Genomic DNA, 72,089 nt, shown 5'->3' with positions numbered 1-72,089 from the left:
CCCCTGACATGTACACCCTTCTCAAGCTATACCATGATGTACTAACATCCTCTAAACATCTGAATCTCACATACTGTCTAGAACTCATGATCTTTGTTTCAACAACAGAACCGCAACCGTGCCCATGAAATCTCAATCTGACACAGTGCACCACCTCTAACATGCTATCTTATAAAAAACATGAGTATCTCATTCTCAACTCTAAATCAAGTAGGATAGACATCCCAACAACTGAAAACCTTTTACTAACTCAATCCCATAGAACAAAATCACAACACGTGATGAATTCCCATGCATATGGAGCACATCAACCACAAGTTGTGGCCAAAACTTTGCAACTCTTCGAAACCTATTTGCACATAATTAAATCAATAGAACTACATTCCTCTAAATCAACTAAGTCCCGTAGGCTACTAGAGCAAGAGTACCTCAACATGAAAATGGTTGCACTAAAGAACCCTTTAATGAATCTGAAGTTGTTCCTTTCAACTTTCTAATACAACAATGTAGAATCAATAATGATATAGAATACCACAAGTCTCAACACTTTCCAATGTAAGCCCCAAGTCCTAACCATACTCAAATCCGAAAATCCTTGAAGATCACATATGAGTCCTCAAACTGTTGGAACCTTCTAGAAAGTCATTCACCTCGCCCTAAATCATCCTTAGTGTAACCTTTCTCAAATCATAAGCAATTCACAAGTGCATCTTGGTCTAAGTACTAATATGACACATAACCATATACTCCGATAGTAGACTCCCCCACGTGGCTCGAAGCCATATAACACATCGCCTGTAACCCATAGAACCCCTCATTTGTAGCTATCCTAGTCTCACACAGTTAATTAGTTGAATAATTCATAAAGTTAGGTGACTCTAGTCATAAAACACTCTAATAACTCGGCCAAGTGCATATTAACCTTGGTGACAGTTAAACCAACTTTCTCAAGCCCTCCGAAATGATAGCATAGGTATTCTATTGAATAAAAGCCTTATACAACACACACAACTCAAATCTTCTTGCACGGAATAACCCAATGGCTAACCTCAAATTAGAATCTTCTTATGACCCTACCATGGTCACAATATCTAGGCAACTAATTAATCCTCCCGTGTTCGTACCCATCAACAAGATACAAGAACCCGCTTCGCCTTATACATGAACAACTAGGAGATCAACCCACATATCTGCATCTAAGTCTGAACAACACCTAAAGACAATAATCAAGCACCCATATCCCTCATAGTCCCTCAACAACATCACAAGTCATCAATGCATAGCTGATATATAGTGCGCAACATCACATACAAATGAATGAAAGGAAATTAAAGGTTTATGATTCAAGCTGAAACATAGTCGCACAATAAAGAACAAAAAATATGGGAAGTTTCCTAGATGCCCTGTAGCTTCTCGAACATACGTATGTACGTCATCATATCAATCCACAAGACTCTACTAGAAAATTGCTCATGACTCGTGGAGCCTATGAACCTAGAGCTCTGATACCAAATTGTCACGACCCAAAATACCACCTTAAGAATTGTGATGTCACCTAGTCTCTAAAACATGGTAAGTCGATCACTTACAAAAGTTAAACTAATAAAACATGATATTATAAAGCTGAGTTTAATATAAATGCAGAAATAAAGGTGATATAAGCCAACATGACGATACTCACAATAAATCCCCAAGACTAAGTAGTATAGAGTCAGGAGCTCTAACTGAGTACATAAAAATATCTCAAAGTACAATATTGTTTGGATAGTAAATTGATACTATAAATGTATGGAAAGGACTCCAAGGGACTTCGAAGAATAAAGCAACTCTACCTTGAATCCTCGTGATCAAAGAAGCTCTCATAGCCTGGGTCTGTTACCTCTAACACCTGAATCTGTACAAAAATATGTTGAAGTATAGTATGAGTACACCACGGACGGTACCCAATAAGTATCAAGACTAAACACTTTGGAGTAGTGACAAGGTTTAAGTCAAGACATTCACTAGACAAATATAACTTGTGTAAAATGTCAAAGACCGACAACAAGAAGAATAACATAAGGGGAATAACTGAATCTCGTCAGAATAGGTGATAACAATTTAGAACAAATAAAGGTCCAGTCTCGCTGTTAGGTCAGCAAATTGAATCACATACATATAGCACCTCGTACCCACATTTTTAATCAACCTCTCATTGCAAAGACCTCGTGCCACGACATAAGTCACACTCGTATAGCAAAGACCTCATGCCATAATATAAGTCACACTCACACGACAAAGACCTTGTGCCACAACATAAGTGATACTCGCACGGCAGAGACCTTGTGCCACAATGTAGGTCACTCTCACACGATAAAAACTTAGTGCCATCACTTGAATCATACTAGTGTCAGTTACTATTAACACGTTCAAGAGGAATTTATTAAGAATCAAATAAAGTAATGCATGATTACAAGTTTTTATTTCAATCCGTTATGTTACCAAAAACTCAACAGAATATGAGATAATAACTCCATGAAGGTAAATCCCTCTTGGCAACCAAATCATTAAGTAATAATAAAGACACAAATTAGCATATTGTAAACAACACAACAAATCACGTAGAATGTATGACACACACAAGAAGTCATAAATTGTTCCAATACAAAAGTAACAACAAGTGTCCCTCCGGTGTGCCACATATCAAAATTACAAATCATCTTTATGACGCCATATGAGCTTCGCATTATTAAAATATTTTTTTGAAATAGCTTCATGCGCATAATCCCCATTATCTTTCCGCATGTGGGTCAGAATAAAGTACTTCCCCTTACTTGCACCACACACATAAGCCACCTTATCTCACCAAATGTGCATAATATATACACCACCCTTATGTTGCTGCATCCATATCTCAATCACAACACAATGATCAATCGCACACCATGTGCACATATGCCATAATATCACCCAAACAACAATACCAATGCCACATAATATATACCCCACAGCTCAACAATAATAAGTACAAGAATTACAACAATAACATAAGGGTACGGGGAGTGAATCAATAATGAATTGGCCTTATATAACAATAACTTTATTTCAAGGCATATTAATATCCCAAGGATCTAATCCGGTCAGTTACCACACATACTGTAACGACCCGACCGGTCGTTTTGGGCCTAGTGTGTCTTTCAATGATTTCAGGCTAGGAGTAGCTTCACTTTAGGTATTATTACTTGTACACATGGTCGAAATTGAATTTTAGGTCAGAGCTGATTTGGAGGAAAAATTCTCATTTCGGAAGCTTTAAGTTGGAAGAATTTACTAAGGTTGAATTTTTGACTAAATGACCTCAGAATCGGGATTTGAAGGATCCAACAGGGTTGTATGATGATTTTGGAGTTGGGCGTATGTCCGAATTGAGTTTTGGATGACCCGGGAGCATTTTAGCGCCTATTGTGGAAAGTTAGCATTTCGGAAGAATTTCATAAATTTGGGTTAAAGTGCATTTCAACGTTACCTAGGTCCGTTAAGGATTCCGAGTCCGAGAATAGCTCCGTATGGTAATTATGGTATTGGAAGCATGTCCGGAAGTGGATTCAAAGGTCCGTAGGTCATTTTGGGGTCATTTGGAGAAAGCTAGAAATTTGAAGGTTTTTGAGAAGTTTGACTGTAAGTGGAATTTTAGATATCGGGGTCGGATTCCGATTCCGGAAGTTGGAGTAGGTCCATAATGTTGAATATGACTTGTGTGTAAAATTTGAGGTCAATAGGACGTAATATGATAGGTTTCAACATCGAATGTAGAAATTTGAAGTTCTAAAGTTCATTAAGCTTGAATTGGAATGGTTTTAGCATTTTTTGATGTGATTTGAGGCCTTGGGTAAGTTCGTGTTATATTTTAAGACTTGTGTGGGTGTTTTGTTTGGAGCCCCGGGGGATCGGGTGAGTTTTGGAGTCACTTCGGAGGGTCTTGTTAAGAAGTAGGATTGCTGGTACTGGTGTGATCGGAAATGCGACCATCGCTTTTGGGAGGTGGTGTTTGCATTTACGAACCTGGACTGCTGAGAGAATGAATCACATTTATGACAATAGGGTCACTTTTGCGAAGCCTGAAGAGTTCGCATTTGCAAACTCTATATCACATTTGCAATGAAGTCCAACTCTGTCAGGGGTCAAATTTGCGATGCATTCTTCGCATTTGCAAACCCCCTGTCGCAAATGCGACATCTGTGACTGGAGTCAAGGGATTTTTATTCCAAGACTTAGCTCATTTCTCTTATTTCCCACTTGGACTTAGGCGATTTTTAGAGTATTTTGAGAGGGGTTCCATCATCATCAAGAGGTAAGTTTTGAATTAAATACGAGGCTAATATATGGATTTAGACATGAAAAATTATAGAAAATTTTGGATTTTGAAGAAAAACCTAGAAATAGGTATCTTTGGATTTTGACCACGAATTTGGGCATGGAATTGGAAATAAATTATATATTTGAGTTCGTGGGGTTATGGATAAATTTTATCTTCAAATATTTCGGGATCCGGGTACATTGATCCGAGGGTGATTTTTATCGACTTTTCAAACGGAGTTGGAAATTGTTGAAATAGGACTATAATGAGTATTAGAGTATATGTTTACGTAATTTCTCACGTATTGACTACTTTTTGACCGTTCGACATCGGTTTGAGTCGCCAGAAGGGCTTGGGAGCCGGTTATGGAATTTCGGAGAGAGGTAAGTCTCATTTATAACGTTGTATGAGGGAATTAACCCCATAGGTGAAGTGATTCAATATGCGCTTCTATTTGTGGGGGGCTACGTACACACGAGGTGACGAGAGTCCATGCGTAGCTACTATTATGTTTACCCAAATTATGCTATACTTGCAATGTTTGCAACCTTCTTGTTAATTTGATTGCTCAAATCACATTGAACTTGGTAAAGGAATTTTAAAAGGATAAAAATTCGTTTTCTGGACTGTTAAATGAGAATTGGCATTTACTTGAATAATTGCCCCTTAACAAATTCTTGATGTGGTTGTTTGAATATGTTTATCTTTTGTGGAGCGGGCCGAACACCTTGGTAAATTTAATAGATGCATCTATGGTTCATGACGTTTGACCCTCAGTAGTGCACAATCTATATTATATATTGGATAGGTCCGTAAGACCTCGACATGATTTGCGCATGACTGAATTACTTGTTTTGGAATTTATAATGAATGGTATTGCCTCTTTGGCCTAAGATAAATTGTTAAATGATGAGAAATAAATTTGGATATTCCTCAATTATAAAATAATTGCTTACTTACTTCAAAATATTGAGCTTGCAGTCGTTCTATGTAACCCATGTTTAAACTATATCATCGGCATTTTATTTATAGCCCATAGTAAGTGTCGGAGTCAACCCCTCGTCACTATTTTTTCGAGGTTAGACTGGATACTTAGTTGCTACACATTTTGTTATGTAGGCACCTATATATTTATTTAGTGGCCTTGTAGGTGCAGCGACGTGGTTAATGCTGGGACTTAGGTGAGGTGCATTCCATATTACGACCCGCAGCCAACAGAGTCTCCTTCAAGTATTAACATTTTCTTTCCTGTCCAAATTTGTATTCCAGACAGATGCTATATTTTATTTTATTTCCTAAATGATACTCATGCACTTGTGATATCGGGTTCTAGGGTGTTATCAGTTATTCAGTATTAAGATTGTTAAAAACATTATTATGTACTCTGTAACTTCCATCTTCTACTATTTAATTGAAGAATAGTTATGATGACACAAACACTAAAATGAGAACCAAATTAATTAATTATTGTTGGCTTGCCTGACAGCGGTGTCCGGTGCCATCACGATCCTTGATGGATTTTGAGTCGTGACACATATGGCTGTGTAAACACTCGTCACCTCATGTATATGTCTTTTCACATAATTCAAGTAATGCAATTAGACCGAATCATAAGGGGTAATTCCTCCACACAAAGTTAGGCAAGATACATACCTCAAGTATGCCAATGCAATATTCTAAAACTGCTTTCTCCTGGAAACAACCTTTCTGCCCCTCGGGTTAGGGGTAAGGTCTGCATACATATTACCCTCCCCAAACCCCACTTGTGGGATTATACTGGGCCGTTGTTGTTGTTGTTGTTGTTGTTGCTTTCTCTTTAAAATTCACCTCCGCCTAGCTGAAATTTAGCAAAAAACGACTAAATAATATAAACCAATGTAAGAGAAACCAATTTCAATTATTAAAGTTAAGATCTTTACACTTTTCCAAAAATTCAATAGAAGTTAACCCCAAGATCGTCCAGTCAAAACATGAGTCAAGCGGTAGATCTTGACAACCCGTAACCCCACGAGTCCAATTATGTGTTAGGTTTTCAAATTTGAGTCCAAATTGACTCTCAATCTCAAATATCCATTGTTCAAGACCTAGTAAAAAGATCCCCAGACTTTCTATTCAAATTTCATGATTTAGATGTTAAATCTCATGAATAATCATGTTATATAACTGAAATTGAGACAAAATCACTTACATAAAGCTTTTTATGAAAATCTTCTGCTAAAATCTCCTCCTACCGAGTCTAGGGCTCCAAAATGTGATAAAATGGGACTATGTCCCAAAATCCCAACCTTTTGTTCAGCTGCAGATGTTGCAAATGCAACAGGCACATCGCAAATGCGATGACTACTAAACATTGGTAATATCACAAATGCAACACTGACTTCGGATTTGCAAAGTCAGCCTCCTTCGCAAAAGCAGCCAATTGGTCGCAAATGCAATCTGCCAAGCCCAAACCCCTTTTCGCATTTTCCATGCTGATGCGTAGCCTGCCACCCCACCTCACCCTTTGCAAATGCGATAACTATTTCGGAAATATGATTTGGTACTCGTATTTGTGATAACTGCATCACAAGCACAACGCTTGCTATGAAGCGAGCCTAAACCAATTCGAAACACGTCAAAAAATCACTTCGAGCCCCTCGGGCTCACACCCAACATCCACACAAGTCAAACAATAACATACAAACTCGTTAGTGATTAAAAAAATACCATAATAACATCCAGAATTACGAACTGGACACCAAAATACGTAGAACTTACAATAAAATTCAAGAATCGCTAAAATTATAACCGCACGTCTACCAAACCAACTCAAAATGATACCAAACCTTGCATAAAATTTCTAAATGAAAAAATGGACTTATTCCAAGTTCTGAAACCAAAATCTAAACCTGATAGCTATAAAGTCAAACAATATTCAATCTTAGAAAATTTATAAACCTTAAAATTATCAACTTTAGTCAAAAAGATCCAAATCAACCTAGGAACAACCAAATCTAAATCCGGATGTACGTCTAAGTCTAAAAGCACCATACAAACCTATTGGAATTATCAAATCAGGAATCTAGGATCGTTTACATAAAAATCAAACCTTGGTAAACTCTTCTAACTTAAAGTTTCTAAAATAAGAATCATTCTTCTACATAAATTTTGAACCGCTCAAAAACCAAAATCGACCATATACATACGTCATAATACATCATATGAAGCTACTCACAACATCAAACTATAAATACATTTACTCAAAACAACCGGTAAGTTCATTATAAAATCATTTAACTTGAAGGCCAGCGAACTTAAAAACTTCAGCTTGAAGACCTGTGGACTTGCCGACTTCAACTTGAATACTTGGCCACTTTATAGAATACTACAACCATCTCATTAGAGATGTGAATTTCCTATGAAGTCATGCCCTCATTGAATAATCAACATCCGACAAGGCACGAAGCTCAATGAAATAATACATGCAAGTCCAATTTTCAAGTGCCAATCAAGTGGCCTATATTTTGTTATTATAACGGCCCGACCAGTTATTTTGTATATTTGCGCCCCATTTTCTCTTTTGATGCTTTTCACATGTGTATTTTTTATTTGATGACCTGCAGGGTTTGTTAGTTTCATTCTGGGAAAGTTTTGGGTTGATTCGGACCCTTTGGATCTTGATTTAGAAGCCTAATTTAGAAATATTTACCCACGTTTGGCTTTTGTGAAAATGACCCTGGAATGGTGTTTTCATGGCTCCGATAGGCTCATATCATAATTTTGGACTTGGGCGTATGCCGAAATCGAATTTGGAGGTCCCCAGGTTGATTTGACTTATTTTGCCAAAGTTGGCAATTTGAGGTTTAGAAGATTTCTCATGTTTAATCCTGTGAGCACGTGATTTTTGCCTCACGAAAACTACTCCAAAATAAATAAATAAAAAATAAAATAAGTTTCTTTAGTGTGCAATTTTTTAAATTTGCATGGTGTTTGTTAAAAAATTTGTGTTATGTCCGTAAATGTTTACGTTGTCATAATAAAATGAAAAATAAAATAAAATACATGTTGCATGCATATAGGATTTAATTATGCATTTAAAAGATAATTTAAATAAAATCACAAAAAAATATGCATTCGTTCTATTTTTAAATATGTCACTGTGTGATTAATGTTTTGACTATGTGTTAAATAATTGTTATAAAGTAATTAATATTTTGTGTAAGGTTAAAAATTGTTTTATAATTTTTATTAGGATTTTTTATAATTAAGAATAAAATTAGAAAAAAAATAATAAGTTGTAAAAGAAAAATCGGACCTGGACCTAAATCCAGGTACAAACAAAATAAACCCCCTCAGCCCAATCCATACAACCCCGGTCCGGTCCAATTCAAGGCAAAGACCAAACGACGACGTTTGGTCCCATTTTATCAAGGACCGTTGGATCAAAGCCAACCAACGGTTGAGATCCTACGAACCTAACCCATAATCCTTACCCGATCCAATACCCAGTTCAACCCATCCCCCCCAACTTAAACCAAACGACATCGTTTGGTTAAGTGGATAGATCCTGGCCTTTCATTCTACTTGATCTAACGGTCAGTATCAATCCACCTCCCCCCTATATAAACCCCAAATCCTTACCCCGGCCCCCTAACTAAACACCCCCCTCCTCTCCTGTTCATCGTCTTCCCCGAACCAAACCCCTAACCCTAGCTGTCCTTATTCCCCACCTCCTGAAACCTGGTGGCATCAACGCCACCGGTCACCACATTAACACCCCAAAACCCCCTGAACACCCTCTATCCGAATATGTTAGCCGCTTGGCTCGAATCTTCCTGAAGGTTCTCGAATCTTCATTTGAAGATTCGAGCCAAACTCAGATCTAAACCAAACAACCCCTAGTTAACACCATAGCACCCCCTAGCATGCCTCGTTATGGATCCGGTGTTTGTTTGGCTCGAATCACTTCAGAGCTTCTCGAATCTTCATTTGAAGATTCGAGCCAAACATAAACTCACCCAGATCTGTTCTAAACTAATACCAAATCACCCCTAGGCTTCCCTCACCCTTATGTCATCTTTGGTTCCCTTCGAATCTACCCGGAAATGTTCGGATTTAAAATCCAAGATCTGAAACCCTAAATTTCCAATCTTGGAATCTTTTTCAATTCAAATGAAGGATTGAGGTTTAATCGACCTTAGTCAAAGTATTTTCAGTTGAAAATACTTCGACTAAGGTCTGTTTGATTTCAAAAAGTCCGAATCCAAGTGGAGTTCTAGTCTGAATAAATTTGAAGGTTCAGAGGTATTTTTCTATTTCTTTTGTGTATTCTACGTGTATTTTTATTTGTTTTAATAACCTGTTAATTTTTCATATTTTTTGTTTGATTTAATTCTGTCATTTTTGTCTCATACCCGTATGTCTGATCAAATAAATTAATTCTTTCTGTTGGTTATGTTTGTTCACAATGTGTGTAATCGACTCGATTAAATTCGTCAATTAGTTACATTATGAATTCCCGTTTGTGATAATACTTATTGAAATAATCTGTTTCTATAGACTGTTGGTTGACAATTGTTGTAGATAATCAGTTTAAGTTAATACTCGTCAGTAAAATCACCCTTGTTTGTAAATCAATAAGTCTGTCAGAATAATTATTGTATGTATATTGTTTCCTGAACATTAAGTTTCAGGGCATTGTCAATATATTGACAATGCTCCTGTCTGATTGATCTTAGTTCAAAAGCTGAAGTTCAGTTTGAATTATTGTTGAAATTCAATATAATGTTGTTGAGATGTTAGGTAAATTCAATTTCACAATTGTTGGATAGATACCACTAGGTTAGGAACTTAAGATAATTGGTATTAGCTGTTTTAAACCAGGTTGATAATTAGGTTTGAACAGATTTTTTTAAATCTGTTTCATAATAGATTCTGATCTTGTATTAATGGGCAGTAGAAAACAATAGGTCAGGGGCATTTCTGGGAATGAAACAGTAAAAACAGTGTGTTAGTGCTAGTGTATTATAATGTAATGTTAGTGGCTATAGTTTAAGATAATAATGGGGAACAAGGGATAATGGGGCTGCTGAAAATCAGGATAAGAGCACTTAATAGGATTTAAAGTATTAAAAAGCAGTTTTTAATGGAACTTTCTGATTTTTAAAAAAGAGAAAAGGGTCCAGGCAGCATTTAAAAAAGAAAGGGGCAGACCTGTATAAATACAGGGAGCTGGACAGAGATTGGGAAGAGAAAAAAAAATCTGATTTGAAAGGCAGACTTTGAAGAGAGTTTTTTTTAGAGAGTTTTTAGGAGATCAGATTTTAAGACTGAAGATAAGAGTTTGAGAGAGAGTTTTTAAGAGAAGGGCAGATTTTTAGGAAACTGATTTTTGAAATTCAGATTTAGAAGAAAAAGAAAGGAAATCAGATTATTTTGTAAGAAGAGGAAAGAGAGAAAAAATCAGAAATAGGAATCTGAAACAGGAAAGAATTGAAATCTGAAATATTAGTCTTTCATTGAATCTGTTCGGATTTATTTGATCCCATTGTTCAGTTAAAATCTGAAATTTCTTAAAAACACTTCTACTGTGCATCTGGGTTCCTCGGGTCTTATTATTGCTCAAGTCTGTGGAAATACTGCTATTCTGCTGATTTTTATTACTGTTGCAACTGCTGAAATTTACTCCTTCATTTTCAGGTACATATCTTTTAAATTCTATGTTGGAAAGAGACTCTTCATGACAAATCAATGAAGCTTGAATTGCAATTCTATTCTTCATTTATCTAAGTTCATTATTGTAAATTTTAGTTTTGTTTCATATTGGTTAATATAGTATTATGCTTGACATGATAATTATCAGTTGATCATTCTCTTTTGAAATTCATATAAGTGTTGTAATAGTATTATCTATTCCAGAATTTCATTAAATTATAGTTATGATTGAATTGTTAAGATAGGGAACATGACATGAAGTTGGCTATTAATTAAGTCCTATGACATTGTTAGTCAGGTATAGAGTATTCTAAAATATCAAGAAAATGCATGGTTAGCGTATTTCGATTTTTGGTTGTGGATTAAGGCTAGATGATGTTGGTTGCATTTAGTCCATATATGGCGTAATAGTGATTATGATTATAATCAATAGTCGAAAGTTGTATTAGTATCTTTTGCTATGTTTGCAAATGTCAAAAAATATGACGAATAATGTTGTATGCAATATCATCTTATTAAGTCAATTATGTAGATTTGTTCTCTCTCTTAATAACAAATGGCCTAGGATTTTTACAATGCGAATGTTAGTTTTTAGCAATGGTTCACATAAATTGAGAATCAAATAGGTTAGATTATATATATATCTTATGTTCAACCATAAGCAGAATTAACAAAATAATTAGGCCTATTGGATTAAAGGCAAGTATATGAGAATAAGATGAGATGTACAAGCACAAATTGCAACACTTTATATCAATGGTAATTAGAAATAGAATTTGCACTAAATAAAAATAATGAAAAATTGTTCAAAAATACTTCTTCCCTTCATAAATCATTTTTTAGTTTCATATACAATTCATTCTTTGGCATATATATATGTTGTATTTGCTAAAAATAGTATTAATCATATTTTTATTCTTTTCTTTGAATTTGAATAGTTTGGATAAATATGATTTATACTCGGAAATTATAATCGACGGGCAACATTTAATAAGTTGTGAATTCTTTTAAAAAAAATTTAAAGGCATCCCTTAAATGTGAATTTCTCAGGATTTTCATATAAAATGTGTAGATATAATAAACAATTCGTGGAAAACCCATAATACCATTAAGAATATTTGGCGTAATTAGGGATACGTTCGCGTAACCTGATTATATTGCTAAAAGCAATTCGAATTATGCGTTCGCGCAACTTCGAGTGAACATTTTAATAAAAGGGATTTCTTCGAGGATGTAAAATAATTTCATATAACCCGGGATGTGCAGTTCACTGTTTAAATATAAGGGTGGTGACGTTCTTAATTCTATTTTAAATCACGAACATATGAATTTGTAATAAAGGATATAATATGATCAATTATATTGTGTACACGTATGCGTGACATGATCCCCCGTAATTATGAAAGGTATATAATACGAATATACGTACGCGTAATTCGTTTATATAATTGTAAACAATAAGTAAAAGCGGTAGTAAAATCATGCAATAAAAAACGTATTTAGTAAAATCAAGATAATTAAGCCAATAATAAAAACAGTTGAGCGACCGTGCTAGAACCACGGAATTCGGAAATGCCTAACACCTTCTTCCGGATTAACAGAATTCCTTACTCAGGATTTCTGGTTCGCAGAATAATAAACAGAGTCATATTCTCCTCGATTCAGGGATTAAAACCGGTGACTTGGGACGCCTTAAAATTCCCAGGTGGCGACTCTGAAATAATTAAATAAATCCCGTTTCGACTGTCCTTCAATTGGAGAAAACTCCCCACGCGCCCCGCGGGCGCGGTAAAAAGGAGGTGCGACAGCTCTGGCGACTCTGCTGGGCAACTGTGTTATCTTCTGTAACCCAAAACCACTGGTTCAGGGTTTAAAGAATTCAAGCTTAAAATAACTGTTATAACTGGCTTTAATTATTATCTGATTTTTACATGATATATGCTCAATATGCTAAATGAAATTTTTACTGCTTTAATATTATTTGAATTATGAATATATACAACTGCTACGAAACCCCCTTCTTTCTGAGTCTTCTAAATTTATGGTGCACACGTGCGCGTGGCCCACCTTTCTGTTAAAGTCATACCAAATAAGACGAAGTTGGGACAAGTAACTAGGCCGGGTAGACTTTCGTGCTCCCGGTACGTTGCCCCCGCTTCGGCTCAAACTGTCCGTTTGGGTAAGCCAGGTTTAGAACAATCAACCTCAGGTTTTTCACCTAGAATAACTCAGCCATGTACCGGATCCCTAGTAGGAACGTCTATTTGCATCATGTACATTTGGCCTTGGAGACTCAACACAGGGGTTGGGTCTGTCTAGGACAGGTGAACCCGAAACAAAAAGACCATCCTGATGCATCCTACTTGCTACTTGTGCATTCATTTGCCTCGAACATGCTTGTTGACCAGCTTAAATGAAATCATGGTGAGAACCGAGGAATAAAATGGGTTGTTTTAAAAATTTCCAAAAAATAGTTTTAAATCTTGAAATAAAGGTATTTAATAAATAAAAAATTTTGAAAATGATTTTTTTAGTGTATATTTTCAAAATGAGTCTTGACTTTATTAAATTAAATTTCAGATACAAAATGAGCACCACGCAAAACCCCCCATCCACGAATACAGAAGAGTTTCTATTTCAGCTTCAAATGTGGTGGTATGATTTAGGCGAAGATGGTCAAAAATGGGTCGTCAAGCATTTGGGAAATCTCACGGATATTATGAAAGTTAAACCCCGTGATGATCTGATTGCGGCGTTAGTAACTTTTTGGGACCCTGTTCACAATGTCTTTCGTTTCTCTGACTTCGAGCTTACTCCTACATTAGAGGAGATAGCTGGATATGCTGGTTTTGACGGAAGTCTAAGAAATCAAAGCCTGATATTCACAAAGGCTCCCTCGGTACATCGATTCTTCGGTCTTTTGAACATCAGCAGTAAAATCAGGAAAAGCAATGTCATCAATGGATGTTGTTCTTTCAAATTTTTGTATTCAAGGTTCGGGAAGTCAGATGGGTTCGAAATTCATGAGAAAGGCCTTACTAACAAGCAAAACAAAGACACTTGGTAGATTCACCGTCGCTTTGCCTTCATGGTGGCTTTTCTAGGAGTCATGGTCTTCCCAAACAAAGAGCGAACAATTGATATTCGCACCGCGAAAGTTGTGCAAATCCTCACCACCAAAGAAAATCACACCCTTGTCCCCATCATTCTCTCAGACATTTATCGGGCTTTGACTTTATGTAAATCAGGAGCAAAAGTCTTCGAAGGATGCAAAATTTTGTTGCAAATGTGGGTGATTGAACATCTCCAACAACAGCCCAAGATCATACAGTATGGGTCAAACAATGATAATTGCATCGAGAGTTATGAGGAAAGAATAAAAAATTATCAGGCTCCAGAAGGGATAGAAGCATGGGTATCTCATCTAAAGGCTTTAACGGCAAATCAGATTGAATGGACTTTGGGATGGCTCCCGATGAAGGAAGTGATACACATGTCAACCTCAAATAGTTATTTGCTATTATTGGGATTCAGAAGCATCCAGCCATATGCGCCACTAAGAGTCCTAAGACAACTGGGGAGATACCAAGTGGTTCCTGATGATGAAGATTTGAGTATGCAAGTAATCGAATTACACCCTGAAGCCACTATTCCCGAGGCTTTAATTCAGCAAATTTGGAATGGATGTCGATACTTGAAAAGTGATACTCAAGTCCCAGACACTACAAGGGGTGAAATAAATCCTGGGTATGCAAGGTGGTTCGAGAAACGGTCTCGCGTGGATGATGTACCAGAAACCGAGCTAAGTAGGCCAACAAAAAGACCCCATGTTCAAAGCTTTAATGATAAAATCCAAGAGCGATTGATTTGGGGAGAAAAGGAAAAGGGGTACAAAGCAACTATCCATGCCCTAAAGGAAAGTCTGAGGAGCCTCAGTCTGGAGAAAGATTTGCAAGCACAAGAAGCCGAAGGCGAGAAGAAGAGTCTAGCTTGTGAGAATGAAAATCTTCACGCTCGATTCCAAAAAATGAAAAGAGTTTCTGAAACACCAAAGAGGAGCTGGAAGGATCAAAAAACCATCGCCAATCTTTTTGAAAGAATGCAAGATTATGATTCCATTCTTGCTAAAAACGAAAGGGCATTGAGCAAAGCTAAAGAAAAAATCCAACAATTAAACGAAGAGGCCAGATCTAATAAGGAACGCCAAGTAAGGCAATCCGAAGAAGACAGGGCACAATTCAAGAAGGAAAAAGACCATTGGATATGATCAGAAGACCAGCTTCGTGCACAACTAGAAGAGGCAAGAAGAGGCAATAGAGAACATCAACAAGCAGACATCGACAGGGAAAGAGCGCATGCAAGATTAGAGGAGGCCAGACTCCGAGCTCTATTAGAGTCAGCTCTAGATCGTGAAAACCATGTCAGAGATATAGCCACCACTCGCCAGTAGCAATTGCAGAACCAAGACCAACGTCTCCAAGATTTCAGGGCACAAATCCACGACCTGGCGGTCTACACCTCTCAAAGTTACGTAAACTGCCATGGAATGGATTATGAAAGGTTTACAGAGAATGCACCCATTTTTTCCCGTCATCTAGCAATAGAGTTGGAAAGGATGTATCGTACGCTGGGAGGTCATCCAGGTCAAGCCCCACATTGAGCAGATAATCCAATAATTGACAACAAAAGTGGAAAGTGGGGCATGTTGTGAGATGTTAAGAATTGTATCTTTATTTTTATTTAAGTGTGTGTGTTTCAAACCATTTTCTTAAAGCTTTCAAATGTAATTCCATCTTTGTATAATGAATAAAAAAGTTTGCCTTATGTCTGAACTACGCAAGGTCTAATTCATGCGGGGGCATGATACGTAGGCAATTTTTATAAGATTCGACCACCACAATAAAAGGAATATAATAAATAAAATAAAAGTGAGTAACAATAAAAATTTCAAGAAAAGCTGGGACGACACAAGCGGCCGAGCAAATGCATAATAGAAAGGGGATATTTGTCTAGGAGCATTGCATCTCAACGTGTAATTATATATGTGTTAAACTCTCAAAACTAACAAGTTTGTTCATTTCCAGAATTCAAGCAGTTAGTTTCTCTAAAGAGTATACTGGCATATTATCATTATCACACGAGATCAAAAGGACCAATACCCGAAAGTATGTCTATCCCAGATGTTGACACAGGTATTGAGCTAGAGGAGATGGATGTCGGGAAAATGAAAGAAGAGATGTTTAAACTCAAGCAGCAAATGGCTGAGATGTACCAAGCCTGGTCTACAGGACAGTTACCCCCATCTTACCCAACTAACCCTGCTCCATCAATGACCCAAACTCAGGATAATATTACCACTGAATTATCCCCAAATTTCCTCATTTACCAGCACTACCTAGACACCACCTCTCAGACACCGAAGTCTCCACCTCCGAAACCAGTTCCATACTTTCATCCACCTGTGAATCCTGTTTTCGTAGCACCTCCCCCGGCTACATTCCACAAATCTCCTAGTGAGCATTCCAGGCCCAGGACAACCAATATTACCCCCGGAGCCCACCCTCAAAGCCTCCGAAATCCATTCAACTGCTCCTCGTTTTGATCTCCCAACCGAAATTGACAAGCCAGCCATGAACAAGAAGAGATGTTCAGGAAGGTCAAAAGTCTAGAACAATCGTTCAGAGACATGCGAGGATTAGGCGGGCAAGTCAGTGTAGCATACAAGGATTTGTGCTTATTCCCAAATGTACAATTACCAGTTGGTTTCAAGATGCCTAAATTTGACCTATACAATGGGCACGGCGACCCAGTAGCCCACTTAAGGGGTTTCTGCAGCAAGATGCGAGGAGCTGGGGGAAAGGACGAATTATTGATGGCTTACTTCAGTCAAAGTTTAAGCGGATCAGCTTTGGAGTGGTATACACGCCAGGACCATGGGAGATGGTACACCTGGGATGACCTGGCACAGGCATTCGCATACCATTTCCAATACAATCTGGAAATCATCCCAGATCGATTATCTTTGACAAAATTTGAGAAGAAACACAATGAAAGTTTCAGAGAGTATGGTTTTCGGTGGAGAGAACAGGCAGCAAGAGTGGATCCTCCTATGAAGGAGAGCGAAATGGTAGACTACTTCCTCCAAGCCTTGGAACCGACTTACTATGCCCATTTGGTTTCAGCGGTTGGGAAATCATTCAACGAAGTAGTGAAGATGGGAGGTATGGTGGAAGAAGGCCTCAAGACAAATAAAATCATGAGCTATTCAGCAATTAAGGCAACTACTCAAGCTATTCAAGGCGGGGTAGGAGGAATCGGAAGAAAGAAGAGGGAGGAAGCAACAGTAGTTGATTCAGGAATTTGGTCAAGACCAAGAGGTTCACCGCCTTACTATAATCAACAACAACCTCGCCAATCAACTTACCACCACGATTCATCCCAACATTACTATCACCCTTTGGAGCCTCATTTTTCCATTAACCATGCACAAACATACAACCAGCCACCTTTTCACGCTAATTGGCGTGCTCCTACTATACCAAGTACTTACCCACGAGTCTATCCCGGACCAGGTTTCAGGCCGAGGCCAGCATTCAGGGGAGAAAGGGAACAGAAAAAGAAAACCTACACTCCATTGGAAGAATCATACACCAGTCTGTTCCACAGGCTGAGACAGCTGGATATGCTAAGACCAATACAATCCAAGCTACCCAATCCTCCTCCAAAGAATCTGGACTACACCATTAGCTGTGAGTATTGCTCCGGTACACCAGGCCATGATACGGAGAAATGCTGGCATTTGAAAAATGCAATACAAGAGCTGATTGATACTAATAAAATCGAGGTTCAAACCCCCGAAGCTCCCAATATCAATAGAAATCCAATGCCAGCCCATCAAGAGGCCAATATGATAGAAATCATACAAGCTGATGGGGAGACAAAGAAGCCGTCACAAACTGTCATGATGATCAAGTCTCATGAAGCCAAGCCAGATAAGCAGTTAACAGAGGAGAAGCCGGTACCTAAGCAGAACAGAAATGGTGATGAACCATCTATGATAGTCGAGGAGGGATCATCGAGCAAAGTTGCCACAAAACAAGAAAGGCCGAAAGTGATAGTACCAGGGGTTGCTAACAAACCCATTGTATTCGTGGAAGGAGCCCGTACAGATCGGGTTATTATCACACCTGTAACCCAGCTGCCAGTGATCAACAACAAAGCCATCCCATGGAACTATGAACAGGTGACTGTAATGTACAAGGGAAAAGAAGTCAAGGGAGAAGTGTGTGAGGTGCAAGGCTTGACTCGTTCGGGAAGATGTTTTACTCCCGAAGAGTTAAGAAAAACTAAAAATAATCCAACGCCAATAAAGAGAGCTGTGACAGAAGAAGAAGCGGAGGAGTTTTTAAGAAAAATGAAACTCCTTGACTATTCTGTTGTGGATCAATTGAAGAAGACGCCCGCTCAAATTTCATTATTGTCATTACTGATCCATTCAGAGGAGCACCGTCTGGCTTTGATGAAAATCTTGAATGAAGCTCATGTTCCTGAAAAAATCTCTGTAAATCATTTGGGAAGAATAGCCAACAGAATCTTTGAGGCAAACAGAATTACATTTTCTGATGATGAATTGCCTATGGAAGGTACTGAGCACAACAGAGCTCTTTACCTCACCGTGAAATGTGAAAACTCCGTAGTAACCCGGGTATTGGTTGACAATGGGTCAAGTGCAAACATCTGCCCTCTCTCCACTTTAAGCAAATTAAAAATTAAAGAGGAGAGGATCCAGAAGAATAGTATCTGCGTACGGGGGTTTGACGGTGGAAGCAGAGATTCATTTGGCGACATAGTGTTGGAACTAACAATAGGGCCAGTTGAATTCACAATGGAATTTCAAGTGTTGGACATAACTGTTTCTTACAACTTGTTGTTGGGTCGACCATGGATCCATGCTGCTAAAGCAGTCCCGTCAACACTACATCAGGCTGTCAAGTTTGAATGGGATCATCAAGAAATAGTTGTGCATGGGGAAGAAAGTTTAAATGCTCGCAGCAGTACCATTGTACCGGTCGAGGGAATAGAAAATGACCAGGGACCATGGGTATACCAAGTGTCCGATACAGTGTCGGTAGAGAAAATTCCAGAAGGGAAGTACCTTCCGAATCCAAAGATAACCTCTGCTTCAGTCATGGTAGCTTATGAAATGTTAAAAAATGGTTTTATACCTGGCAAAGGTCTGGGCTCATCTTTGCAAGGAATTATACAACCAGTATCTCTCCCCGAGAACTGGGGAACATTCGGTTTGGGGTTCATACCCACTGTCAATGGCGTGATAAAGGCTAGAAAGTTGAAACACAAGGCATGGGTTCTTCCAAAACCAGTCCCACATCTGTCAAAGTCTTTTGTCAAGACCGGTGCTAAAATCGCCCGATAACAACAATTCCTAAATCCTGGGTCAATCCTGAGGAGGAATTAATTGAAAGATTCGAGAATTTGTTTAATGATGTGAATATGTTGGAAAGCAGAGAAGGGTGTAGCAACGCAGAAGTTCAATTCGTTGGGCCATAAACAAAGCTTAATAATTGGAAAGCCACTCGTATCCCCATTCGAAAGGAGTCTTGGTAGTTTATTTTGATTTTCTTTCAGTTTGTTTGGGTTACTTCAGGGTTGTAATCCCAAAGCTTATCTTACAGTTTGTTTGAAGTGTGCAAAACCTTGTTATCTTTCATTATCCAATAAAAAGCAGTTTCCTTTTTATTATCATTCCTGATAGTTTTCTTTTCTTTTTCTTCTTTCCTGTACAGTTCTTTTTACGCTGGCTCTAGTGATATGGCATGCATGAGGAATCCTCAGCCCAGTCTTAAAAATCAATCTGGTTCCGAAATATTAATTCAAGAAATATATTGTGATTATGAATCAGAATATGATGAAGATGAGGTTTTTGAAGAGATTAGTAAAGAGTTAATTCACTTTGAGGAAAAAATCAAACCTAACTTGAGTGATACCGAGGACATCAATATAGGGGACACGAGTAATATCCGGGAAACTAAAATAAGTGTCCATCTCGAACCAAAGATCCGAGAAGAGTTAATTAAAGCACTCATAGAATTCAAAGATGTTTTTGCATGGTCATATGACGACATGCCGGGCCTGAGCACTGACTTAGTGGTTCACAAATTGCCCACCGATCCAACGGTGCCTCCTGTCAAGCAGAGACTGAGAAAATTTAAGCCTGATATGAGTATGAGAATTAAGGAAGAAATTACCAAACAGTTGGAAGTGAAGGTCATTCGAGTCACTCGATATCCTGTTTGGTTAGCTAATATCGTTCCTGTACCAAAGAAAGACGGCAAAATTAGAGTATGCGTCGATTACCGCAATCTCAACAAAGCAAGTCCGAAGGATAATTTCCCATTACCCAATATCCATATTTTGATCGATAATTGTGCCAAGCATGATATAGGATCTTTCGTGGATTGTTATGCTGGGTATCATCAAATTCTAATGGATGAAGAAGATGCAGAAAAGACGGCATTCATCACACCATGGGGAACTTATTGCTACCGGGTAATGCCATTTGGTTTAAAGAACGCCGGAGCAACCTATATGAGAGCAATGACCACAGTGTTTCATGATATGATACACAAGGAGATTGAGGTATACGTGGACGATGTGATCATAAAATCAAAGCATCAGGCCGACCACGTTGGGGATTTGAGGAAGTTCTTCTTAAGACTTTGCAGTTACAACCTCAAGCTTAACCCTGCCAAATGCGCATTTGGAGTTCCATCTGGAAAGTTGCTGGGATTCATAGTCAGTCGGCGAGGCATCGAGCTAGACCCATCAAAAATCAAAGTCATCCAAGAATTGCCACCTCCAAGGAACAAAACTGAAGTAATGAGTTTGCTGGGAAGGTTAAATTACATCAGCAGGTTTATTGCTCACCTCACAACAACCTGTGAGCCAATTTTCAAATTGTTGAAAAAGGATGTTGCGGTCAAATGGACCGATGAGTGTCAAGAAGTGTTCGATAATATAAAAGGGTACTTGTCGAACCCACCCGTGTTGGTCCCGCCAGAGCCAGGAAGACCTTTGATTCTTTACTTGACGGTCTTGGAAAATTCATTTGGTTGTGTATTGGGGCAACATGACCTCACTGCAGAAAAGAACATGCCATCTACTACCTTAGCAAGAAGTTCACAGCTTATGAGGTCAAGTATACTCATCTGGAAAAGACATGTTGCGCCCTAACATGGGTGGCTCAGAAGTAGAAACACTATTTGTCATCCTACACTACTTACCTCATTTCGCGTTTGGATCCATTGAAATATATTTTTCAAAAGCCTATGCCAACGGGAAGACTTGCAAAGTGGCAGATTTTGCTCACAGAGTTTGACATCATCTATGTGACTCGGACTGCAATGAAAGCCCAAGCACTGGCCGATCATTTAGCCGAAAACCCGGTCGATGAGGAATACGAGCCGTTGAAAACCTATTTTCCTGATGAAGAAATAATGCATATCGACGAGGTGGAGCGAATTGAAAAACCTGGCTGGAAACTTTTCTTTGATGGAGCTGCTAACATGAAAGGAGTCGGGAATAGGAGCTGTAATCATCTCTGAAACAGGGCATCACTATCCTGTTACGGCTCAACTGCGATTTTATTGCACCAATAATATGGCTGAATATGAAGCTTGTATTATGGGTTTAAGGCTAGCCGCAGACATGGGTATCCAAGAAATCTTAGTCATGGGAGATTCGGATCTTCTGGTACATCAAATTCAAGGAGAATGGGAAACCCGAGACTTAAAGCTCATACCATACCGACAATGTCTACATGATCTTTGTCAGCGGTTTCAATCAGTGGAATTCCGGCATATTCCAAGGATTCATAATGAGGTTGCCGATGCATTGGCTACTTTGGCATCAATGTTGCACCATCCAGACAAAGCTTATGTGGATCCACTACATATTCGAGTCCACGATCAGCACGCTTATTGCAATATGGTTGAAGAAGAATTTGATGGTGAACCATGGTTCCACGACATCAAGGAGTATATCAGGATGGGGATATATCCCGCACAAGCCACAGGAGATCAAAAGAGGACCATTAGGCGATTGGCAAATGGATTCTTCTTAAGCGGAGGAGTTTTGTATAAAAGAACACCAGATCTTGGATTATTAAGATGCATAGATGCCAGACAAGCTACAGCTGTCATGTCTGAAGTACATTCAGGAGTTTGCGGACCCCACATGAGTGGATATGTGTTGGCAAAGAAAATCCTCCGAGCTGGTTACTATTGGCTTACCATGGAGCGAGATTGTATCAGTTTTGTGCGCAAGTGTCATCAATGCCAAATACACGGAGATTTGATTCATTCTCCACCATCCGAGTTGCACACAATGTCGGCACCATGGCCCTTCGTTGCCTGGGGCATGGATGTGATTGGACCAATTGAGCCGGCAGCATCCAATGGGCACAGGTTCATTCTGGTAGCCATTGATTATTTTACCAAATGGGTTGAGGCCAAGACATTCAAATCGGTGACCAAGAAAGCTGTGGTCGATTTTGTCCACTCAAATATCATATGTCGATTCGGAATCCCAAAGGTGATCATCACAGATAACGGTGCTAATCTTAACAGCAACTTAATGAAGGAAGTATGTCAACAGTTTAAGATTACACATCGCAACTCTACCCCATATCGGCCCAAGGCGAATGGAGCAGTCGAGGCAGCCAACAAAAACATAAAGAAGATACTTCGGAAAATGGTAGAAGGTTCAAGACAATGGCATGAAAAATTACCATTTGCATTATTGGGATACCGCACTACTGTTCGCACTTCAGTAGGAGCAACTCCTTATTTGTTGGTATATGGCACTGAAGCAGTAATTCCTGCAGAAGTTGAGATTCCTTCCCTTCGGATCATCGCCGAAGCAAAGATTGATGATGATGAATGGGTCAAAACCCGTCTGGAACAGTTAAACTTGATTGATGAAAAACGATTGGCCGCAGTATGTCATGGTCAATTATATCAAAGAAGAATAGCAAGAGCATACAACAAAAAGGTGCGTCCACGGAAGTTTGAAGTGGGTCAACATGTGCTGAAACGTATTCTTCCACATCAGGTTGAGGCAAAAGGCAAATTTGCCCCGAATTGGCAAGGACCATTCATTGTGACCAGAGTATTATCGAATGGTGCACTATGCTTAACAGATATTGAAGGCAAATGCATAGACATGGCGATCAATTCTGACGCGGTAAAGAGATATTATGCATAACTTTTTGAATGTTTGTATTTAGCATTATTTCGAAGATTGGAATGACAAAGGCAATTTATTCTGCTATCCAAACACTATACCATTTGCTTCCCCTTCGAGCCATATTTGTTTCTTTCTTACCCTCTCTTGGAATCAATGAAAATCAAATATGAAATAAAAAAAATCACTATTATTTAGTGAACTACGTTTGACCTGATTCCTCAAAGAAGGATACGTAGGCGCCTCATGGCTCGGTCATAGGGTGCACAATATACATAATGTGCACGAAAAGAAAACATCAAGAGACCCCAATCAAGAAACTGGGGCAGAAATAAGAAAAGATTCCAAGAGTTGTAAGTTTAAACCCATATCAAAACTGTTTAGCTTTTGATACCTTTCCATTTCCAACCACATACCAAAAAGACCTTTTGATCAATCTCAGAAAAATGCTGAATCAAGCAAATGAAGATGGTTCATAACACTCTGGTACGAACAAGAAAATAAGGTAAAAATGAGAGATTCTTATAGGTGAAAACCCACGCGGGCACCATAAGATGAGAAGTTGAGAGAAAGTAAAATGAGAGAGTTTTATTGGTGAAAACCTTCGCAGGCACCGTAAGGCGAAAAGGAAGTAAGAAATGAACTAATGAGGAAGGTTTATCGGTGAAAACTCTTTGAGATATTGCAAGTCCAACAGGTTTGTAAAATGAAAAATGAAGTTGGATTACGAGAATTTTGGGGAAAACAAAAATAAGACAATTAAAAGGAGATTGATTAAAAGACTGGGTTGATTAATCCAAAATACATACCCTGATCATTGGCACCAGTAACTCCCATCAGATAAGTTTTTATTCCTTCTCCAACAGTCATCCAAATTTGGATTTTTCTTTTCATTCTATAATTGTCGAAATCAGCGCGTTTCGTCACTAATAATCTTACTTTTCTAAAGCTTTGAGATAAGTTTTATTCCAAACAAATAAGAAGGAATGTCAAGGTATACTACCAAGATTCAAGGTTACATGATGCAAAATACGGCCATGAAAGGCGGGAGATAAAAATAATAAGATATGGGAGGAAGAAAAGTGAAATCAAAAGTGGATCAGCAATGTCAGGAGAGACATATGATTACGGTTAAAAGGGTTTGAAGGAAAACATACAGAGGGGAATCCTATAGTCAAGGATCAATTACAAGGACAAAACAGTCTTTTTCAACCATTCCAAGGCAATAAAACAAGACGAAGAAGAAGCCCCACCATCGGCAAGAATACCCCAGTTAACTACCCTGCTTTAAACTAACAAAGTTTTCTTTGATTTAAAACAGGGGCAAAAACAACATTTGTGTCAGGAAACACTTGATAGAGGATAAAGGAATTAAAGAAATCAGGCGTCCACCTGGAGAATCAGGATGAGAATTGAAGAAATCAGGCGTCCACCTGGTGAATGAGGATGAGAATTGAAGAAATCAGACGTCCACCTGGAGAATGAGGATGAGAATTAAAAAAGTCAGGCGTCCACCTGGAGAATGAGGATAAGAATTGAAGAAGTCTGGCGTCCACCTGGAGAATGAGGATGAGAATTAAAGAAATCAGGCGTCCACCTGGAGAATGAGGATGAGAATTGAGGAAATCAGGCATCCACCTGGAGAATGAGGATGAAGAAGAAATCAGGCGTCCACCTGGAGAATGAGGATGAGAATTGAAGAAATCAGGCGTCCACCTGGAGAATAAGGATGAGAATTAAAGAAGTCAGGCGTCCACCTGGAGAATGAGGATAAGAATTGAAGAAATCAGGCGTCCACCTGGAGAATGAGGATGAGAATTGAGGAAATCAGGCGTCCACCTGGAGAATGAGGATGAAGAAGAATGAGGATAAGAATTGAAGAAGTCAGGCGTCCACCTTGAGAATGAGGATAAGAATTAAAGAAATCAAGCGTCCACCTGGAGAATGAGGATGAGAATTGAAGAAATAAGGCGTCCACCTGGAGAATGAGGATGAGAATTGAAGAAATCAGGCATCCACCTGAAGGATGAGGATGAGAATTAAAGAAATCAGGCATCCACCTGGAGAATGAGGATGAGAATTGAAGAAATCAGGCGTCCACCTGGAGAATGAGGATGAGAATTAAAGAAGTCAGGCGTCCACCTGGAGAATGAGGATAAGAATTGAAGAATTCAGGCGTCCACCTGGAGAATGAGGATGAGAATTAAAGAAATCAGGCGTCCACCTGGAGAATGAGGATGAGAATTGAAGAAATCAGGTGTCCACCTGGAGAATGAGGATGAGCATTGAAGAAATCAGGCGTCCACCTGGAGAATGAGGATAAGAATTGATGAAGTCAGGCGTCCACCTGGAGAATGAGGATGAGAATTAAAGAAATCAGGCGTCCACCTGGAGAATGAGGATGAGAATTGAGGAAATCAGGCGTCCACCTGGAGAATGAGGATGAGAATTGAAGAAATCAGGCGTCCACCTGGAGAATGAGGATGAGAATTAAAGAAGTCAGGCGTCCACCTGGAGAATGAGGATAAGAATTGAAGAAGTCAGGCGTCCACCGGGAGAATGAGGATGAGAATTAAAGAAATCAGGCGTCCACCTGGAGAATGAGGATGAGAATTGAAGAAATCAGGCGTCCACCTGGAGAATGAGGATGAGAATTGAAGAAATCAGGCGTCCACCTGGAGAATGAGGATGAGAATTAAAGAAGTCAGGCGTCCACCTAGAGAATGAGGATAAGAATTGAAAAAGTCAGGCATCCACCTGGAGAATGAGGATGGGAATTAAAGAAATCAGGCGTCCACCTGGAGAATGAGGATGAGAATTGAAGAAATCAGGCGTCCACCTGGAGAATGAGGCTGAGAATTGAAGATATCAGGCGTCCACCTGGAGAATGAGGATAAGAATTAAAGAAGTCAGGCGTCCACCTGGAGAATGAGGATGAGAATTGAAGATATCAGGCGTCCACCTGGAGAATGAGGATAAGAATTAAAGAAGTCAGGCGTCCACCTGGAGAATGAGGATAAGAATTGAAGAAGTCAGGCGTCCACCTGGAGAATGAGGATGAGAATTAAAGAAATCAGGCGTCCACCTGGAGAATGAGGATGAGAATTGAAGAAATCAGGCGTCCACCTGGAGAATGAGGATGAGAATTGAAGAAATCAGGCGTCCACCTGGAGAATGAGGATGAGAATTAAAGAAGTCAGGCGTCCACTTGGAGAATGAGGATAAGAATTGAAGAAGTCAGGCATCCACCTGGAGAATGAGGATGGGAATTAAAGAAATCAGGCGTCCACCTGGAGAATGAGGATGAGAATTGAGGAAATCAGGCGTCCACCTGGAGAATGAGGCTGAATAAGAAATCAGGCGTCCACCTGGATAATGAGGATGAGAATTGAAGAAATCAGGCGTCCACCTGGAGAATGAGGATGAGAATTGAAGATATCAGGCGTCCACCTGGAGAATGAGGATAAGAATTAAAGAAGTAAGGCGTCCACCTGGAGAATGAGGATAAGAATTGAAGAAGTCAGGCGTCCACCTGGAGAATGAGGATGAGAATTAAAGAAATCAGGCGTCCACCTGGAGAATGAGGATGAGAATTGAAGAAATCAGGCGTCCACCTGGAGAATGAGGATGAGAATTGAAGAAATCAGGCGTCCACCTGGAGAATGAGGATGAGAATTAAAGAAGTCAGGCGTCCACCTGGAGAATGAGGATAAGAATTGAAGAAGTCAGGCGTCCACCTGGAGAATGAGGATGAGAATTAAAGAAATCAGGCATCCACCTGGAGAATGAGGATGAGAATTGAGGAAATCAGGCGTCCACCTGGAGAATGAGGATGAAGAAGAAATCAGGCGTCCACCTGGAGAATGAGGATGAGAATTGAAGAAATCAGGCATCCACCTGGAGAATGAGGATGAGAATTAAAGAAGTCAGGCGTCCACCTGGAGAATGAGGATAAGAATTGAAGAAGTCAGGCGTCCACCTGGAGAATGAAGATGAGAATTGAAGAAGTCAGGCGTCCTCCTGGAGAATGAGGATGAAGAAGAAGTCAGGCGTCCACCTGGAGAATAAGGATGAGAATTGAAGAAATCAGGCGTCCACCTGGAGAATGAGGATGAGAATTGAAGAAATCAGGCGTCCACCTGGAGAATGAGGACAAAGAGTTGAAGAAGTCAGGCGTCCACCTGAAGAATGAGGATGAGAATTAAAAAAGTCAGGCGTCCACCTGGAGAATGAGGATGAAGAAAGAAAAGAAGCAGTCAGGCGCCCACCTGGAGAACAAGGGAATACAATTAAAACAGCCGAAGTCAGGCACCCACCTGGAGAACAAGGGAATACAATTGAAGTGTTGACGTCAAAAGCCCGCTCATATGAGAAAGGAGCACACTTAGAGTCAATAAAGCAGAGGAGTGCAACAAAGTCCCCAGCAGGAAACAACAAGAGTCCCAAACAGATAAAGAAAGTACGGGACACAATGAAAAGGAATACGGAATAAGCCAAATGACCAAGAGTCACCAAGATATCAAGACAACAAGAAACGCAAGGGCATGATCTAGATAAGATTTTATAATTCATGTACCATAGTCTAGTTTAGCTTTTTGTATTAACTTTAAAGCAAGGTGTAATAAGGAGGTCAGCAAGTAGTTAAAACAGCACGAAGCAGCAGTAACATCACAGTCCCATGGTAGTCCCAGCTACCCAAAACTTCCCGAACTACATTGACCTGATTCCTTTATAGCCAAGGATATGTAGGAAACCTTTGAAGCAGAGGTTCGGTCAAATCTTTCAAAAAATGCTTCCCACGGAGTATTTGAACGGGCAAAAATCGCTCGTATCCGCTCACTTTATCTTTGCACGAAAACTCTTCGAGTTTCCGCACAAAGAGGGGCAGCTGTGAGCACGTGATTTTTGCCTTACGAAAACTACTCCAAAATAAATCAAAAAATAAAATAAATTTCTTTAGTGTGCAATTTTTTAAATTTGCGTGGTGTTTATTAAAAAATTTGTGTTATGTCCGTAAATGTTTACATTGTCATAATAAAATGAAAAATAAAATAAAATACATGTTGCATGCATATAGGATTTAATTATGCATTTAAAAGATAATTTAAATAAAATCACAAAAATATGCATTCGTTCTATTTTTATATATGTCACTGTGTGGTTAATGTTTTGACTATGTGTTAAATAGTTGTTATAAAGTAATTAATATTTTGTGTAAGGTTAAAAATTGTTTTATAATTTTTATTAGGATTTTTTATAATTAAGAATAAAATTAGAAAAAAAATAATAAGTTGTAAAAGAAAAATCGGACCTGGACCTAAATCCAGGCCCAAACAAAATAAACCCCCTCAGCCCAATCCAGACAACCCAGGTCCGGTCCAATTCAAGGCAAAGACCAAACGACGACGTTTGGTCCCATTTTATCAAGGACCGTTGGATCAAAGCCAACCAACGGCTGAGATCCTACGAACCTAACCCATAATCCTTACCCGATCCAATACCCGGTTCAACCCGTCCCCCCCCCCCCAACTTAAACCAAACGACATCGTTTGGTTAAGTGGATAGATCCTGGCCTTTCATTCTACTTGATCTAACGGTCAGTATCAATCCACCTTCCCCCTATATAAACCCCAAATTCTTACCCGTCCCCCCTAACTAAACACCCCCCTCCTCTCATGTTCATCGTCTTCCCCGAACCAAACCCCTAACCCTAGCCGCCCTTATTCCCCATCGCCTGAAACCTGGCGGCATCAACGCCGCCGGTCACCACATTAACACCCCAGAACCCCCTGAACACCCTCTATCCGAATATGTTAGCCGCTTGGCTCGAATCTTCCTGAAGGTTCTCGAATCTTCATTTGAAAGATTCGAGCCAAACTCAGATCTAAACCAAACAGCCCCTAGTTAACACCATAGCACCCCCTAGCATGCCTCGTTATGGATCCGGTGTTTGTTTGGCTCGAATCACTTCAGAGCTTCTCGAATCTTCATTTGAAGATTCGAGCCAAACATAAACTCACCTAGATCTGTTCTAAACTAACACAAAATCACCCCTAGGCTTACCTCACCCTTGTGTCGTCTTTGGTTCCCTTCGAATCTACCCGGAAATGTTCGGATTTAAAATCCAAGATCTGAAACCCTAAATTTCCAATCTTGGAATCTTTTTCAATTCAAATGAAGGATTGAGGTTTAATCGACCTTAGTCAAAGTATTTTCAGTTGAAAAAACTTCGACTAAGGTCTGTTTGATTTCAAAAAAGTCCGAATCCAAGTGGAGTTCTAGTCTGAATAAATTTGAAGCTTCATAGGTATTTTTCTATTTCTTTTGTGTATTCTACGTGTATTTTTATTTGTTTGCAATAACCTGTTAATTTTTCATATTTTTGTTTGATTAATTCTGTCATTTTGTCTCATACCCGTATGTTTGATCAAATAAATGAATTGTTTCTGTTGGTTATGTTTGTTCACAATGTGTGTAATCGACTCGATTAAATTCGTCGATTAGTTACATTATGAATTCCCGTTTGTGATAATACTGATTGAAATAATCTGTTTCTATAGACTGTTTGTTGACAATTGTTGTAGATAATCAGTTTAAGTTAATACTCGTCAGTTAAATCACCCTTGTTTGTAAATCAATAAGTCTGTCAGAATAATTGTTGTATGTATATTGTTTCCTGAACATTAAGTTTCAGGGCATTGTCAATATATTGACAATGCTCCTGTCTGTTTGATCTTAGTTCAAAAGTTGAAGTTCAGTTTGAATTATTGTTGAAATTCAGTATAATGTTGTTGAGATGTTAGGTAAATTCAATTTCACAATTGTTGGATAGATACCACTAGGTTAGGAACTTAAGAGAATTGGTATTAGCTGTTTTAAACTAGGAGATAATTAGGTTTGGACAGATTTTTTTAAATCTGTTTCATAATAGATTCTGATCTTATATTAATGGGCAGTAGAAAACAGTAGGTCAGGGGCATTTCTGTGAATGAAACAGTAAAAACAGTGTGTTAGTGCTAGTGTATTATAATGTAATGTTAGTGGCTATAGTTTAAGATAATAATGAGGAACAAGGGATAATGGGGCTGCTGAAAATCAAGAAAAGAGCACTTAATAGGATTTAAAGTATTAAAAAGCAGTTTTTAATGGAACTTTCTGATTTTTAAAAAAGAGAAAAGGGTCCAGGCAACATTTAAAAAAGAAAGGGGCAGACCTGTATAAATACAGGGAGCTGGACAGAGATTGGGAAGAGAAAAAAAAATCTGATTTGAAAGGCAGACTTTGAAGAGAGTTTTTTTTAGAGAGTTTTTAGGAGATCAGATTTTAAGACTGAAGATAAGAGTTTGAGAGAGAGTTTTTAAGAGAGGGGCAGATTTTTAGGAAACTGATTTTGAAATTCAGATTTGGAAGAAAAAGAAAGGAAATCAGATTATTTTGTAAGAAGAGGAAAGAGAGAAAAAATCAGAAATAGGAATCTAAAACAGGAAAGAATTGAAATCTGAAATATTAGTCTTTCATTGTATCTGTTCGGATTTATTTGATCCCATTGTTCAGTTAAAATCTGAAATTTCTTAAAAACACTGTTACTGTGCATCTGGATTCCTCGGGTCTTATTATTGCTCAAGTCTGTGGAAATACTGCTATTCTGCTGATTTTTATTACTGTTGCAACTGCTGAAATTTACTCCTTCATTTCCAGGTACATATCTTTTAAATTCTATGTTGGAAAGAGACTCTTCATGACAAATCAATGAAGCTTGAATTGCAATTCTATTCTTCATTATCTAAGTTCATTATTGTAAATTTCAGTTTTGTTTCATGTTGGTTAATATAGTATTATGCTTGACATGATAATTATCAGTTGATCATTCTCTTTTGAAATTCATATAAGTGTTGTAATAGTATTATCTATTCCAGAATTTCATTAAAGTATAGTTATGATTGAATTGTTAAGATAGGGAACATGACATGAAGTTGGCTATTAATTAAGTCCTATGGCATTGTTAGTCAGGTATAGAGTATTCTAAAATATCAAGAAAATGCATGGTTAGCGTATTTCGATTTTTGGTTGTGGATTAAGGCTAGATGATGTTGGTTGCATTTTGTCCATATATGGCGTAATAGTGATTATGATTATAATCAATAGTCGAAAGTTGTATTAGTATCTTTTGCTATGTTTGCAAATGTCAAAAAATTGACGAATAATGTTGTATGCAATATCATCTTATTGAGTCAATTATGTAGATTTGTTCTCTCTCTTAATAACAAATGGACTAGGATTTTTACAATGCGAATGTTCGTGTTTAGCAATTGTTCACATAAATTGAGAATCAAATCGGTTAGATTATATATATATCTTACGTTCAACCATAAGCAGAATTAACAAAATAATTAGGCCTATTGGATTAAAGGCAAGTATATGAGAATAAGATGAGATGTACAAGCACAAATTGCAACACTTTATATCAATGGTAATTAGAAATAGAATTTGCACTAAATAAAAATAATGAAAAATTGTTCAAAAATACTTCTTCCCTTCATAAATCATTTTTTAGTTTCATATACAATTCATTCTTTGGCATATATATATATATATATATGTTGTATTTGCTAAAAATAGTATTAATCATATTTTTATTCTTTTCTTTGAATTTGAATAGTTTGGATAAATATGATTTATACTCGGAAATTATAATCGACGGGCAACATTTAATAAGTTGTGAATTCTTTTAAAAAAATTTAAAGGCATCCCTTAAATGTGAATTTCTCAGGATTTTCATATAAAATGTGTAGATATAATAAACAATTCGTGGAAAACCCATAATACCATTAAGAATATTTGGCGTAATTAGGGATACGTTCGCGTAACCTGATTATATTGCTAAAAGCAATTCGAATTATGCGTTCGCGCAACTTCGAGTGAACATTTTAATAAAAGGGATTTCTTCGAGGATGTAAAATAATTTCATATAACCCGGGATGTGCAGTTCACTGTTTAAATATAAGGGTGGTGACGTTCTTAATTCTATTTTAAATCACGAACATATGAATTTGTAATAAAGGATATAATATGGTCAATTATATTGTGTACACGTATGCGTGACATGATCCCCGTAATTATGGAAGGTATATAATACGAATATACGTACGCGTAATTCGTTTATATAATTGTAAACAATAAGTAAAAGCGGTAGTAAAATCATGCAATAAAAAACGTATTTAGTAAAATCAAGATAATTAAGCCAATAATAAAAACAGTTGAGCGACCGTGCTAGAACCACGGAATTCGGAAATGCCTAACACCTTCTTCCGGATTAACAGAATTCCTTACTCAGGATTTCTGGTTCGCAGAATAATAAACAGAGTCATATTCTCCTCGATTCAGGGATTAAAACCGGTGACTTGGGACGCTTTAAAATTCCCAGGTGGCGACTCTGAAATAATTAAATAAATCCCGTTTCAACTGTCCTTCAATTGGAGAAAACTCCCTACGCGCCCCGCGGGCGCGGAAAAAGGAGGTGTGACAAATCCTAGGTTGACTTTTGTCTATCAGACTTAGAATTTGGTTTTAGGACTTCACTAGTAGAAAATGGGTCTACGACAACGGTTATTTAGCAACGGTTCACAAACTGTTGCAATAGACTGGATATAGTAACGGGTACAACCGTTACAATAGGACTGGAGAGATATCAGCACACTTTAACTATACAACCGTTCCAGTTGTATTGGAACCGTTGCCATAGAGTATTTTACCGCAACAGTCTGTGCACCGTTCCAATAGACCGATCTATTGGAACGGTTCTGAAATTATTTATTTTTATGGGAACGATTTTCATTCCCTCTTCACTTTCCCCCCAAAAATTTGGTAAACCCGCCAAATGAACCCCATTTTTTTTTACTTTTTATTTTTTGATTAATTTTAATAATATAAAACATAAAACCATAATCTTTATTTTCCCTTTTCACAACACACTCACCTGCACGCTAGAACGAGACCATCTCCAAAATCATCTCTAAATCCATTCTTCAAAATCCTCTCTTTAACTTCTAAAATCCAAATTCAGAAACAGATTCATCTCAAAATCCTCACTTTCCCTGTAGATTCATCCCAAGGATAGATCAAAATCCCCAAATTCCAAAATCTATTTTATGGTCGATTCGAAGATGCTGTCCAAACGAATCTAGGTTTTTGTGAAACAAGCCGATTCTTGACTGTAGAGGTTCTTAAAAAAGGGAGATTGTTGTTGCATGTCTTCTGATTATTCAGAAAGTTATGTTAATCTCATTCTTTTTCTTCACCTAGGTGTTGTTAGAATTACTCTTTCAATATTGGTTTATTTCTTGTGCTTTTTGATTTCAGTATTGTTTCTTAATATTTGATTAGTTTGGTTTGATGTAATTTTATTTCTTTCTCCTTTTCTCTGTTACATTGGTATTCGTTTCTATATGTATATGTAATTGGAGCCGGAAATAGCTTTTATTTAGTACTAGGTAATGTTATTAGAAATGGGAGAAACGATGTTTTCCTAAAATCGATGTAATTTAATGATGTAAAAATGATATTGGTGTAAAAAAGATGTAATTTAAATGTATTCTATTTCAACTTTCTGCTCGTTGAAATTCTTTAGCATCCCATGTTTTCCTTGAAGCTATTTTTGATGTCATTTCTTAATATGTTCCGAACTTGTTATCGTATATCTACTTCCTTCATATTACAAGAATATGCTATTTATTAGAAGTTAAAAATAATTTTGGAAATATCTGTATGTCGACGGGAAGCAAATGTTTTTCCTTTTGTGGATGGCAATTTGGGTGAACTGTTTTAAGAAATACCTTTTTAGTGAAAGAGTCTTTAAGTGAAATGAAGTGTAGAAACAGAGTAAGAAAAGATGAGTCTAATGTTGTGGTGTTTGAAGATTTGGGTGTTGTGTATTTGGAGGAATTATTGAGTTCCTCGGAATGTGTTACAAATCGGTGATTATCTTTCTCTGTTTTTATTCATATTAAATTTGAGTTCCACCACAAAGAGAGGAGGAGGATGAGGATTAAAATTAAGAAATATAATTTAAAACAGACAATATATAAGATTAGAAAAGATTGATTTATTAAGGTAGTAGAGTTGGAATCTAATTTACAAGTTTAGAAAGGGCTACAATGTAAAGTTTATAGGAGTAAATTAAATGGAAGATTAGGAAAGATATGATCAGGGACCTTAATAGTAAGATATAGAAAAGAACCTAAAAGCATTGAATCCGGTGAGTTTCTAATAGAGCAACATAAGAACCTAGGAACAGAAAATATTTGAAACAGAGCAAAAGACTAATCTAGTATGTTTCTTCTATTGTCTTTAAGATCTTAGAATTTTAGCAACCCAGCATAGAAATTAAAGAGTAAAATTAGTTAAGATGCAACCATCATGAGTGATTATGTATGACTCATGGTGAGAAAAAATTCTGTTTTTCGAATGTGATGATTTCTCCACAGATTCATTTTTAATGCCCAAGGTGAACAAGTATCGGAAGATAATAAAGGTTTTTGGTTATACATATTACATTAAACCAAATTATTGAAACTCATAGAAGAGAATCTACATGATACTTCAAACATAAAAAGTGAATCCAATTATCCAACTAACAGTCTTAACTTGTTCCCTATATCTGCCTCAGATTGAGACTTAAGATTAGTACAAATATTTAAGATACTATTAGATTACAAATCTCTTCTCTAATGGTTTTATCATTCTTTCTCAATGTAAAAACTACTTTACTATTTGTAACTCTTTGACTTCATCCCCTTTAAGTTTTGGTCAATGTCAAATTAGTATGTACCTTGGTTTATTGAGTTAATTTTGTTGATTACTTTTGTCGTATAGGAATTTCATGGATAAAGTAGATAAAAGTTGGATGCATCTCCTAAGATGGACGGATGAGTATATACGTGGAGTAAATGATTTTCTTGATAAGGCATTTGAACGAGCTTCACAAGGAAATGAAATATTATGTCCTTGCCAAAAGTGCATTAATCACAATTGGCATTATAGAAATGTGGTGGAGGATCACTTGGTTGTTAATGACTTTGTTGATGGTTACACCGAATGGGTTTTCCATAGTGAAGGATTTTCCTCTAGAATTACACCTCATCAAAGCAATAATGATGAAGGTTCTAACATGCATGATGATATTGATGGATTACTTCATGACACATTCAGAAATATAGAAGGTGAGTCGGTATAAGAAGAAGGGATGAGAGAGGCTCTATCTGAAGATGCTAAGAGATTTTTTAAATTATTAGAGGAAGGGAAACAAGAATTATATCCAGGGTGTGAAAAACTTCAGTAAACTGAGTTTCACCATCCGATTGTACTTGTTTAAGTCTTTGCATGGGTTGAGTAATGTAGCCTTTTCAGACTTGTTAGAGTTGTTAAAAGAGGCATTTCCCCTTGCTAAGCTGCCAGAGTCTTTCAACAAGGTTAAAAATATGATAAAAGATTTGGGTCTTCATTATGAAAAAATACATGCATGCCCTAATGATTGCATGCTATTTTGGAATGACAATGCAAAGACCGATAATTGCTCTATTTGTGGGTCTTCTAGATGGAAAAGTTCTAATCATGCCTTGACTAATACAAGTTCTAAAGTTCCTGCAAAGGTTTTAAGGTACTTTCCCTTGAAGCCTAGGCTTCAGAGGATATTCATGTGTCCTGAAACAGCTATTGCAATGTGATGGCATGTTAATGAACGACCTAATGATGGGAATTTGAGGCATCCCGCTGATGGAGAAGCTTGGAAGGATTTTGATTCTCTACATCCTGACTTTTCCAAAGATCCACACAATGTTAGGTTGGGTCTTTCAAGTGATGGTTTCAACCCATTTCGAACCATGAGCATTTCTCATAGCACGTGGCTTGTCATGTTAATGAACTATAATTTATCACCATGGATTTGCATGAAGCCAGAATATATCATGTTGTCAATGATCATTCCAGGTCCTTCATCTCCAGGAAATGATATAGATGTGTACTTACAACCACTTATTGCAGAATTGAAGGAACTATGGGAAACTGGGATAGAAACATATGATGCTAAGACAAAGCAAACATTTCAAATGCGTGCAGCCTTGCTGTGGATAATTAATGATTTTCCAGCATTAGCTATGCTTTCAGGATGGAGCACCAAGGGGAGGTTGGAATGCCCCACTTGTAATTATGACACATGCTCTCTATATCTCAAACATAGTCATAAGATGTGTTACATGGGCCATCGAAGATTTTTGCCGCATGATCATCATTTGCGGAAAGATAAGAAGTCATTTGATGGTAAGGAGGAACATAGACCTGCACCTACTCCTTTGTCGGGTGTAGAAGTGTTTCAAGAGCTGCTTGAATTCAACAATATTTTTGGAAAGGGCAAAAAGAAAAGACCTCGGGATAACAAGGGTCCGTGGAAAAAAAGATCTATTTTTTTGAATTGCCATATTGGGCGCATAACAAATTGAGGCACAATCTTGATGTGATGCACATCGAGAAAAATATATGTGACAGTTTGCTTGGGACTTTATTGGAAATAGAAAAAAAGTCAAAGGATCATGTAAATGCTCGGTATGACTTAAAAGAAATGGGGATACGAGAGGAGTTACAACCAAGAGAAGATGATGATGGATCAGTGAGTTTGGCTAAAGCTTGTTTCTACATGGAACCAAAACAGAAAAGTTTATTTTGTACCGTCATAAAAAATGCCAAGTTACCAAAAGGTTGTGCTTCAAATATTTCAGAACGCGTGCAAGTGAAGGAGATGAAAATATCAGGGTACAAGAGTCATGATGCTCATTTTATAATGCATTACTTGCTCCAGGTTGCTGTTAGAAAAGCATTGCCCAAGAGTGTTTCATTGGCCTTGATTAGGTTGGGTAATTTTTTTAGAGCCATATGTAGTAAGGTCATAAGGCGAAGAGATCTTGAAAAAATGAACTCTGAAATTGTTGAAATAAATTGTGAGCTTGAAAAGATTTTTCATCCAACATTTTTCGATATAATGCCACATTTGCCTATTCATTTGGTGAATGAAATTAAGCTTGGGAGTCCAGCTCATCTTCATTGGATGTATCCCATTGAGAGGAACCTTTGTAAATACAAGGCATTTGTTCGTAATCGATCTTGTCTAGAAGCATCGATAGCAGAGGGGTTTTTGGCAGAAGAGTGTTTGATTTTTTGTTCAAGATACCTACATAACAGCGTGAAGACAAGATTCAGTAGATACCCAATTGTAGATGATGAGTGCCCTCAACATTTTTCATCTATATTCCCTGTTATAGGCCATCCAATTGGAAGTAAGAAGAAAAATACTTTTCTCATGGATCCACAGTTATGTTATGAAGCACATCGATATGCTCTATTCAATACTGGAGATGAACAAGTGGAAACGTTTATCGAGTAAGATAAATTATAACACTTATTCTATACTTCATTTTTTAATGATATAATTGTTCTTAAAATATTCATGATTGCAGGGAACATAATAATTTAATTGGTAATCGCAGTAGATCAAATGCATGGGAAAGGGCAAGAAATCATAGTCGGGAATTCAACAATTGGTTTGCTGAGAAAGTTAAAAATATTGAAGTGCCCAATTATGTAAGATGGTTAGCTAAATGGCCTAATGCGATCGCCAAAAGATATACTGCATATTTCATTAATGGATACCGATTTCATACCATAGAACGGGATTCCCGATGCAAGACTCAAAACAATGGAGTGACTTTATCGGCAACAACCGATAGCTTTGCTAGCTCTAGGGACCAAAATCCCATCGATGGTGAGGTTATCTATTATAGAGCTATTCAGGATATCATTGAGATTAATTATTGGTGTTATTTTAGTGTTGTACTATTTAGATGCGACTGGTTTCGTAATGAAATAGATGAATATGGGTTAACCCGTGTGTACTTTAAGAAATTATGTAGTACAAATGACCCTTTTGTATTAGCATCACAAGTTTATCAAGTTTTTTATGTGGAGGATCCTGCTGAGAAAGATGTTTATTATGCAAGGAATAAAGTCCCTGTTGATTTATATGATTTAGAGTAAGAGAATTGCCCCAATATTGAAGACGCATTTTGGAGGGAGCCTAATGATGACGTTGGTTCCTTACGTGGATTAGTTGATGTTGAGTTTGGATGCTCAAGAATTGATGTACTCGTTGATGTTGTTGATATTCCATCTAATGCACAACATTCACATGATACAATTATAGAAACATCGGAAGAGGAGAATAAGTTTGATGATACTGATTGGGACTATATGGAATCAGATGATTAAAGAAGAAACTTCTTATATTCTTTTAAATATATTCTGTTTAGAGTGAGTAATAATATTTTTTATCAATATTTTATAATTACTCTTGTTTATATAATTTTAATAATTTATATACCCATAAGGCATTTCATGACAGTAGCTTGAATAAGTTTATCTTTACATCCCTTTGTTCCCTTCTAGTAGTTCCTAATCTTTTGTGATAAAGGAAATGGTTAGTGTAAGTGATCCTGTAAAGAACTTACCTTAATGATTTGTCCTTGTTCAAATAATTTTATCTATTAAGCTAAGCCAATGTGTTATAATGGACCATATACTAACTCATGTACTAATTGGACCTATTTGCATATTTGTGTGTTAATGTGCTGTGAGTTGTTAGTTTAACTATTAAGGTGACCATGTCTTAGTGAGATGTGTGCCTGCTCTTAGCTCTATTGTGAAACCAACAGAACATGTGCTTAAACTCCCTCTGCATAATGCAGGTCTGTTAATATTTCTAAGCCTAGGAGATAGGAGTGGTGAAACATGCTTTTCATCACAATGTTGTATTTAAGTGAATAATTAGCCGAAGTTGCATGGAAATGTCTAATTTAAGCATTTTTTTGGATTATCTCTTTGGAATCTAGAGCTTATTATTTAGGAGAACACATGGTCAACTTTAATTACACTCCTTCTTTTTCTTTGTGGGTTACAGATATCTAATCTGGTCCAGATTTGGTTTCAACGGCCAAAAGACATTGTTCAGAAGTTGGTATCAGGAGATTTAGACCTTGGCATCATTGGTGTCGACACAATCAGTGAATATTGGCAGGTACGAAACTAAGTGTTTCAGCTTATTTTTCCATATGAAGCATAAAAAAGAGCCAATTATGATCCAAACAACTCAAAGACAACTCTACCATTCCCAAATTTCATAAACTTGCGCAGGAAGTACCCTTGGACTCGAATCACCATCACGGACAGTTTACTTCTTCACAAACTGGCTCAGTAGCCTTGTAACATCCGGTGTTGCTATTGTCTTCTCTAAACATTCTGATAAATACATAGACCCTATTATCAAAGGTGAGTGAGGTACTCCCCTGTGATGCTGCCTCGTGTTTGCACAAATAGCCTCTTTGCATAGTGATAGCTATTGTCAAGCGTATAGCACATTGAGGCTGTATTTTCTGAACTTGTATTGTCATTTGCTTTGTCCAGTTGTCTAGAATTTCCTCTCAGTAGTGCACGCTTTCATTAAATATACCTGTAGAGAGTATTTGTACTGTCAAGTACTGTGCGATGCCTATACTTGTACTGTCCTTTTTGCATATTTCTTTTTCTGCTCCTGCTGTATTTTGTGGATGAAATACTTCCTGAGGTAACATAGCATCATATTGCATTGCATCTTCAGCCCAGATTGCAGTCCTCGTGTCCAGAATTGTAAAGCAAAAAAAGTGCTGCCCATGAGTCTGTGCCTGCATATTTCTGCTGCTTTTTGCTTCCATTTCCTGTAGCCTCCATCTGATTCTTGTTGTAGCCTTTGTGCATGAAATATTTAAGCTTAAGCAAGTCCATGGTTTCATTCTCATGCTTGTGCATGTCACCTTTCCTTCTTCAAGCATATTAGTGGTCTTGTTGTTAATGCTTTGATAACTTATTTTTTATTTAATTTTCTGAATTTGACAGAAATTTGACTAGTCATGAATCAGGAAGGGCACTCAAGTAAAAACAAAAAAGCTAAAAATTGCATTGCAGCTGGATCACTTGCATCTTTGCTGAACCAAAAAGTTTCATCATTGAAAACAAAAAGAATTGTTCAATCTACAAGGACAAATGACAAGCATCATCTTAATTTTATTGAAAAACAACTTCCGCAATTAGGATCTCAAGTGCAAGAACAATTGTTGCAACTGCCTCAGCCTTCCACTTCTCCTCCAGCACAAAATGTACATGAACATGTGCAACAAAAGTCACTGAACTCTACCTCTCTTGAATCACAAGCAGTACGTGAACAATTGCACCAACTGCCACTGGATTCCACCACTCGTACTTCACAAATGGTACGTGAACAATTTGAGAATTCTTCCAATCATGAAACAAATGAACAATCCGAGGAACAAGGTAAGAACATATAAATTTTATTTCGTTAAATTAGCAAACAATATGGATGTGATATATGGTTATTATTCTTACTTAATATTAATGCAGGTCCTTCTGACGAAAAAAGAAAAAGAGGAAAAACTTTGATGCCAAGTGTTCATGGTAGGAAAGAGCGCAAGCTAATTGTGCTAAACGAGAACAATCAACCCATAGGTCCTACTGGTGATGTTGTAGCAGAGTTGGGTAGCTTCCTCGGCACATTGGCAAGGAATGCGGCCTTTTGTCCTCATAATGTATTTAATTGGAGAAAACTTCAAACAAAAGAAGATATGTGGATATATATCAAGGTTTGAAGTTCGCAATATTCTGTGTAGATATTTCATATTTTTACACTAACCTAACTGTACCAAATTAAATTTGTAGGGAAAATATGATATTCCTGATGCTGCAAAAAGGTGGGTTTTTTTATTCGATTCAGAATGCTTGGAGAAAGTATAAGAATCAACTATTTAATGACCATTATAAACCCTATGAGAATGACGAGCTTCGAATGGAGAAAAGGCAGGTTGATGTTCCTGAATCTCAATTGAAGGAATCTTCTTAATTATTGGAACTCTGATGCCTACAAGGTAAAACTAAGTATTGTCCCATGATTTGCTGAGAATGTCTGGTTTATGTTTAATTAGAAATCACTTTATTATTTTTATACATCAAATGCACTTAGGTTACATGACATAGTGCAAAATTTAAGTTTGATTTGAATCTGTTGGGACAACTGAACTTGACAACTTTGTATTTATTGGCCGATTTGCAGAAAATGTCCCAAACTAATACCGAGAATCGCAAAAAGTTGAAATATCCACACGCTGATGGAAAAAGAAGTTTTGCTCGAATATGCGAGGTTTGATATTTTTTTTCTTATTATTATTCTTTTAAATATGAACTTATTAACTTTAGTCCAAGATATTTTTATACCACTTTTTATAATCAGGAAAAAAAGAAAGAAACTTCTGAGCCTCTATCAAGCAAGGACATCTTTGTGGCTACGAGAAAAAGAAAAGTTGATCGAGTATACAAGGCCTCGTATGCGGATACTCTTAATAAAATTGTAAGAGTTATTAATTTAAAGTTTGTTGTTATCATTTGTCTGTTATTAGTTATTGACTCAGTGTCATATACTTTATGATTTAATAATGACTCAATTTGGTCTTGTAGGCTGAAATGGAAAGACTACAATCAACACAAGAAAGTGAAGATGATAGTCAATCAGTTGATGCATTTGCATCAGTAATGGGACCTGAGCATCCAGGTCGCCTAAGATTGTATGGACGTGGGGTTACCAAGACATCCTTAAAAAGAAAATTGGGAGATTTTGGACCCTCTTTAAGTTCTACTGATGAGGTGATGCAGCAAAAATTGGAGGAAATGGAAGAAAGGATGCAACAAAGATTACAAGAAAAGTTCAATGCACAAAAAGATGTCATGGAACTACAAGTTGCAGTTAACATCATTTCACAACTTAAGCATATGAATCCAGATTTACGGGTTGATCCCAGCATGCTAGGTTTCAATGCTCGTTCACCTGGAGAAGCTTCCTCTGCACAACAAGCTGCTATGCAACTAATCAATCGCCTATCTACTGGGAGTAATAATCAAGGTCAGTACCTCTATCTTTGTTTCTTTCTTGCTTTCTTTTTCTCCTCCTTCTGCTTCTTTTTTAAAGTTTCACTTAAACATATTCGGATTAGCTATAACCTTTTATAAAGAGAATAATTGGCTTATAATATCAACACATGTTGCTTCCTCACACATGTTGCTTCCTCTTTATCTTGGTTTTCTGTACAAAGCCATCTATTGATTGGCAAAAGCAACATCCATTGTGTGGCTGGATGGTTTTTGCATCTTTGGAACGTAAATCAATTAATCAGTCAACTACGTTTCAGTTACAAACTAGTTGGGCTCAACTCGATACTTCATTAGTGACCATTTGTTTCAATTGCTTACCATTTGCTTTTTTTATTTTCTTTCTAAATCCTCATAGTAGACTCTCTAGATTGAACGCTTCTGTCAACTAGCTATAGTTGAGCTTCTGTTAACTCTTCTCTTGTTTTCCCTTTGTTACATTGGTCCCAAGAAAGATTTATAAGGGTATTCTTCAAAAGGATGCAAAATTTGCCTTTTTTTGTTGCTTATATTGTGTTTAACTAGTTTCAATGTTTGATATGAAAATGGAAAATGAAAATAACTAACTGAACAGTTTGTTAAGCTGAAGAAAGTCATCTGGTGAAACACTGTTACTGTATCTGGAAGGAAGTGAATAAGAGAAGTATTATATAAGCTTTCGGCAATGTGGTAAACTAATGAATTAGTAAAGATGAAGATAATATTATTAGGTATCAGTGGCTGGTTTTTTAAGTTGTGAATTCCCAGTTTGGAATTCTATTAAAGTTTATTTTGCATTTTTTTTCAAGAGAGCAGTAGAACTTATGCTATAACATAAACACCATCAAAAGATTTGCATGATCTTCCTTTTCTGCTTCAGCTGCCCTCTTCAACTTGGCTCCGATGTGTCACACATTTGTACGCTCGATACGCAACTTGCCATAGGCATTGAATGATTTCATCTCATCTGTGACCTTGATAAGGTCAATAGTTAGTTGCTCCCTAGTAATAGGCATGTATAAACCCTGGACCTGGGTGGCAGTAGGAAGTTCCTATGCACTAGAATCACCAGCCTTGACTTTCTTAGCACGCTTTGGGAAGATGACAAGCTTAGCTTTGTAAGCTTAGCTAATCCTGCGGCGATGATCAACAACAATGCCAATGGTTGGTGCTAGTTTCTTGGGAATACCAGCTGCTTTCAGTTCTTCAAGAGAAAATTCCCTCCCAGCTCGGACTTTCATGTTGCATTTCAGTGTTTGTCCATGAAAAATAGGTCGAAGTGATCCCGCAGTTGGCCTATGGAAGATCTTCACAGCCTTCTGCTATCTAGCAACACGTCTCCTTGTTTTCCTAGCTGGCTAGTTGAACCAAGTCCTTACATAGTTTTGCCAATGCTTCTTGAAGTGCCCATTGGGTATAACATTGTTGTGATTCATCTCTTACCTGGTTAGCTACTACTTCTGGAGGCTTTGGGAGTACAAAGTCTTTTGCATTCTTACATGGATTTAAAGACAACTAATTACTTGTTGTCATCTCTGACTTGTTTTTGAAAAATTTCGTGCTTTAAGATTTTTACTGGATATAAGATTGTTTCATCCTAGCAAAAAGAACTGAAGACTTAGAGATCGACATTCTAGTACATTTGAAAACTTTGTGATTTATGCATTGTTTATGGACCATACCCATTCTTATAATGATAAACCAACTCTTGAAGGATAATGGCTTTATTTATCCTCTTTTGTAGGTGGAGCAATTGAAGAAAGGGAAGATGGAGATTGTGAAGATCTAGACCTTACTTAAAAACTTTGAATTGTTGTCCATGTTCTAGGAATCTTTTGTTATCAACATTTGAACTAACTCTTGAAGTGTTGATGTAAAACTTATGTGATTGGGTTAAAATATTTTGGTTTTATGGAGTAAGTGTTGATGTAAAACTTATGTGATTGGGTTAAAATATTTTGGTTTTATGGAGATAATATAGATTATGAAGTGTTTTATCTTTTTATTTATATAAATTTCAGGTTATTACAAATTTTATATATCTAAATATTCATTTACAGCCAGAGCGTAATAGTCTAATAGAACCGTTCCAATAGGTCTTGCAAACCGTTCCAATAGGTATGGCAAATTGCTCCAAAATAGTCTACAAGAACCGTTCCAATAGGTATTCAAAACCGTTCCATTGGGGCTTACAAATCGTTCCAAAATATGCAACAAACTGACACAATAGGTAGTTAAAACCGTTGCAAAAGAAATAAAACCTTTACAGTAGCGTAATGAAACCATTAGAATATTTGTAAATAAACGTTGCAATAGCTTAAATAACCGTTGCAACATATTATATGGTAACGGCTGCCAACCGTTGCTATAAACTATATGGAAACGGTTTGTAACCGTTACAACTGGAAAGAAATACTCGTTGCTTCAGACAGAGGAACAACCGTTGCTATAGATATACCTTAAGCAATGGTTCAGGTAACCGTTGCAAGAACCGTTACTCTAGATCTACTGGCACGACAGCATATGTAACGGTTGCTAAACTGTTCCAAAAACTCTATGGCAACGGTTTAACTCTCTATTGCAACGGTTTACGGCTGTTGCAATAGGCTCATTTTCCAGTAGTGCTTAGAATAGGTCTGTTATGATATTTAGAACTTGTTTGCATAATCTGATATTATTTGGAGTTGATTTGATAGGATTCAGACATTTGGTTGCAATTCTAGAGGTTCTTGAACTTTTCTTTGAAATTCATGCGTCTTGATGTCTGATTCTGTAGTTTTAGATGTTGTTTTTGTGTTTTGATTGTGCGAGCGAGTTCGTATGATATTTTTAGATCTGTGTGGATATTTGGTTTGGAGCCCCGAAGGCTCGGATGAGTGTCAGACGTGTTTCAGAAAGGTTTGGACTGAAACACATGTTAATGGTGTGCTCGTGAGTCGTATCTCTGATTTCACAACTGCGAGCACCAACCTCGCAATTTTGAAGTGAGCAAGTGAGGTCCGATATCGCAATTGCGATGCCTCACTCGCAATTGCAAACATAAGCAGATTTTGTAGTTTCGCAATTGTGACATACTTTGTCACATTTGCGATGGGAAGAGGTTTCGATATCTGCAACTAAACAAAAGGGATGGAAAATATGGATTTAGTCTATTTTCATGTTTTAGAATCGTAGACTCGGTAGGAGGTGATATGGAGAGGGGATTTTCATCTACAGATATTGGGTAAATGATTCTAATCAATTTTCAACTATATTTCAATATTATATCTTAGACTTAAAATCAAATTTATGAAAATCAAAGAGGAAAATTGGGAATTTTTTTCAAAGTTTTGAAAAATGAAGATTTAAGTTTTGAGAGTCGATTTCGACTCGGATTTTAAAACAAAACACATATATGGACTCGTGGGGTTATGGATAGTCGGAATCTACCCTTAGACCCGGGTTTTGACCGGCAAGCTCGGGGTTTACTTTTGTTGACTTTTGGGGAATTGAGTAAAGATCAAAGATTTATCTATTGTAATTGGTTTCTCTTGTATTTTTTGAAGATATTAAGTCATTTTTGGTTAGATTTGAGCTGTCTAGAGGCAAATTTTAGGGGATCATCTATATTTGAGGGTCTATTTGGCCTAGTTGATGTAAGTATCTTGCCTAACTTTGTGTAGGGGAACTATCCCTTAGGATTTGGGTTGTTTGTGTTAATTGTACTATGTGGAAGATGTGTACACAAGGTTACGAGTGTGCACAAAGGCTATATATGGTATTTTGATCGGTCTAGACTTTTAGACTTCTTCCATGTACTTAATTGAATTTGTTATAACATGTTATATCTTTCATCATTAAATTTACTTTCACATGCTCTAATTGACGTCATTAGCACTTGTTCTATCCTTTATTATTGTAATTGCTCTTATATGCTTTAGTTGAAGTTGCTACTCCCTTATTGTCTGTTTACCCCTTTTATTGTTGAATTACTCTTACTTGAATTTGTTATTTCGTGGAATATCTTCTTGTTTAATTATTGGTGTTGAAGTTGTAAAAGTCATTATCACATTAAGGTTGCAGTTGTTAATTGTTTTGATATATTTTCTTGTTTAGTATCTCTCATTTATTTTGTTGTTATTGAGATTCTTGTACACATCGTGATTGAGCCATGAGCAATATGTTGTAGTAACATTGGTATTGTTGATTCGGAAAGTGTTGTGGCATATGGGTACATGTGGTACGAGTTGATTATTGTGTTATGATATTGATACACATGCGGTGGTATAAGGATAGCTGTTGACATGCATACGGTGAGATAAAGTGAGATTTATACACGTGTTGCTAGTAATGGAATTACTTGAAGCCATACGGTGAGATGAGGGGGCTAAATCATGAGTAGCTATTTCGGGAAAATGTTTATTTTAAAAATAAATGCAAGGCTCATGAGGTGATATAAGGAAAGACTGCGTTTGAAATTTTAAAATGTAAATATGAGGCGTGATACCTCGGTTGTGATTCTTGTTGTACTTTCCATGATTAAATAGGCTTGTTAATTGAATAGTACTTGTTGTTTTCTTTATTGTCTTACTTGTATTTGTCAGCATTTCATTAATTGTGGTTCTCATTTTGTGTTCACTTCCCGTTGTCTTTCTTGCCTTTAATTCTGTTATTAGCCTACATTATTATATTGCTTTGATATCATTTAGTTACCTGTTATCTGTTATTGGTTTTTATTATGCTCTGTTCAGTTTATCTTGTCCTTATAGGCGTGTTTACCTGGCCTCATCACTACTCTACCTAGCTTAGGCTTGATACTTACTGAGTAGCGTTGTGGTATACTCATACTACACTTCTACACATTTTTGTGCAGATCCAAGTATATCTTCTCGTGTTAGATGCTAGTGATCATTCAGCTATTTTTGAAGACTTCAAGGTATACCTACTTGACTTCCGCATGCCTCAGAGTCACCTTATGTTACCTTCTTCTCGTGTCGGATGCTAGTGATCATTCAGATATTTTTGGAGACTTCAAGGTATACATGCTTGACTTCCGCATGCCTTAGAGTCACATTATGTTACCTTCTCATTACTATTTATGCTTTTATCAGACATTGTTGTATTTGAGAGTTTAGAGCATTTTGTAGAGCTTATGACTTAATTCCACCGGTTTTGGGGATTATGTTGTTGATGTTCCAATTTGGAAGTTATTATGAGCTAATCGGTTTATTTTTATTATCTCAACTTAGTTATTTCTATAAAGCTATCAATGAATATAATCTTACCTAATCTTAGAGACTAGGTGACATCATGACATCCTAAGATAGGAAATTGGGATAGTGACAAGTTGGTACCAGAGCTCTAGGTTCATAGGTATTACGAGTCATAATCAGGTTTAGTCAAATCTTGCGGATTAATATGGAGACGTTGTACTTATCTTCGAGAGGCTACAGAATATTTAGGAAATCTCCACTCATTTGATTCCTTATCGTGTGAATTGGTTGACTTTGAAGTTTGAATCTTTGTATTTATATTCTCTCACAGACACTTCTAGATCTGATGATCAAATACCTGTGCCCCTACTAGAGCCGTGCAAGGCCGAGGCTGGGGCAGAGGCTGAGTAGGGGCACGTACTACAGCCAAAGCACCTGCCTGAGTAGCGATTGATGTGCCACTAGTAGTTCCAATTGTTGAATAGGCACTCGTGTCACCTGTTATTGCCACTTGGACTTCAGAAGATCCTACCATAGTTATTGAGCATGTTCGGCACTCTAGCTCAAGTGGGATTGATTCCCCTTGCACCAGATAAATCTCAGGCTGGGGGAGGAGCTCAAACTCATGTACTCTAGGCAGCGAGTTCATGTTGATCAGGTCCCAGGTGTCATGCCAGCACAACCAATTACTCCGGCTCAACCTGAGGTCAGGCCAATGGCATCTGTGGAGGGGCAGAAGAGACTTGAGAGGTTCAAAAATTATGATCATCGTACTTTAGGTGGCACAACTTTCGAGGATGCACAAGGTTTTCTAAAGAAGTGACACTATATTATCTGCACCATGGGTATTATGAAAGTGAGCGGAGTTACTTTTCTTACATTTTAGGTGCTATGAGCATCATATCAGTGGTGGCAAGCTTACGAGAAGGGTAGGCATGCTAGTGTAGCCCCACTCACTTGGGCTCGTATTTTAGAGATGTTTTTGAGAGAGTTTGTTCCCCAGACCCTTCGGGATGCATGGCACATAGAGTTTGAGTAGCTGCATCATGGGACTATGACAGTGTTAGAGTATGCTATCATATTCAGTGAGCTATCCCAACATACACCTATGTTGGTTTCTAAATTCAGAGAGCAAGCCCACATATTCATCGAGGGGCTCAACTATGATCTTAAATTCAGTATGGTCTGAGAGTTAGAGACGTATACTACGTATAAGCAGGTGATAGAGATTGCATGGAGGTTGGAGGGTATGCGGGGCGTGAGAGAGAGGACAAGGAGGATAAGAGTCCTCGATATTCTGGAAGATATAATGGTGCTCGAGCTCCAGTTGTAGCATATTCAAGGAAGAGGCTATGTGAGCCACCTAGTTCATTCAGCACTCCAGCTACTAGTGGTGCTCTGGCTATTCCGAGGTCTTAGATTGCCCATTTTGCTCAGCCACTTTCTAGTGCACCTTCTCCATAGGGTGCCTTCAGCGTTCAGCTTATTCGACCAAGATAGGGTCGGTTTCAGTAGCCACAGTCACTAATAGCTTGTTTTGAGTGTGGTGATATAATACATATGGTGAGGGGCTGCCCCAAACTCAGGAAGGGTGAACCTGTACAGACTACATAGGCTCCATAGATTCCACAGGGTCCACAAGGTTCACACGTCATGGTTGTTACTCCAGTTGCTGCTCCACCTGCCCCACTAGCCAGGGGTGGAGGTCAGGAAGGTACAGGCCGCCCTATAGGGGGGAGGCCATGCTCGTTTCTATGCTTTTCCTAGTAAGACGGAGGCGGTTGCATCAGATGCTTTCATCATAGGTATGGTTCTGGTTTGTCATAGGGATGCATCAATCTTATTTGATCTGGGATCAACTTATTCATACGTGTCACCTTACTTTGCTCTATATTTGGATATATCTCGTGATTCTTTGAGTTCTCCTGTATATGTGTCCATGCCTGTGGGAGATTCTATTATTGTAGACCGTATTTATCGGTCATGTTTAGTTGTTATTGGTGGTTTTGAGACCAGAGTTGATCTATTATTACTAAATATGATAGAAATTGATGTGATCTTGGTCATGGACTGGTTGTCACCCTATCATGCTATTCTAGATTGTTAAGCCAAGACTGTGACACTGGCTATGCTAGGTTTGCCGGGGTTGGAGTGGAGGGGTAGATTGGATTATATTCCAAGCACAGTTGCGTACTTTCTCAAGGCACCATGTGAAGAATATCTAGCATTTATGAGAGATGTCAGTCTTGATGCTTCTACCATTGAGTCAGTTTTGGTAGTGAGATTTCCCACATATGTTCCCAGTAGACCTACTGGGCATGCCGCCAAATAGAGATATCAATTTTGGTATTGACCTGGTGCTGGTCACTCAGCCCATTTCTATCCACCATATTGTATGGCATCAGCAGAGTTGAAAGAGTTAAAGGAATAGTTGCAAGATTTGCTTAATAAGGGTTTTATTCGGCTTAGCGTGTCACCTTGGGGTGCTCAATGTGCCAGAATGTTCTCGAAGATTGATTTGTGGTCAGAGTATCATCAGTTGAATATTTGAGATTCAGATAATTTGAATATAGCTATCAGGACTTGTTATGGTCACTACGAGTTTCTAGTGATGTTATTTGGGTTGACCAACACACCAACAACATTTATGCAGTTGATCAACAATGTTGTCACGACCAAAAACTCATCCTGTCGTAATGGCGCCTATCGTGGAACTAGACCAGCCTCAACTCAATGCAACCCAAAACCACAACACTAAAATCGAATCATTTGCGGAAAAACTTTTATCATTTTAAATAAATTATTTAAGACATAAAATAAAGATTTATATTACGATACAACCATCCCAAAACCAGGGTTTCACGGAGTATACGAGCGTCTAAGGTGAATACATAGTCTATTAAAGTATCTAACGGGGCAACTATAATACAACTAATAATGAGAAGAAGAGCCAAGGCATGCGAACGCCATGCAGATACCTTAACAAACTCCACAGCCAGCAACCTGAATCAGTGACTGCCACTAGGGCCAAAAGTACCTGGATCTGCACACAAGGTGTAGGGGGTAACGTGAGTACACCAAGTCAGTAAGTAACAAGTCCAACCTTTGGACTAAGAGGTAGTGACGATCTTAACCTCAACAAAGGTAACATAAATAATGTACAGAAAAGTAGGCATGTTTTCAGTTAAATAAACAGCTCGAACAGTAAAATAGAGCAGGTATATACTGGGTAAGGAAGTGTATCTCTTCTACGTCTACGTTCCAATGCACATGTTGTATGAAATGCACCATGCTGAGTGCCTCATGTGCCCACAATCTCAAATGCTCGTCCACTCAGTATTGTATATGGCCCATACGGCCCAGGGAAGATCCATCCTGGAATATATACAACTCTGACAGCAGTCACTCAGTACTGAGGAAGGCCATTCCAGCCTATAGAGAAGTTCTATCTCCAGATAATAACAATAACAACCTCACAACCACTTGGTACTGTATATGGCTCACAAGGCCCAAGGAAGATCCATTCCGGAATATATACACATCACTGACAACAGTCATCAAGTACCAAGGAAGGTTATTCCAGCCCTATGGAGAAGATCCATCTCTAGGTATAAGTACTTCGGACAAGATACATGTCCAGGGAAGATCCATCCCTCAATAATATCATCTGCGTTCACTGGGGGTGTGTAGACTCCGGAGGGGCTCCTTTAAGCCCAAGCGCCATAACAAGCCAACAAAGGCATAATCAATAATTTGTTGTGGCGTGCAACCCGATCCATAACTGTCACTCATAATCAGGCTCTCGGCCTCCCTCAGTCATCACTCTCCAGTCTCATACACACGCGCTCATAATTGCCATAATACTAGCCCGAAACAATGATATGATATGCCAAATGATAACAACCAAGACTGAGACATAATATGATATCCATAAACAATACTGAGTATAGAATATCAATGAAACTAATGAGATGACAGCAATAAACGACCACTCGGGTCTCAACAGTATTGGTGTGAAGCCCTTACATGATGATTAGCATGATTTAAAGTTCTTTTACTTAATCACAAAATCATAACATAGATATCAGCAAGAAAAATCACTAAGCTGTGCCATGGAATGAACTAGGCCACAATTCTTACGGTGCATGCCCACTCGCCCGTCACTTGGCATTTGCGTCACCTCAATACAAATCATATAGCACAACGTTTAGTGTTTCGAACCCTCAGAACCAAGTTTTGAAGCGTTACAAACCTCAAATCTAGCCAAAACACTAACCTGTGATGCCCTTGCCTCTCGATTCGGCCTCCAAATGCTCTAAATCTAACTAAAATCAATATATTAACATCAATATACGCTGAAGGAATGAAACCCATACGAAAGTTATCAAATTAGACCAAAAATCCTGAATTTGGCTCAAACCCGGCCCCCCGTGCCCACGTATGAAATCCGATAAAAATCACAAAACTAGAAAGCACATTCGGTCAAGAGTCCACCCATATCAAATTCACCAAAATCCGACATCAAATGGCCATCCAAATCCCCAAAATCAACTCTCCAAATTTTCTTCCATTTTCCCAATTTTCACCGCAAATTCCCAAATTAAATGATACAAATCAAGACACAATCATGGAATTTAGCCAAATTTGAATGAAGAACACTTACCCCAATTACTCCTCTAAAAATCCCTTAAAACATCGCCTCAATCCGAGCTCTATAGCTCCAAAAATTCAAAAATGACTCGAAATAGAGTATTTTATAATTTGTTCAGGTATTTACCCTATGCTATCGCGGACAAACTAATGCGATAGCGAAGAATTTTCCAGCCCTTCTTTTAACCTATGCGATCGCGGCCATTACCCCGCGATCGCGTAGAACAAATTTTTCCAACAACCTTCTCCAACTCTTCCGGACAACCTCTAAAATAATGGTCATAACCTTTTGTACAAAACTCCAAATTGTAATTAATTTAACTTTCTGAAAACTAGACATCAAGGGCTACAATCATTTTTGGATCATCTTCAAATTCCTTACAGATTGTGAGTTATAAGCTTCCAACGTCGGGTCAGTGCAGTAGAAATTGTACTCTATGCGATCGCGGGAAGACTTACGCAATCCTATAGTACAACTCCATTTTTCCAAATTTTCTCTATGTTAATGCGGCCAGATCTATGCTAACGCACTATACACCTCTGAAGCCAAAAACCAACAACTAGAAATGGTATGAAACCACCCCGAAACTCACCCGAGCCCCTCGGGGCCCCGTTCGAACATAACAACAAGTCTCAAAACATAACACGGACTTAGTGGAGGCCTTAAATCAAATCAAACAACGCTAAAAACATGAATCATGCCTCAATTCAAAAACAATAAACTTTGAAACTTTAAACTTCCACAACCGATGCCGAAACCTATTAAATCACGTCCGATTGACCTCAAATTTTGCACACAAGTCACATTTGACATTACGGACCAGCTCCAACTTGAGGAATGGGAGTCCGGCCCTGATATCAAAAAGTCCACTCCCGGTCAAACTTTCAAAAATTTCCACTTTCGCCATTTCAAGCCAAATTTACTACGGACCTCTAATTCACAATCTGGAAGCGCTCCTAAGTCCAAAATCACCCAACGGAGCTAACAGAACCATCAGAAATCCAATCCGAGGTGAAATACTAAAAAAGTCAAACTTGGTCAAACCTTATAAATTTAAAGCTACTAGCTGAGAATCATTCTTCTAAATCAATTTCGAATAACCTGAAAACCAAAACCGACGATTCACATAAGTCATAATACATCATCCAAATCTACTCCTGCCCTCAAACATCCGAGCAAAGTGCAATTGCTCAAAACGACCGGTTAGGTCGTTACATCCTCCCCCACTTAAACATACGTTCGTTCGCGAACGTGCCCAGAGTTGTTTCAAAAGCCATCAAATCACTGTGTAACCTTACCATGCACATACCTGGGGGTGATCCCAAGTCACCCTACCCCATTAGGTTTGATAAGACAAAATAACTGAAATTGCATAATTCAACCTAGCCCATAAGCCTTAGAACCAAATTTTTCATATCCGAAATTTCCATAAAATCAGAATCTCGCATCTACACACTGTATAAGTCCGAAAAAGCTATATCAAACCATATTCGTGACCCAAGATGTAATCACATGATATTCCACATGACTCAAACACTCATAACGATAACTCCTAATCACAATAGCTGCTCAAAACAACCCAATACCGGTAAATAACCTCTTATCAATCAAAGCCTCATTCTAACACTTTCATATACTGCCAATGATAAAAGAAACACGTAGAAACTCGTAACTATTCGTCCAATCAACCAGTCATGGAGCTCCCCCTTCTCCAATAGGAACTATAGAAGATTTCTAAGTCGACTTCCAATATTATCCTTCCAACCATGATGTAGTCAATTCTGATAGTATTCATTATAGGTCCAATGACCTCTTTTATTCAAACACGACCACTCGGATGACATGACACATCAATACAATCCAAATCCATAACCTGTGCAATTCGTGCACCCAATAGCAACATCCCAAACATACTCAGATCATAGAAAAGATTCACACGAGATGACGATCCCGCCAGCTTAACAAGTACCATCACAACAACATGCTAAGAGCCTGGTACACATTGTAGAACCAAAACACATGAATCCGACACTAAGGATCATACCTCTACATAACTCCGCTACAATGCATGATCCCATCCAAACGCTGGTCAACATGAAATACTTCAAGCCACCTTGCTCAAAATCAATAACCACGTGCAATTCGACATCAAGTACTCAAAGTGCATTACCATAACCACAGAGAAGCAAATGACACAATACCACACAAAACCCGAAAGAACATAACCAATACGCCATCCACCAAGCAATAGCCAATACTTTTCCCGCTCAAATTCTGCTATAATACCCCAATAGAACTGCACCATATGTGAATATAACCAACAAATCATAACTCCTCGTAACACATAAGGGTAACTCACAGATCATTTCAAAACATGAATAAGCTCAACAACCATTAAATAGCACCTCCCTTAACAATAGCAGTTCGAAGTCAACAAATCCGACTCGATGCAGAACACACACCCATATTGGGCCTACCAATGATCCCCAAATCAGCTCTAATCACCCATGATAGATAAGTAACCCTCCAAAAGTCCATAATAACTGAATCACAGCCACGAAACAATCTAATCATGAAAACTCCCAGCCTCCAAATCCCTAGAACACACGAGTCACTATCTCTGATCTTGACTCCACCGCCCGAATGTCTACATTTTTTCAATTACACGGTTATCCCATGAGGAATACTTCTAAAATTCTTCTATGCACAAGGAAAAATTTGAACTCCAGGAATCGATCAAACAAGAGAGTGCCGCAATACCAATAAAGTATCCATAACTCAAGCACATCGCCATTTCCGAATGTATACTCTCATCAAACCATACCAATTGATAATATCATTTACCTAGTCATCTGAAACTGTTTATGCTGCCTAAGAATTTATGACCTTCCTTTCAGAACTGAACCATGACCTTACATGTGCAAATCTCAATCCGACACAACATACAACATATACCATGCCATCCTATGATAAATGTGAGAACTTCATAATCCACTCCGAGTCACAAGCAACTACGTACTCAACTAGTCAAGAACTTTCCATTTGTTCCCATCTAAGAGAAAATCACTATACATCACATGCTCCTCACACTAGTAGAAAATATACATCTCTAACCATGGTAGAAACCATCAAGAACTTTCCGAATTCCATTTGCACAAAACCAACCGTCAGGACTGAATCCTTCTAATTCAACCAAGCTACGCAGGTCACCAAAAACCTAAGAGCATTGCCACAAAACACCTGTAGAAACTCATTACCTTATAAACACCCAAAGAACTAATCATACCCATTACCATGACGACCCAACCTACTACCAAGCCATCCTATCTATTCAAGTTCCTCCTGAATTACCTTCAAATTAATACATCTCCTCGCCATAACACCACAATCCTCAACTCAAACTCACTACACGAGACCCGAGCATACAACGACACTGCCCTAAGGATCATAAGCCATTGAATACTCTCTTAAATATCCCCAAAAGTACCACATTCAAAATACTTACCCTGAAAGACTTCCTGCAAATCTAAAGTCATTTCCTTCCTGATATCGATATATAGAATCCATAATGACATATAAATTCCACAAGTCTTGACATCCTCCAATGTAAACCTCAAATTTTAGCCAAATACACATCCTGAAGATCCCCAATTATTACATATAAATCTTAAATCCATTAGAACCATTCTCGGAAGTCATCCAATCTCTTCAGGTCTCAATTAAACTGATCAAACGAACTGAATGACATGTGCCCCATTAGCACTCCAACACCCTAGGAAGTAACCCCATCTTAATGCAACCAAATAAATTCTTGCTCCATGCATATTACATCCTTCACAATAACAATTCAAGTCATTCCGTAATTCTCATACACCCATAAAGCATAACACAACCCTTATCCAAAATTTCCTTTACTCGAGTCATCCTCGATCTCAACCCTTGTAAGCCACAACTGATTCACCAGTATACCTCCAACCAACCAATACAACACATAAACGTGCAATCAATTGATGAATAACAGACTCCCCACTTGGCTCAAAGTCATAGATCAAAACATACAATAACTCACGATACCCACACTCTATTAGTGTCATACTTCCATAGTGAGATTAAACTAAATCCTTAATAAGCTCATGTAATACAACCTATCTAATACCTCAAATCATTTGCAAATCTCACATTCACCCTTGTAACAGTCAAGACAACTCTCATACGCGATCCAAACTCAAACTGCAGCACATATAATTTATTGGTAAAGGAGGACTCACTACAAAATAACATAGGGATCACACGCCCTCAGGACACCCCGCATAAGATAACCCACCTGCTTCGCCTCAAACTAACATCTCTTTATACCCTTCTACTGTCATAAACATCACGCAATCACTTAATCTTCCTGAGTTTGAACTCATATCACGACATGAAATCTACTTCATTCCCCAACTAAACAACATGAAAAGATCCTTTAACACACCTATAACTCAGGGTTATACATCAAATCAAGACGGAAATCAAGCACCAAATAGTTCTTTCTACCCCCAAGCAGACCCTCCTTGACATATCCAAATCATATAAACACATCTCATAGTCACATCATACTCATCACGTAGTCATCCAGCCATTACTTTCACTAATAGGGACACTACCGAACATATAAATCCAAAAACACGTGCTTACATAATTAACGCCTCAGTGCTCAAGCTACAGGAAAAGACTGGCCTCAAGTCCTCCAGACTAGCCCAACATCAACACACAGAAACCACATCCTGTCCCTCATTCAGGGAATCACAAGTCGTCGATGCACAGCTGATACCAAGCGCACATGCGCGCATACGAATGCGTGGAAGGAATTTAATGAGTTATGATTCAAGCTGAATCAATGACGCATGATAAGAATTCAAGAGTGTGGAATTTCCTAAAGGTTCTGTAGCCTCTCGAAGATAAGTAAAGACATCTCTGTACCGATCCGCAAGACTCTACTAAACCCGCTCATGACCCGTGAGACCTATGTAACCTAGGCTCTGATAACAACTTGTCACGACCCAAAACTCATCCCGTCGTGATGGCGGCTATCGTGGAACTAGGCCAGCCTCAACTCAACGCAACCTAAAACCACAATACTAAAACCGAATGATTTGCGGAAAAACATTTATCATTTTAAATAATTATTTAAGACATAAAATAAAGATTTATATTACGATACAACCATCCCAAAACTAGGGTGTCACGGAGTACATGAGCATCTAAGATGAATACATAGTCCATTAAAGTGTCTAAAGGGGCAACTATAATACAACTAATAGTGAGAAGGAGAGCCAAGGCCTACGAATGCCATACAGATACCTCAACAAACTCCACAGCCTACAACCTCAATCAGTGGCTGCCACTGGGGCGAAAAGTACCTGGATCTGCACACAAAGTACAGGGGGTAACGTGAGTACACCAACTTAGTATGTAATAGGTTCAACCTTTGGACTAAGAGGTAGTGACGAACTCAACCTTATCAAAGGTAACAGAAATAATTTACAGAAACGTAGGCATTCTTTCAGTTAAATAAGTAGCTCGAACAGAAAAACAGAGCAGGTATATACAGGCTAAGAAAGTGTAACTCTGCTACGTCTGCATGCCAATGCACATGCTCTATGAAATGCACCATGATGAGTGCCTCATGTGCCCACAATCTCAAATGCTCGTCCACTCAATACTGTATATGGCTCATACGGCCCAGGGAAGATCCATACCAAAATATATACATCTCTGGCAACAGTCACTCAGTACTGAGGAAGGCCATTCCAGCCTATGGAGAAAGTCCATCTCCAGATAATAACAATAACAACCTCACAACCACTCGGTACTGTACATGTCTCATAAGGCCCAGGGAAGATCCATCCCGGAATATATACACATCACTGACAATTTTCATCAAGTATCGAGGAAGGCCATTCCAGTCCTATGGAGAAGACACATCTCCAGCTCCAGGTATAAGTACTTCGGACAAGATCCATGTCCAGGGAAGATCCATCCCTCAATAGTATCATCTGCGCTCACTGGGGGTATGTGGACTCCGGAGGGGCTCCTTTCAGCCCAAGCACCATAACAAGCCAACAAAGGTATAATCAATAATCTGTTGTGGCGTGCAGCCTGATCCCCTAAATATTACTCATAATCAGACTCCCGACCTCACTTAGTCATCACTCTTTAGTCTCATACACACGGGCTTACAATTTCAATAATACTAGCCTAGAAACAATGATATGATGTGCCAAATGTTAACAACCTAGACTGAGATATGATATGATATGCATGAACAAGACTGAGTACAGAATATCAATCAAACTAATGAGATGACGGCAAAAAACAACCACTCGGGTCTCAATAGTATTAGCGTGAAGACCTGACATGATAATTAGCATAAGTTACAATTCTTTTACTTAATTACAAAATCACAACACATATATCAGCAAGAAAGAATCACTTAATTTACGCCATCCACTCTCTTACGGTGCACGCCCACTCGCTCGTCACTTGGCATTTGCATCACCTCAATACAAATCATATAGCACAACGTTCGGGGTTTCGAACCCTCAGAACCAAGTTTGGAAGCGTTACTTACCTCAAACCAAGCCAAAACTCTAGCCCGCGATGCCCTTGCCTCTCTATTTGGCCTTCAAATGCTCTGAATCTAACCAAAATCAGTATATTATCATCAATATACGCTAAAAGAATGAAACCCATACAAAAATTATCAAATTAGACCAAAAATTCCGAATTTGGCTCAAACCCGGCCCCTGGTCCACGTCTTGATATTAGATAAAAATCACAAAACTAAAAATCCCATTAACTCACGAGTCCACCCATAACAAATTCACAAAAATCCGATATAAAATGGCCATCCAAATTCTCAAAATCAACTCTCCAAAATTTCTTCCATTTTACCAAATATTCACCCCAAATTTCCAAATTAAATGATAAAAATGAAGACACAATCACGGAATTTATCCAAATTTGAGTGAAGAACACTTACCCCAATCACTTCTCAAAAGAATCCCTTCAACAATTGCCTCAATTCGAGCTCCATAGCTCCAAAAATGCTAAAATGGCCAGGTATTTACCTCGAAATAGAGTACTTTATAATCTGCCCAGGTATTTACCCTATGCTATCGCGGACAAGCTAATGCGATAGAGAAGCACAAAATTTTCCAGCCCTTCTTTTACCCTATGCGATCGCGGCCATTCTCCCGCGATCGCGTATAACACATTTTTCCAACAGCCTTCTCCAACTCTTCTGGACAACCTCTAGTATAATGGTCATAATCTTTAGTACAAAACTCCAAATTACAATTGTTTAACTTTTTGAAAACTAGACATCAAGGGATACAACTTTCATTTTTGGATCATCTTCAAATTCCTTATAGATTGTGAGTTATAAGCTTTTAAAGTCGGGTAAGTGCAGTAGAGATTTTACTCTATGCGATCACGGGAAGACTTACGCAATTGCATAGCACAACTCCATTTTTCCGCATTTTCTCTATGCTAACGCAGCCAGATCTATGCTAACACACTGTACACCCCTGAAGCTAAAAAGCAACAACTAGAAATGGTCTGAAACCACTCCGAAACTCACCCGAGTCCCTCGGGACCCCGTACAAACATACCAACAAGTCTCAAAACATAACACAGACTTAGTGGAGGCCTTAAATCATATCAAACAACACTAATATACGAATCATACCTCAATTCAAAATCAATGAACTTTGAAACTTTACACTTCCACAACCGATGTCGAAACCTATCAAATCACGTCCGATTGACCTTAAATTTTGTACACAAGTCACATTTGACATTACAGACCTGCTCCAACTTCTGGAATAGGAGTCTGACCCTAATATCAAAAAGTCCACTCCCGGTCAAACTTTCCAAATGTCCATTTTCGCCACTTCAAGCCAAATTCTACTACAGACCTCTAAATCATAATCCGGATGCGCTCCTAAGTCCAAAATCACCCAACGGAGCTAAGAGAACTATTAGAAATCCAATCCGAGGTCAAATACTAAAAAAGTCAAACTTGGTCAAACCTTTCAAATTTAAAGCTACTAGTTGAGAATCATTCTTCCAAATCAATTCTGAATAACCTGAAAACCAAAATTGATGATTCACATAAGTCATAAGACATCATATGGAGCTACTCCTGACCTTAAACAATTGAGCGAAGTGCAATTTCTCAAAATGACGAGTCGGGTCGTTACAAATGTATGTCAGCCATATCTCGACTCATTCGTCATTGTATTTATTGTTGACATCTTGGAATATTTTTGCAGTCGGGAGGATCATGAGCAATACTTGAGGATCGTGCTCCAGACCTCAAGGTAGAAGAATTTATATACAAAATTCTCCAAGTGTGAGTGCTGTCTTGATTCGGTGGTAGTTTTAGGTCATATGATGTTCAAAGAAGGGATCAAGCTAGATTTGAAGAAGAATGAGGTAATTCAGAGTTAGCCCAGACCCTCTTGAACTACTGCGATTGGGAGTTTCCTTGGGTTTGGCCAGATATTATCATCATTTCGTAGAAGGTTTCCCATCCATTGTTGCACCTTTGATTAGATTAACCTAGAAGGGTGCTCCTTTAAGATGGTCCGAGGAGTGTGAGGTGAGCTTTCAAAAGCGTAACATTGCTTTGACTACAAACCCAGTGTTGGTGTTGCCTACGGGATGAGGGCCTTAAACTAGTGTTGTGATGCATCACGTATTTGTCTTGGCACGGTGTTGATGCAAGACGGTAGGGTATTTTCCTATGCATATCAGTAGCTGAAGGTTCATGAGAAGAATTATCTGGTGCACGACTTGGAATTAACAACTATTGTTCATGCATTGAAGATTTGGAGACACTATCTACACGGTATCTTATGTGAGGTCTATACCAACCATCGGAGTCTCCAACATATTTTCAAGCAGAGGACCAAAAGTTACGGCAACAGAAATGGTTAGAATTGTTGAAAGATCATGATATCACTATTTTGTATTATCCCGGGAAGGCCAATATGCTGGTCGATGCCTTGATAGAAAGGCCGAGAGTATGGGTAGTTTGGCATATCTACCTGTAGTAGAGAGTCCACTGGCCATGGATGTTCAGGCTTTACCCAACCAGATCGTGAGATTAGATGTTTCGCAGCCTAGCTAGATTCTCACTTGTGTGGTTTATCGGTCTTATTTCTATGAGCACATCAGAGAGCGTCAATATGACAAGCCCCATTTGCATGTATTTAAGGACACAGTGCAACCTGGCTATGCCAATGAGGTATCTATTGGAGATGATGAGGTGTTGCAGATGCAGGTCTGGATATGTGTGCGAAATATAGATGGGTTGTGTGAGTTGGTTCTTGAGGAGGACCACAGTTCGCGGTACTCCATTCATCTGAGTGTCGCTAATATGTATATGGATTTAAGGCAACAATACTACTAGAGAAGAATGAATAAATATATAGTGAGTATGTGGCTCGACGCTTGAACTATCAGCAGGTAAAGTACGAGTATCAAAAACCAGGCGATTTACTTCAGAGACATGAGATTCCTAAGTGGAAGCGGAAGCGTATTACCATGGATTTCATTGTTAGGCTCCTACGGACTTTGAAGAAATTTGACGCATTGTGGGTGATTGTGGATAGGCTGACCAAGTCAACATATTTCATTCTAGTAGTGACTATCTATTCTTCGGAGTAGTTGGCTCATATCTATATTCGTGAGATTGTTTTCCTCCATGGCGTGTTGGTATCCATTATCTCCGATAGAGGCACATAGTTCACATTGCATCTTTGGAGAGTCGTGAAGCGTGATTTAGGCACACCGGTTGAGTTAGGTATATCATTTCACCCCCAGACGGATGGACAGTCCGAGCGCACCATTCATATCTTGGAAGATATGCTACGTGCCTGTGTTATGGATATCGAGGTTCATGGGATTAGTTCCTACCGATTAAAGAGTTGGCCAGCAACAATAGCTACCAATCGAGTATATAGATGGCTCCTTATGAAGCCTTATATGAGAGGCAGTGTCGTTCTCTAGTTAGTTGGTTTGAGCGGGGATAGGCTAGGTTGTTGAGCACTGATTTGGTTTGGATGCCTTGGAGAAAGTCAAGTTGAATTAGGATTAGCTTCGTACAACCCAGTCTAGGAAAAAGAGTTACACTGATCGGAGGGCTCATGACGTAGCATTTATAGTGGGGGAGAGAGCTTTGCTGAGGGTTTCACCCATGAAGGGTGTGGTGAGGTTCGGGAAAAAGGGAAATTTTGAGTCCTATGTGTATTTTTTCTTTTGAGATCCTTGAGAGAGTTGGTGAGGTGGCCTACAAACTTGTATTTCCCCCTATCCTATCAGCAATCAACCTGGTCTTCTGTGTTTCCATGCTCCGAAAGTATTATGGCGATCTGTCCCATGTATTGGACTTAAGCTCAGTCCAATTGGACAAGGATTTGACTTATGTTGAGGATTCATTGGCTATCTTGGACCGGTAGGTCTGGAAGTTGATATCAAAGAACATTGCTTTAGTAAAGGTTCGATAGAGGGGGTTATCCGAGTAGGTGACCTGGGAGACCGAGCACGATATTCAGATTCATTATCCTCTCCTTTTCATCCCTTCAGGTATGTCTTTATGTACGTTCGAGGACGAATGCTTGTTTTAAGAGTGGGAGAATATAATGATTCGACTGATTATTTTTTGTATAGTATCGTGATTTTGTACTTGGGGTATGGCCGGAATCAAATACGGAGGTCCCTAGGTTGATTTGACTTGTTTGGTCAAAAGTTGGCAATTTGAGGTTTAGAAGATTTTCCAAGTTTGACCGTAGATTGACCTTCGTCTATTAGGTTCAAAATTTGGTTTTGAGACTTGGAATAGGTCCATAATTATATTTGAAACTTGTCTGCAAAATTTGGTGTCATTTGAAGTTGATTTAATATGATTCTGACGCTTGGTTGGAATTCTAGAGGTTCTTGAACTTTTCTTTGAAATTCATGCGTTTGATGTCTGATTCGTAGTTTTAAATGTTATTTTTGTATTTTGATCGCGCGAGCGAGTTCATATGATGTTCTTAGACTTGTGCGGATGTTTTGTTTGGAGCCCCGATGACTCAGATGAGTTTCAAACGTATTTCTGAAAGGTTTGGACTGAAATTAGGTTGCTGGTGTGCTGGTTCTTTAACGTCGCAATTGCGAGCACCAGCCTCGAAATTACGAAATGATCAGGTGAGGGTCAAGTATCACAATTACGATATCTCACTCCTAATTGTGAACATAGGCAGGTTTGGGTAGGATCGCAACTGCGACATACATTGTCACATTTACGATGGGTACATGGTTCGAAATTGTGAACCAAATGTCGCATTTGTGAAGTTCCCTTAGGCTGTCAGTAGCCATATTTGCGATATTTTCTTCACAATTGCGAAGACAATGTCGCAATTGCGATATCTGCAACTGAACATGAGGGATGGAAAGTCAAGATTTTGTCTCATTTTCATATTTTATAACACCTTGACTCGGTAAGAGGTGATTTGGAAGGGAATGTTTATCTACAAATATTGGGTAAGTGATTCTATTCAATTTCCAACTATATTTCATGATTATATCTTAGATTTAACATCAAACTTATGAGAATCAAAGAGAAAAATAGGATTTTTTGTCAATGTTTTGGAAAATGAAGATTTGAGTTTTGAGAGTCGATTTGGACTCTAATTTGTAAACAAAATACATTAATGGACTCATGAGGTTATTGGTAGTCGGAATCTATCCTTGGACCTGGGTTTTGATCGGGTAGGCCCGAGGTTGGCTTTTGTTGACTTTTGGAGAATTGAGTAAAGATCAAATCTTTATCAATTGTAATTGGTTTCTCTTTCATTGTTTGATGATATTTTTGGTTAGATTTGAGCCATGTGGAGGCAAATATTAGGGGAAAATCTATATTTGAGGGTTAATTTGGCCTAGTTGAGAAAGTATACTACCTAACTTTGTTTGTGAGGAAAACCCTTTAGGATTTGGGTTGTTTGTATTAATTGTACTATGTGAAAGACGTGTAAACAAGGTGACGAGTGTGTACATGAGTTATATGTGATATTTTGACCGGTTTAGACTTTTATACTTCTTCCATGTATTTAATTAGATTTATTATAACATGTTACATCTTTCATCGTTAAATTTACTTTCACATGCTCTAATTGATGCTATTAACAATTATTTTATCCTTTATTGTTGTAATTGCTCTTATATACTTTAGTAGAAGTTTTTATCTCCCGTATTGTCTTGTTACCCTCTTTATTGTTGAATTACTCTTACTTGAAGTTGTTATTTCATGGAATATCTTCTTGTTGAGTTATTGGTGTTGAAGTTCTAAAAGCCATTATCATATTGAGGTTGGAGTTGTTAATTGTTGTGATATCTTTCCTTGTTCAGTATCCCTCATTCATTTTGTTGTTTTTGAGATTCTTGTACACATCATGATTGAGCGATGGGCTATATATTGTGGTAACATTAGTATTGTTGATTCGGCAAGTGTTGTGGCATATGTGTACATGTGGTGCGAGTTGATTATTGTGTTGTAATATTGATACTCATGCAGTGGTGTAAATAAAGGGGTTGATATGCATGTGATGAGATAAGGTGGGATTTATACGTGTGTTGCTAGTAATAAAATTACTTGAAGCCATGCGGCAAGATTAGAGGGCTAAAACGTGAGTAGCTATTTCGCGAAAATATATATTTTTTTAAACAAATGTAAGGCTCACGCGGTGATTTAAGGAAAGATTGTGATTGAATGTGTGAAATGTGAATATGAGGTGTAGTACCTCAGTTGTGGTTCTTGTTTTACATTCCATGATTAAAAAGGCTTGTTGGTTGAACAGTTCTTGTTATTTTCTTCACTGTCTTACTTGTATTTGTCCTTTGATTAATTAATGTTCTCATTATATGTTCACTTCTCGTTGCTTTTCTTGCCTTAAATTCTGTTATTAGCCTACATTATTATATTCCTTTCTTATCATTCAGTACCTCGTTCTCCGTTATTGGTCTTTATTATACTTTGTTCAATTTATCTTGTCCAAGTAGGCATTTTGACCTGGTCTCGTCACTACTCTACCGAGTTTAGGCTTGATACTTACTGGGTACCGTTGTGATTTACTCATACTATGCTTCTGCACATTTTTGTGCAAATCCATGTACATCTGCCCGTGCCGGATGCTAGTGATCATTCAACTATTTTCAGAGACTTCAAGGTATACATGCTTGACGTTTGCACGCCATGGAGTCACCTTCTGCTACCTTCTTATTACTGTTTATCATTTTATCAAACAATGTTGTATTAGAGATTTTAGAGTATTCTATAGAGCTTATGACTCAGTTCTATCGATTTTGGGGATTATGTTGTTGATGCTCCATTTTGGAAGTTATTATGAGCTCATCGATTTTTATTATCTCAGTTTTGTTATTTATTTTTACCTATCAATGAATGTTAGGTTTACCTAGTCTTAGATACTAAGTGCCATCACAACATCCTAAAATGGGATATTGGAGTCGTGACAGTTATACTTCAATTCGTACAATGCTAGGGATGATATATATAATTTTGAACTCTTGCAACTAAACGTAGAATTAAACTCTAAGTTGCCCACGTACCTCGGTGAAAAGGATCAAGTCATAACTTAGTTCAGAATGTGTGAGGTTTTTTAATGTCCTAACTTTTTTCTAGGCCGCCTCTTTCAAGGTTTTCAACCTAGTAGACTTTTTTCCTTTTTTTTTGGATTTACACAGTTCATACTCTTGCGGTCTAGGAGTAACATGCAGTTTATGTTCATACATTAAGGAGCGTAGCGACTTGTAGTTTCAACTTGAAATTTGATGATTTTTGCAACTTGAAGATTTTTTCTCAAATTTGAAGAGCTTCATGACATGCAGTTTAGACTTCTGCTTCCAAGAGCAACATGCAATTTATGTTCATACATTAAGGAGCGTAGCTGCTTGTAGTTTAATCTCGTATTTTGAGGAGCTTTGCAAGTTAATGATTTTGATCAAATTTGAGGAGCTTCATGACATGCAGTTTAGGCTCGTGTATCCAGGAGAGTTGTAATTTGAATATTTAGCTTACAATTTAAAATGCTTTGCAACTCGAAGACTTGGAAAATTTGGAAACATCAACTTGAAGTTCGGCTCGAATTTGAAGAGCTTCGTGATTTGACGATTTAACTCAAAGTTGAAGAGCTTTGCTACTTGAAGTTTGGCTCGAATTTGAAAAGCTTTGTGACTTGCTCGACTTTGAAGAACTTTTGACTTGAGTCTTTGCTTGAATTTTAAGAGCTTTCGACTTAAGTCTTTGATCGAATTTGAAGAGCTTTGCGACTTGAACACTTTGCTCGAATTTGAAGGGCTTTACAACTTGAAGACTTTGCTCGATTTTGAAGAGCTTTACATCTTAAATGTTTAGTCCAAATTTATGGAGATTCATGTCATATAATATAGGCTCATGTACTAAAAAGCATTATAACTTGCAATTTAGGCTCGTGTATTGAGGAGCATTATAACTTGTAGTTTAGGCTCGTGCATTTAGGAGCATAGTGATATGCATAGATGCTTCAGTTTTATTTATGGATGGAAATTTTCCGTCCTTCTCCTCCTCATCATTCTTCTTCTAGGCTCAAAGATAGGTAGCCCTTGGTCTCCACTTGTGTCCATATTTAGTTCCATATCTTGAGCACCAGTTACTAGTTCCTCAAATAATTTTGGGCTTTATGCCTTGTAAGATGTAGAGACGACCCCCAATGCATACCTTGAATGCACATTTTGATGCCAGACGTTTCACTAAGGTGATCTTTGCAGTTGAGTCTTAAGCTCCTCCAGCGGTTGATGAAGTCAATAAAAGAATTTATCCTTTCTTTGATGAGCATTTCTAATTTCGTTCATGTTTGTGATGTGTCTTGTGCTACAGAAATGATTGAGAGGCTCTTGTTCCAACTGCTCTAAGCTATCAATGGAACCAAATTCGAGATCTATGTACCAATCGAATGCATTAACTTTGCAAGATAAGAACAAACTGTTTGACAATATAATCGTCGTACATTCCAGCATTGTTGCAAGTTTCAAAAAAAGTGCACTACATGTTGTTTTAGATTTTTATTGTCGTCGAATCATTGCAACTTAGGAGGTTGATAACCAAAATGCATCTTCAAGTTACCAATTCTTTGCGTATAAGGCTTTGCATATGTGTGAGATAACTTGGATGACGACTCAGGCTTATCTTTGATAGCATCCATAATGAAGTCCAACAATTTTTTAATTACAATCAGACCTTTAACGATGACTTGGATCTCCTTGGTTGTCGTTGCCCTTATTTTCGGAGGAGTCTCCTTTCTCTTGTGACCTTTGAAGATTTAATTGTGTTTATGTGGATTCTCGTTTTACTATGCTATCCAATTTATTTGTTAACTTGGAAAGTTTAGCATCTTAGTCTTGCACGCGCTTTGACAAGCCTTCAACTTCTTTCGTTAAATTTGCAAGTTGTTCTTCTGCGGTAGAATCAATAACCATTATTTGCATGATCAACGTAGGGGATGAAGAATGATATGGATCATTATTGGGATAGAGCTTAGATGTTGCATTAATGGAGACTAAAGTAGATCTAGTGCTCAAGTCATCATCATCGGCTTGCATAAAAGGTTTCTTGGACATAGATAAACTATGTTGGGAAAGAACCTTTTCGATCCTTTTGGAAACACCATTCCTTTTTGGGTCGTGCTTGTAGAGGATCTTGCTCATTTTGAGGATGAAGATCCAAAAATAAGGGTTGATGAAGGCGACACTTGGAGTGTTATCTATCCAAAAAGGTTTTCTTTGCTCCCTGTAACTATCCCAAACCTTTTAAAGGTAACATCGATGATGCTTTCTACATCAATATAAAACTTGAAATTAGCGGCCTTAGTGGAAGTTGATATGGAGTTGATTTTTCGTGAAACTATTTCGATATTCTTGAACTTTAATCATTAAAAAGTTGAGATGAAAGATAGAGATGGTTCCACTGAGTGCGCCAGACTGTTGACAATAAATTTATGTCAAGAAAATAATCGAGACTAAAAAATATTGTGACAATCACAGTATTTTTTATTTCAAACAATATGATTGAACAATATATTTGAATCCTCTGATTCTTCTTTTCTAAGATAAATTGAAGCACCTTTGAGTTTGATCTTGGATCTATATTTATTGCCACGAAGGATGATCTTGAATTTAACTAGCACGGACTTTGATTTGAAATCATACTCCTTGAACCTTGATTTGTTCTTTGTTCTTGAGCTTGCACTTGATTCTTGAACTTAAACTTGGTACCTTGAAGATGATAGTGACAATCTTGATGCTAGTGACGATATCGATCGTGACCTTGATACGGAGCTGAAACTGCTAACTAGGATGAATGGGCTAACTATGGATATGATGCCGGAAATAGACCGATTTTATATCACCCTTCAATTCGAATTAGCAAAAGCAATGTCTCCTTGCATAATATGGATTCCAAACATTCATGATCTGGATGTGAATGAGTCGAATGACTTAGCCCTCGGTCTATTAGTGAACCATCTCTCCAGGGATTGTGAAAGATGTTCTACTAGAAATATTCTTGTTATTGCTTCGACTCATATTCCCCAAAAAGTGGATCCCGCTCTAATAGCTCCGAATAAATTAAATACGTGCATTAAGATACGAAGGCTTCTTCTTCCACAACAACGAAAGCACTTTTTCACTCTTTCATATACTAGGGGATTTCACTTGGAAAAGAAAATGTTCCATACTAACGGATTCGGGTCCATAACCATGGGTTCCAATGCACGAGATCTTGTAGCACTTACCAATGAGGTCCTATCGATTAGTATTACACAGAAGAAATCAATTATAGACACTAATACAATTAGATCCGCTCTTCATTTTGTTTTTTTCTTAAAAAAAAAAGAAGTTTTTATGTTATTTCGTACTATACAATTCTTTTCTTTGTGGGATCTTTTTCCCATGAGAGGTAATGAGAAGAATTCTAGAATGGATTGCTACCTATGCCTAGATCACGGATAAATGGAAATTTTATTGATAAGACCTTTTCAATTGTAGCCAATATCTTATTACGAGTAATTCCGACAACTTCAGGAGAAAAAGAGGCATTTACCTATTACAGAGATGGTGCGATTTGATTCTTTTTTTTTTTTTATTTCATATTTAGTCATTTCTCTCAGTCTTACGAGGAGAAAAACACGTGATTCGAGAAAATTTTTGAAAAAATCTACGCTTTTTGAAGGTGAAGTTTGGAAATAGAACAATTCCTTCTGTCGTGTATCCTCGATTAATGCAACCTCAGATGCTATGTTTCGATTCTCGATTCTAGTATTAAGCGAAAGGTTACGCCTAGAGGTTCTGTATTACGGGTCAATCCTACTCTACTAGCGCTAATAGGCAGCAGAGGGGAAGAAGCACTACACCTAGGAATCAACAACACGAAAACTTTGTTCTAAGTCAGCCCTTTCCTTAGCGGGCTTGGGACTAAAAGAATGGTTGGGACAACAATCATCCATCTCGTTCGTCCTTTGGATACCCGTATAACTTTCTGTGTTGTGAAGATCTCTATTTATAGTTGTGATGTGACAAGACCACATTTAATTGGATAGAGCATGTCATTTGCACATGTGGCACAGTTTCATTGGCCTTTTAATTTTACTTGGCATGCCTTGTCATTTTGACATGTGTCATGATCTTATTGGCTCTTTCATTCGACTTTGCGTGCCACGTTATTTGACACGTGACACCAAAGTGGGCCTCTAAGAAAGTGACATTTTGGGCTTAATAAAATGGGTTCATCACTTGTAGCCTAATTAAATGGGTTAGCCTAGTGTATTCAGACTCATTTATTTAACTCATACATATTGAACTTATATAATTAATCCAACTATATTAGCCCATAATATTTATTTAAAATAATATATTTAAAATATGGTCCAAATTATTTTATAAATTTAGATCCAATGAATTTTGCATGCCTACATGCAGGTATGACTATAGAGCTTGAATATTAGTAGCTAGGTGGAGAATTTTTGGGTTGTGTTCTTGTTGTACTTTATTTTTATTTTAATTTTTTTTTTGGTTGAGAAATTTAAACAAAACGCAATCTTTTAGGGATATGGATAGATATATTTAGGTGAGAAAGAATAGATATGAAAATTGCATATAGTCTATTATTTGTAAAATTTTGTGAAAGTAGTTGTAATTTTTGTAAATTACTTTAAAAAGTTGTGTTTTGTTTAAATTTCTCTTTTTTTTCTGCATAATAGTTTAATGTTAAAGATTAAAAAAGTCAACGGCTGTTCACAGTCAATGTGAATATATGGACCATTTATGACCGAACAAAAGTAATTAAAATTATGAATCACGCTATTCAAGTAATTATCAGTAGTTTGCCTGTCCTACCTATTAGTCGACAACCTTTAACAACTGCATGAGATGAAAACTGCAACTAATAGGTATTCCTTTCGTCCCACTAATAAATTATTTCAAATTTTCAACCAATACATATTTTTGAAATAATATATTTGAGAAGATCATTAATCCAGTGACTTCCAGACGAAAGGAAGAAGGATGAAGAACACCAACCACTGCTGAACATTCAACAAATTCGAAGGGCCTTTTCTGACCTTTTACATTGTAAAAGAAAGCTTGGGTGCACTATAAACACAAAGTTCCTTCATCTTTATGTACATATTTTATCATTATATTAGCATTTCATGCTGTAATGTTAAGAGTATGTTATTGAATATATATGAGGCAACCCTAGCTTGTGCATAGAAATTCCCTAGAAGCTATAAAATTCCTAGTCTAATTGAGATTTTTTAGGTCTATCGTGTGAATATGTTTAGTAAAATCAGAGATTCATACAACATGGTTCGCTTGGTGAGGTTGCCTATTAGGTGTCAAGTGGGTCAACTCTTATTTATTTTACTTAGTGACCAGTATTAAAAAAGTGGGTTGGTTCTCTCTCAAATGGATAAATAATTGGGTTGTGTTCTTAAAAATGGGTAATACAAAATTAATGAGATTTTAAACTTATTTCATATGAAAGATGGCCGGAAGTTTACCTTTCCAGTGAGTAATACTTTCTAATGTATATAGATACAGTATAGGTATATTAAAGTTACAAAATTAAGTTTTCGATACTACTGTGAGACAATGTAATTTTAGTTTTGGAACTACTCGTGAAATTTACTCCCTCGGTTCTTCTTCTTCGCTGATTATTATTATGCATTAAAGTAAAAGAGAGTTATTAAAATGCCGGACTAATTTATCGAAACAGTCCCTAGTAAGCCTTTGCGGAAAGTAGACAATGCAAATAAAGGACTACGAGAAATTCAAGTACATGGGTCAAAATTCAACATAAATATAAATTTTGTACTGAGAAATTAAATTACTCTTCTAGATCCAAAGAGTGGACTACGTTCACTGTATGCTTCATGTATAAGAAACACTTTCTTCTACTACTTAGAGTCTATAATATTTTTTCCTCGATAAGTTAAATATCTTACTACAAATTAAGTAAGTATATTTTTGTATTGGGAAAAATTGCATTTATATATGCAAGTGACATGTTGAGACACGTGGACTGGTCAAATAGTCAAAGAATTATAATTAGTCAAGAGGCACTGGCAGCAGTAGAAACGAGCAAAGGCAAAGGAAGAGGCACGGGAGGACATTTGAAGGATTCAGCGCCCGTACCTATTTAAATCATTTATCAATAGGAATGGATCTGACCATAATAAAGAGAGCAGATACGGAATTCAACGGGCATTAAATACTGGATACGTTAGAGAATTTTATTTATTACAATGATTGTGTAACGTGGCATTCAATG

At 37.8% G+C, this 72,089-nt stretch overlaps 1 protein-coding gene and 1 pseudogene across 1 annotated transcript; one reads left to right on the top strand and one right to left on the bottom strand.

Annotated features, from left to right (window-relative positions):
* The first annotated feature begins 35,168 nt into the window (after positions 1–35,168).
* LOC138882924 (uncharacterized) lies at positions 35,169–36,783 on the top strand. Its single transcript, XM_070163569.1, has 3 exons — positions 35,169–35,508; positions 35,687–35,945; positions 36,051–36,783. The coding sequence occupies exons 1-3, from the start codon at positions 35,169–35,171 to the stop codon at positions 36,781–36,783; spliced, it is 1,332 nt and encodes a 443-aa protein (XP_070019670.1).
* Positions 36,784–43,164: 6,381 nt separating this feature from the next.
* LOC104220922 (large ribosomal subunit protein eL13y-like) lies at positions 43,165–43,805 on the bottom strand (annotated as a pseudogene).
* Positions 43,806–72,089: the final 28,284 nt, after the last annotated feature.

This window comes from Nicotiana sylvestris, chromosome 12, assembly GCF_000393655.2.
Source record: "Nicotiana sylvestris chromosome 12, ASM39365v2, whole genome shotgun sequence".
Taxonomy (NCBI): domain Eukaryota; kingdom Viridiplantae; phylum Streptophyta; class Magnoliopsida; order Solanales; family Solanaceae; genus Nicotiana; species Nicotiana sylvestris.
Note: the sequence above shows the minus strand (reverse complement) of the source record. Positions and strands in the feature narration are given on the sequence as shown.

Coding starts and splice junctions, on each gene's coding strand:
- LOC138882924 (XM_070163569.1), top strand. CDS start 35,169: ATGGATAAAGTAGATAAAAGTTGGATGCATCTCCTAAGATGGACGGAT. Junction 35,509..35,686: donor CACATTCAGAAATATAGAAG/GTGAGTCGGTAT, acceptor TGAGTAATGTAG/CCTTTTCAGACTTGTTAGAG. Junction 35,946..36,050: donor GTTCCTGCAAAGGTTTTAAG/GTACTTTCCCTT, acceptor TGGGAATTTGAG/GCATCCCGCTGATGGAGAAG.